Source organism: Ovis canadensis, chromosome 15, assembly GCF_042477335.2.
Source record: "Ovis canadensis isolate MfBH-ARS-UI-01 breed Bighorn chromosome 15, ARS-UI_OviCan_v2, whole genome shotgun sequence".
NCBI lineage: Eukaryota > Metazoa > Chordata > Mammalia > Artiodactyla > Bovidae > Ovis > Ovis canadensis.
In genome coordinates this window covers 57,658,784-57,730,872 of record NC_091259.1, presented here as the reverse complement: position 1 = coordinate 57,730,872, position 72,089 = coordinate 57,658,784, and the positions used below count along the sequence as shown (strand labels likewise).

The window sequence follows — 72,089 nt, the reverse complement described above, 5'->3', positions numbered from 1 at the left end:
ATTCAATATCAGAGTAATCCAAGTCTATGCCCCAACCAGTAACACTGAAGAAACTGAAGTTGAATGGTTCTATGAAGACCTACAAGACCTTTTAGAACTAACACCCCCAAAAGGTGTCCTTTTCATTATAGGGGACTGGAATGCAAAAGTAGGAAGTCAAGAAACACCTGGAATAACAGGCAAATTTGGCCTTGGAATGCGGAATGAAGCAGGGCAAAGATTAATAGAGTTTTGCCAAGAAAATGCACTGGTCATAGCAAACATCCCCTTCCAACAGCACAAGAGAAGATTCTATACATGGACATCACCAGATGGTTAACATCGAAATCATATTGATTATATTCTTTGCAGCCAAAGATGGAGAACCTCTATACAGTCACCAAAAACAAGACCAGGAGCTGACTGTGGCTCAGATCGTGAACTCCTTATTGCCAAACTGAAACGTAAATTGAAGAAAGTAGGGAAAACCACTAGACCATTCAGGTATGACCTAAATCAAATCCCTTATGATTATACAGTGGAAGTGAGAAATAGATTGAAGGGCCTAGATCTGATAGATAGAGTGCCTGATGAACTATGGACTGAGGTTCATTACATTGTACAGGAGACAGGGATTAAGACCATCCCCATGGAAAAGAAATGCAAAAAAGCAAAATGGCTGTCTGGGGAGGCCTTACAAATAGCTGTGTAAGGAAGACAAGTGAAAAGCCAAGGAGAAAAGGAAAGATATAAGCATCTGAATGCAGAGTTGCAAAGAACAGCAAGAAGATATAAGAAAGCCTTTGTCAGCGATCAATGCAAACAAATAGAGGAAAACAACAGAATGGGAAAGACTAGAGATCTCTTCAAGAAAATTAGAGATACCAGGGGAACATTTCATGCAAAGATGGGTTCAATAAAGGACAGAAATGGTCTGGACCTAACAGAAGCAGGAGGTATTAAGAAGAGGTGGCAAAAATACACAGAAGAACTGTAGAAAAAGATCTTCATGACCAAGATAATCACAATGGTGTGATCACTCACCTAGAGCCAGACATCCTGGAATGCGAAGTCAAGTGGGCCTTAGAAAGCATCACTATGAACAATGCTAGTGGAGGTGATGGAATTCCAGTGGAGCTATTTCAAATCCTAAAAGATGATGCTGTGAAAGTGCTGCACTCAATATGCCAGCAAATTTGGAAAACTTAGCAGTGGCCACAGGACTGGAAAAGGTCAGTTTTCATTCCAGTCCCAAAGAAAGGCAATGCCAAAGAATGCTCAAACTACAGCACAATTGCACTTATCTCACACACTAGTAAAGTAATGCTCAAAATTCTCCAAGCCAGGCTTCAGCAATACATGAACCATGAACTTCCAGATGTTCAAGCTGGATTTAGAAAAGGCAGAGGAACCAGAGATCAAATTGCCAACATATGCTGGATCATGGAAAAAGCAAACAAGTTCCAGAAAAATATCCATTTCTGCTTTATTGACATGCCAAAGCCTTTGACTGTGTGGATCACAATAAACGGTGGAAAATTCTGAAAGAGATAGGAATACCAGACCACCTGACCTGCCTCTTGAGAAATCTGTATGCAGGTCAGGAAGCAACAGTTAGAATTGGACATGGAACAACAGACTAGTTTCAAATAGGAAAAGGAGTATTCAAGGCTGTATACTGTCACCCTGCTTATTTAACTTAAACACAGAGTACATCATGAGAAACGCTGAGCTGGAAGAAGCACAACCTGGAATCAAGATTGCCGGTAGAAATATCAATCATCTAAGATATGCAGATGACACCACCATTATAGCAGAAAGTGAAGAGGAACTAAAAAGCCTCTTGAAGAAAGTAAAAGAGGAGAGTGAAAAAGTTGGCTTAAAGTTCAACATTCAGAAAACTAAGATTATGGCATCTGGTCCCATCACTTCATGGCAGATAGATGGGGGAACAGTGGAAATAGTGCCAGACTTTATTTTGGGGGTTCCAAAATCACTGCAGATGGTGACTGCAGCCATGGAATTAAAGGACGCTTACTCCTTGGAAGGCAAGTTATGACCAACCTAGACAGCATATTCAAAAGCAGAGACATTACTTTGCCAACAAAGATCCATCTAGTCAAGGCTATGGTTTTTCCTGTGGTCATGTATGGCTGTGAGAGTTGGACTGTGAAGAAGGCTGAGTGCTGAAGAATTGATGCTTTTGAACTGTGGTGTTGGAGAAGACTCTTGAGGGTCCCTTGGACTGCAAGGAGATCCAACCAGTCCATTCTGAAGGAGATCAACCCTGGGATTTCTTTGGAAGGAAAGATGCTAAAGCTGAAACTCCAGTACTTTGGCCACCTCATGCTAAGAGCTGACTCATTGGAAAGGACTCTGATGCTGGGAGGGATTGGGGGCAGGAGGAGAAGGGGATGACCGAGGATGAGATGGCTGGATGGCATAATTGACTCGATGGACGTGAGTCTGAGTGAACTCTGGGAGTTGGTGATGGACAGGGAGGCCTGGTGTGCAGCAATTCATGGGGTTGCAAAGAGTCAGACATGGCTGAGTGACTGAATTGAAGTGAACTTCAGATTATAATACAAAGCTATAGTCATCAATATAGTATAGTACTAGAATAAAAATAAAACTATAGATCAATGGAAGAGGATAGAAAGCCAAAAATCAAACCCACACAGTTATGGTCAATTAATCTTTGACAAAGGTAGCATGATTACACAATGGTGGAAAGAGTCTCTTCAACAAATGCTGCTGGGTAGACTGGACAGCTACATGTGAAAAAATGTAGTTAAATCTTTCTTTAACATCATATACAAAAAATAAGCTCAAAATGGGTTAAAAACCTGAATGTGAAACTGAATACTACAAAGCTCCTAGTGGAAATCAGCAAAACACTCTCACATAAATTGCAGCAATATCTTTTTCAGTCCCTCTCCCAGCATAATGTAAATAAAAACAAATAGGACCTAATTTAAGTCAAAAGCTTTTGCACACCAAAGGAAACCATAAGCATAACAAATAGAGTACCCACAGATTGGGAGAAAATATCTGCATATGATGTGCCCAACGAAGGAGAAGTCTCCAAAATATATAGCCATGAGGCTTAATATCATCAAAACAAATCAATCAAAAATCTGCATAAGATCTAAATAGACATTTCTTCAAAAAGACATGCAGATGGCCAAGAGGCACATGAAAAGATGCTCAAAACTGGTAATTTTTAGAGCATTGCAAATCAAAAGTACAATGAAATATCACCTCACATCAGTCAAAATGGCTATCATCAAAAAATGCACAGGACTTTCCTTGTGGTACAGTAGATAAGAATTCACCTGTCAATGCAGGGGACACAGGTCCGATCTTTGGTCCCAAGAGATTCCACATGCCGTGGAGCAGCTAAAGTGCATGTGCCACAACTACTGAGTCTGTGTGCTGCAACTACTGAAGCCTGTGTACACAGAGGTTGTGCTATGCAACAAGATAAGCCACAGCAATGAAAAGCCTGTGCACCAAGCAAAGAATGGCCCCACTCTCTGGAACTAGAAAAAGTCCGAACAGAGCAACAAAGACCATTTGTAACCAAAAACAAATAAATTATTTTTAAAAATGCGTAAGCAATAAATTCTGGAGTGGTGTAGGGAGAAGGGGAACCTCTTACACTCTTGGTGGGAATTCAAACTGGTATAACTGCTATGGAGAACAGTATGGAGGTTCCTTCAGTTCAATTCAGTCGCTCAGTTGTGTCCGACTCTTTGTGACCCCATGAATTGCAGCACACCAGGCCTCCCTGTCCATCACCATCTCCCAGAGTTCACTCAGACTCACGTCCATCGAGTCAGTGATGGCAGCCAGCCATCTCATCCTCTGTCATCCCCTTCTCCTCATGCCCCCAATCTCTCCCAGCATCAGGGTCTTTTCCAATGAATCAGCTCTTCACATGAGGTGGCCAAAGTATTGGAGTTTTAGCTTCAGCATCATTCCTTCCAAAGAAATCCGAGGGCTGATCTCCTTCAGAATGGACTGGTTGGATCTCCTTGCAGTCCAAGGGACCCTCAAGAGTCTTCTCCAACACCACAGTTCAAAAGCATCAATTCTTCAGCGCTCAGCCTTCTTCACAGTCCAACTCTCACATCCATACATGACCACAGGAAAAACCATAGCATTGACTAGACGGACCTTAGTCGGCAAAGTAATGTCTCTGCTTTTCAATATGCTATCTAGGTTGGTCATAACTTTTCTTCCAAGGAGTAAGCGTCTTTTAATTTCATGGCTGTAGTCACCATCTGCAGTGATTTTGGAGCCCCCCAAATATAAAGTCTGACACTGTTTCCACTGTTTCCCCATCTATTTCCCATGAAGTGATGGGACTGGATGCCATGATCTTCATTTTCTGAATGTTGAGCTTTAAGCCAACTTTTTCACTCTCCTCTTTCACTTTCATCAAGAGGCTTTTTAGTTCCTCTTCACTTTCTGCCATAAGGGTGGTATCATCTGCATATCTGAGGTTATTGATATTTCTCCCAGCAATCTTGATTCCAGCTTGTGTTTCTTCCAGCCCAGCGTTTCTCATGATGTACTCTGTGTTTAAGTTAAATAAGCAGGGTGACAATATACAGCCTTGACGTACTCCTTTTCCTATTTGGAACCAGTCTGTTTTTCCATGTCCAGTTCTAACTGTTGCTTCCTCAAAACTGAAAATAGAGCTCCCTTATGACCCTGCAATCCTACTTCTGGGCATATATTTGGAGAAAGCATGTTCAAAGGGATACATACACCCAATGTTTATTGCAACACTCTTTATAATAGCTAAGACATAGAGGCAACCTATATGTCCATTGGCAGTAGAATGGACAAAGAAGATGTGGTACACATATACAATGGAATATTATTCAGCCATTAAAAATAATGCAATAAAATGCCATTTGTAGCATCATAGATGGGCAGAGATTGTCATACTGAGTGAAGGAAGTCAGAGACAAACATCATGTAACATCCCTTATACGTGGAATCTAGAAAAATGATGCAAATAAACTTATTTACAAAATGTTAACAGACTCAGACTTAGAGAATGAATTTATGCTTACCGGGGGGAAGAGTAAGGGGAAGGAGATTGGAGAGTTGGAGACTGACAAGTACACACTGCTGTATTTATTTAATTTATTTTTTTTACTTTACAATATTGTATTGGTTTTATCATACATCAGCATGAATCCACATTTGGTGTCCACCGCACTGCTGTATTTAAAATCAATAGTCAATAAGGACCTACAGTATAACACATGGAACTCTGCGCAGTGTTACGCGGCAGCCTAGATACAAGAGGAATTTGAGGGAGAATGAATACATGTGTGTGTATGACTGAGTGGCTTCTGCTGTGCACCTGAAACTATCACAATATTGTTCATCTGCTATATACTAATTAAAAAGCATTAAAAATGTAAAAAAATTAAAAGTTTCTGTATAATCTTAATAAAATGAAAATACAACCTACAAAATAGAAAATATTCACAAATCATATCTGTAATAAGGAGTTAATATCTAAAATATATGAAAAACTCATGACAGAAGAAAACAATCCAATTTAAGAATTATGGGGGAGCTGAATAGACATTTTCCAAAGAAGACAGACAGATGGGCAAGAGGAATACGAAAGATGCTCAACATCCCTACAAATCAGGGAAACAAAACCACAAAGAGATGTCCTTTTATACTTGTTAGTATGGCTATTACCAAAGAGAGAAAGTACAAGTGTTGGTGAAGATGTCAATAAGAGTATAAACACTTGTGTACTGTGGTGGGAATATAAATTGGTGCCGGCACTATAGAAAATGGTATGAAGGTTCTATAAAATACAAAAAGTAGAACTACTATGTGATCCAGAAATATTACTTCTGAGTATTTATCTGAATGAAACAATCTCTGTCTCTAGGGTATTTGTACTCCCATATTTATTGCAGCATTATTTACAGGCACCAAGAGGTAAGTGGCCATTGATAGGTCAAGAAAGAAAATATGGTATATAGAATATTGCACAGCCATAAAAAGGAAATTCTAATATTTATAACAATGTGGATGAAACTTGTGGGCATTATGCTATGTGAAATAAGTCATATAAAGACAATTACTGTATAATATCATTTACAAATGGAATCTTAAAAAAATCTGAATTTACAGAGAAGAAATAGGTGGCTGCCTGAGGCTAGGGGATAGGTAAAGTGTGTGAAAATGGTATATAAAAAATATATGGTACAAACTTCCAATAGTTAAGTAAATCCTGGTGATGTGATATATAGCCTGGTGATCATATTTAACTACTGTATATTGAAATGTGCTAAGAATAAATCTTAACAGTTATCATAAGAGAAAAAATTGTAGCTGTGGGGTGATGGATATTAACTTATGTGATAATCATCTAACAATATATACATATCAAACTTATAAAATTATATTATTTTTAGGTACACAATTATATGTCAGTTTAAAAATTAAAGACATAGTAATATGCATTCGTTTCCTCTAAGTGAAAAGTCAGTCTGGAAAGGCAACATACCATATGATTCAACCTATGTGACATTCTGGAAACGGCAAACAATGGAGATAATCAAAAGATCAGGGGTTGCAGGGGTAAAGCATAGGGAGAGATGAGTAGGTAGCACAGAGTGATACGAGGGGAGTGAAAATACCGTATATGATACTATGATGCTATAATAGAGGATACATGTCACTGTATATTTGTCCAAATCCATACAACACCAAGAGAACTCTAATGTATGCCATGGTCTTTGGTTATGATGCATCTATGTAGTCCCACTGTAACAAATGTGTTACTCTGGTTGGAGATATTGGTGATGAAGGCAGAGGGTAAATAAGAAGTTTGTACACCATTCTCATTTCTGCTGTGAGCCTAAAACCACTCTAAAATATACAGTATCTATTACATTCAGAGTCCTTTTACTTCAAGAAAACTTAAGGGTCTGGTGGTGTGAAGGATATTGAGAGATCCCTTATAATGTGATGGTATGGTGAAGGATAAGATGGTGCATCTGTTCTCTCCTATAAAAAAGGTGGGAGGAAACAGATCATGGGCGGCTTTGGGTTTAAGAGGCAACATGTTCCTGACTTGGATGTATTACCCTGGCCCACTTACTGAATGACCCCCTAAAGCTTCTAGTTTTGACTTGGGCCCAGAAATAGAATGTACAGCAGGTTCAGGTTACTGTACAAACTGCCTTGCCACCTGGGCCATATGATCCAGCAAGTCCAGTGATGCTTGAAGTATCAGTGGCAGATAGGTATGCTGACTGGAGCCTTTGGCAGACCCCTATAGGTGAACTGCCAGAGAAGGCAATGGCACCGCACTCCAGTACTCTTGCCTGGAAAATCCCACGGGTGGAGGAGCCTGGTAGGCTGCAGTCCTTGGGGTTGCTAAGAGTCAGATACGACTGAGCAACTTCACTTTCACTTTTCACTTTCATGCTTTGGAGAGGAAATGGCAATCCACTCCAGTGTTCTTGCCTGGAGAATCCCAGGGGCAGGGGAGCCTGGTGGGCTGCCGTCTATGGTGTTGCACAGAGTTGGACATGACTGAAGCGACTTAGCAGCAGCAGCAGCATAGGTGAACTGCAGTAGAGACAAGTAGAGTTTTAGAGTAAAGCCCTGCCTTCTTTTCTGGATGACTACTCTCCATTTAAGAAATAGCTTTTGGACTACTACTGGGCCTTGGTAGAGGCTGAATGCTTGAGCATGGGCCATCAAGTGACCATGTGACTGGAGCTTCCCTTCCTAAACTGGGCTTTATCTAACTCACCAAGCCATTAAGTGGAGCATGAATAGCAGGACTGCATCAAATAGAAGTGTTATACATGTAAACAAGCCCAAGCATGTCATGAAGGCACAGCTTACATAAAGTGGCCCCAGTGCCCATGGTCTGCCCTCCTACTACAGCTTCTCCATGCCTGCAGCTATGACTATACAAGGAGTTTATAGAGGAAACTAACTCTTGGGCCTAGTTTATAGAAGGTTCTGTACAATATACAGGTACCACCTGAAAATAGACTGTCCCTTCCTGGAACATCCCTGAAGGAAAGTGCTGAAGAAAAATCTCCCTGTTGGCAGAACTTTGATCAGCACAACTAGTTGTTTACTTTTCTTGGAAGAAGAAGCAGCCAGAGGCACAATTATATACTGATTATGGGGTTTGGCCAATGGTTTGGCTGGATAGTCAGAGACTTGGAAGGAACATGATTAAAATTGGTAATGAAACATTAGGGAAAATGAGAGACATCTCTGAAAGGATGAAAAATGATGTGTCTCATGTAAATGCTCAAAGGATGACTTCAGCAGACAAGGATTAAAAATCAGGTGGATAGGATGACCTGTTCTATAGATAATAATTAGCCTTTTCCCCTAGCCATCCCTGTCATTGCCCAGTGGAGTCATGAACAAAGTGGCCGCAGTGGCAGGGATGGAGGCTATATATGAATCCAATAATAGGAATCACTAAGGCCAGTCTGGCCATGTTCATTGCTGAGTGCCCAATCTGCCAGTACCAGAGACTAACACCAAGTACCCACTATGGCACCATTCCCCAAGGTGGGGCATAGCTGCTTGACTCACTTGAAGCAGAGCCTCACAACCAAACCCAGCTTGCATCAGATTCCCAGCAGATCTGCAGATGCATAAACAAATCCAGTTGAGGTCAGAAGTCATCTCTGCCAATCTCCAGATATATGAAACATACATTTTTATGTATGTACAACATATATTTTATGTTGTATACCACTGAGATTTTTGTGGGTATCTGCTTTGTTCCACAGTCCATTCCGAAATATCAAATTGCCAACATCTGTTGGATCAATGAAAAAGCAAAAGAGTTCCAGAAAAGCATCTACTTCTGCTTTATTGACTATGCCAAAGCCTTGACTGTGTGGATCACAACAAACTGTGGAAAATTCTTAAAGACATGGGAATACCAGGCCATCTGACCTGCCTCCCGAGAAATCTGTGTGCAGGTCAAGAAGGAACTGTTAGAACTGGACATGGAACAACGGACTGGTTCTGAATTGGGAAAGGAGTACATCAAAGCTGTATATTGTCACCCTGCTTATTTAACTCATATGCAGAGTACATCATGTGAAATATGAGACTGGATGAAGCACAAGCTGGAATCAAGATTGCCAGGAGAAATATCAAAAACTTGATATGCAGATGACACCACTCTTATGGCAGAAAGCAAAGAACTAAAGAGCCTTTTGATGAAAGTGAAAGAGGAGAGTGAAAAAGTTGGCTTAAAACTCAACATTCAGAAAACTAAGATCATGCATTTGGTCCCATCACTTCATGGCAAATAGATGGGGAAACAATGGAAACAGTGAGAGACTATTTTCTTGGGCTCCAAAATCACTTCAGATGGTGACTGCAGCCATGAAATTGAAGATGCTTGCTCCTTGGAAGAAAAGTTATGACCAACCTAGGTGGTGGTTTAGTCACTCAGTCGTGTCTGACTCTTGTGACCCCAGACCCCATGGACTGTAGCCACCAGGCTCCTCTGTCCATGGGATTCTCCAGGCCAAGACTGGAGTGGGCTGCCATCTCCTTCTCTATGACCAACCTAGACAGCATATTAAAGAGCAGAGACATTACTTTGCCAACAGTCTAGTCAAGGCTATGGTTTTTCCAGTAGCCATCTATGGATGTGAGAGTTGGACTATAAAGAAAAATGAGCGCCGAAGAATTAATGCTTTTCTTTTCTTCTTCTTCTTCTTCTTTTTTTTTTTAGAATTAATGCTTTTCAACTGTGATGTCAGAGAAGACTCTTGAGAGTCCCTTGGACTGCAAGGAGATCCAACACCAACATCTCCTTTAGTCCATCCTAAAGGAGATCAGTCCTGAATATTCATTGGAAGGACTGATGCTGAAGCTGAAATTCCAATACTTTAGCCACCTGATGGGAAGAACTGATTCATTGGAAAAGACCCTGATGCTGGGAAAGATTGAAGGCAGGAGAAGGGGACAACAGAGGATGAGATGTCTGGGTGGCATCACCGACTTGATGTACGTGAGTTTGAGCAAGCTCCAGGAGTTGGTGATGGATAGGGAAGCCTGGTGTGCTGCAGTTCATGGGGTCACAAAGAGTTGGACACAACTGAGTGACTGACTGAACTGGCATTTTGGAAAATAAATGTTTGTCATTGTTATATAGTAAATGGAATAATAGATTAAATAAGTATTTCCAGGCTGTAAGATCTTATTTGTCCCTATGTTTTATGGAAGAATGACCTTATCTTTCAGGTGACAATCATAACCTCCTACAGAGGATGAATTGAGCCCCACCTAGAAGTCTAATAGTATATGAATTACATTACCATGTAATATAGTCTATGTTTGTGTCATTAGTGTTTACTGTTATTTTTAGGTTTTCCACCCAACCATGTTCAAAAGAAATAAGCAAAAAGTTTGAACTAAAGGTAGAACATCATTTCTGTGTGTGTGTGTGTGTGTGTGTGTGTGTGTGTGTGTAAATGTCAGAGGAAACTATAGGAGCAGAGGTGGGAAATGAGCATAAATAAGTCTCTGGTCTCTAGCTACACTCTTTCTCTGCGGCCATTTCCAACTATCTGACATGGGCTTAGAGATTCTCTTTCAAAGTTAATAATATTAATAGACAGATATGTAGAAATATAGACAGAACTAGAGACACATATATATAATTTCTAAACAGTCTGAGGAAACAAAGGAGTCATGAGATAAATGTAGAAGAAAGCATATGTGAAAGATTGTAAATAAGGGCTTGTGTGACCACACAAATGCTAGTTGTCAGGATTAATATTAAGGAATTCTTTACTATATAAATTTGTATTGGATAAGGAACACAGGTCAATAAGCCCATTTCCCATCTGCTTTGCCTACCTATTTATTCCATGATACTGGGCCCTGTGATGGGGAGTTTACAGAACACCACCTATTGAACTTAACATTTCCTTGTCTCAGGACATAGAAGTCTAGCATCCCTACCATAGCAATCCATGTATTCCCAGCCCCTAGCATAGATTTGGCACTCGATATTTTGTGAATGGACTCATAAAAAAGAGGAAGTCACATTCTTGGTGAAAATGTAAGATACATCTGTGTGAAAATAAGGGTTGTATGAATGCAGAGAAATGTCAGAAAGACTTGTCTTAGTAAAAGTATTTAATGAGGGGGGTTGCCCATTGGGATGTAGAGCCCAGAAGAAATCAAAGAAGGCAAACACTGATGTATTTGAAGAAATAAATCTTAATGAGCAAAGCTGTCTATATAGGAACCTATAGCCCTGGAAGATCATGAGCTCCCCAAAGCTGGCAGTATTAGGTTGGCCAAGGAGTTCTTTTGGTTTTAAAGTAAGAATAGGACACAGTTTTCATTTTTACCAAGAACATTATTGAACAACGTAGTCACTGTTTTGTTCCACTCACTGCCATTTTTTCAGGCAACTTCATAATTCCGTCTTCCAAAAACTATAATTTTGAACAAAGAACTGTTCAATGTGTCTTTTATAGTCTTCTAGGGAATTGAAATTTTTCTATGAAGAGAACTTTGTAAAGATGGAAATAAATGGACACCCAAAGGTGCAATGTCTGGTGAATGTGGCAGATGAATCAGAACTTCCTAGCCAAGCTGTAACAGCTTTTGCCTGGTTGAAGAAATATTTGGTCTTGTGTTAACCTGATGGAAGATTATGGGCTTTCTGTTGATTAATTCTGGAAGCTTTTCACTGAGTGCTGCTTTCACTTGGTCTAATTGGGAGCATTACTTGTTGGAATTAATCACTTGTTTTTTTGAAAGGAGCTCATAATAGAGGACTCTATTTTAATCCCATTATATACGTAACATCTTTGGATTAAGTCTGGCCTTTGATGTGGTTGGTGGTGGTTCATTTCAGTTGCCTCATTATCTCTTCCACTGCATATTATTGTACAAATATTCATATTTCATTGCCCACCACAATTCATTTTAAAAATTGAATGTTTTCACCATGTTTAAGTAGAGAATTGCATAAGGAAATATGGTTAAGAAAGGTTTTTTCACTCAATTTCTGTGGAATCCAAACAAAATGATTAACATAAAAGCTGGTATAAATGATTCTCAACACTTAATATGCATTATTTTGAGTATGTTGGCTATCTCCTGTATGGTATAATGTTGATTGTTCTTCATGTCTCAACTTGATTGCTATCAACATCAACTACTCTACAAGAACATGGAACATGAAAATTTGTAAACCACTTTTAGACATCTAATTAGTCACAGCACCTTACCCATACACTGCACAAAATTCTTTTCTGCATGTCAGTTGTGTTTTCACCTTTCTTGAAATAAAGCGTAATATGCCAAAAATTTTCATCTTCAACAATAAAGTTACTTTTGTAGCCACAAATTTTCTTAATGCATGCTTATATGACAGCTGTCCCTGTACAATCTAACAAAACTGTTTCAAAAGAACTGAAAGACAACTAAACACTACTAGAGCCATCTTATGGCAGGAAAAATGAAATGAACCTTTTGGCCAATCGAATATTTAAGCAGAGATGGAGCATGAGCTGTCAGACTAAAGGAACATTCCTGCCTTGGATGAAATGTTGATCCTTATCTAAGTCTGGACTGGATTAATTCACCAAATCCACTTAGTTAACTACCTCAAAAGCATCTCTGTGTTATTAAGTGATGTTGGGGAGAAGGGTGGGTCCAACCTTTGCCTCTGATAGAAAAGTGGAGTCTTTGCTGTCTTCTCTAAGTCAGCAGTTTGAGTCCAGAGGCTACCAGAATACAAGGAACCTTGAGTCCTCATCAGACTGGTGACTCCAAGTTTTAGGACATCAGTTCATTTTTCATTTCACGAGGAAAGAGCTGAACACAGAAGTCTGATAACCCTCTACCTTCCTCATTCTCTCATTCCCTCACCCCTATTCAGTTTTCTGCCTGTCCCATCCTATCTCTGCCAGCACCTCACTGTCACTTACACATCCTTTCTCAGGAACAGTCCTAAGACTCGTTCACGAATCTGCTTGGTCTTGACCCCATAGATGATGGGATTGACCATGGGTGGGAAGAGCAGATAGAAATTGGCAAGGAGGATGTGCACATGTGGAGCAGCCTGGCGAGCTACCCGGTGCATGACTGAGGAGATGACAACAGGTGTGTAAAAGGCTAAAATAGCACCTATGTGGGACACACAGGTCCCAAAGGCCTTGTAGCGGGCCTCCTGAGAGGCAAGCTGTAGAACTGCCTGGAGGATGAAGATGTAAGACAAGGTAACAAAGAGCAGGTCCAACACTACTATGAACATGGTCACAGCAATGCCATAGATGTTGTTGAAGCGAGTGTCCCCACAGGCCAGCCTTACCACGGCCATGTGCTCACAGTAGCAGTGGGCAATCACTGGACCTCGGCAGTAGTGGAAGCGTCTGAGCAGAAAGGGGAGTGGAGTCATCAGGGTCACAGCCCGAGTCACAGCAGCCAAGCCGATCTTGGTGATAAGTGGCCCGGTGAGGAGGGTGCTGTAGTGCAGCGGCTTGCAGATGGCCACATAGCGGTCAAAGGCCATGGCCAGCAGCACCGCCGACTCCATGATGGAGAAGGAGTGGAGAAAGAACGTCTGGACCAGACAGGCATAGAAGCTGATCTCTCGATCCCTGAACCAGAAGATGGCCAGCATTTTGGGAAGTGTTGTAGAAGAAAGGACCAGATCAATGGCTGCCAGCATGGCCAAAAAGAGGTACATGGGCTCGTGGAGGCCTGCATCAGCCTGAATGATGAAGAAGAGGGTGCAGTTGCCAAGCAGGGCCAGTGTATAGGCTGAGCAGAAAGGAACAGAGATCCAGACATGGGTGCTCCAGGCCTGGGATCCCCACCAACAGGAAGACTGCTGGATGAGCTGAGGTGATATTGGAGGCTGACAGGGCCAACAGAAATTCTCTTTCTCTGGTCTCCTTCCCCAGGGCCCTTCCAAAGAGTACACAGTGTCAGCAGGATTATAGTGTTCAAGTTCAAACTCTTATCATTTACATGGAAGGCTTAACCCTTGGCCCTACTTCTGGACCTTAAAAGAAATTGCAAAGTAATCATAATATGAATTGTGGGACATTATATATTGTCTCTGCCCTCAAGATGCTTATAAAACTATTGAGTGGTCAGGACATCAAATTGCAATAGAGCTAAGAAGGCTTCCTTCATAGAAGAACTGAGTGGATGAAGAGTTTTTGTGGTTTTTGTGTAGCCAAGGACAGCTTTATAAAGGACATAGATACCTGCTCAATTCAAATCTTATCCTAAAACATTCATTGTCTTCCTTTGCCTCCCATCTCAACCTGTACTCCTAATTACAAAGGGGAGTTTCTCTTCTGAAATGTCAAGCTTGAATACATAACAAATAATTAAGCCTGGCACTTTCTGAAAAGCTGCTTCCTCTAAGTATTGATATTATCGGTCATTACCTGACACTCAGAAATCTCAAGTAGGGCAATAAAGCACCATCACCTGCAGCTAACTTGAGAATGTGAAAAGCCCCATTATTCTCCTTCCCTTCAAATTTAACTTTTATCTTGATACACTTCTACCTTCAACTACTTTTCCTTCTACAATTCATGACATTCAGAAGAGATGCTCCACTCAATTTTTGGAAGATTGGCCTCTGAATTTCTTGGGTTTCACATCTTTGTTCTTTCTGGGATTTTTAATCTTCTTTCCCCTGCTTTTACCATCATTTATTGTGAAAATGCAGCATCATTTGTTTCCCAAAATTTTGAATGGTGTCCCTTCTCTTTACTCTCAGTTCCTACATAAAGTTTCTTCCAAGGATTAACTGAGATAATCTTTTAAAACACTCAATACAGTAGATGAAAGGATAAAGAAAATGTGGCATACATGCACAATTAAATACTATTAAGCCATATAAAAGGAGAAAATCCTGCATTTGTGACAACACAGGGACATTGAGGGCATCACGTTAAGTGAAACAGTAATACGAAGAAAAGCAAATATTGTGTAATATCACTTACACATGGAACCTAGAAGAAAGAAAAAAACCAAACTCATAAAAACAAATTGGTGGTTGGGAGGTGGGGTTTGGGGTGTGGTTGAAGGTGGTCAAAAGGTACTAATTTCCAGATATAAAATGAATAAGTTCTGGGGATATAAAATGCAACATGGTGACTTCAGTTAAAAATAGTATAGGGACTTCCCTGGTGGTCCAGTGGTTAAGACTTCACCTTCCAATGCAGGGAGTATGGGTTTGATTCCTGGCTGAAGAGCTAAGATGCCACATGCCTTGTAGCCAAAATATCAAAATAAAACAGAAGCACTATTGTAACAAATTCAATAAAGATTAAAAAAATACTCACATATTTGAAAGTTGTTAATAGATCTTAAAGTTCTCATCACACAAAAAAAAATAACTATGTGAAATGGTAGATATTAACTAGTGGCAATCATTTTGTACAATATCCATGTACAAAATCATTGTATTATACACCTTAAACTAATTCAATGTTATGTCAACTGTATCCCAGTAAAACTGGAAAATTTCTTTTTTATTTTTTTTATTTTTTAATTTTTATTTATTTATTTATTTATTTATTTAATTTTTTATTTTTTTATTTTTTTAATTTTAAAATCTTTAATTCTTACATGTGTTCCCAAACATGAACCCCAAGCACAAATCTAGAGCATTTAAAAGTGCTCAGTAAATGTGAACATGTGTTTGAATTGAGAAATCTAAAAATATTGACAGTCATATGGTTGGTAAGTGTCAAAGATCAAACTTGAACTTGGAGAACTCTGGTTTCCTACCTTCAAATTCAGTGTCTTATATCGCTTAAATCTGCTTCCACCCTGTTGCTTCACAAGTAGTTCATGCTCAGGTTAAATAAACATAACTCATTGCCCTAGTATAGAAAAAAACTTTACAGTCTAAAGAATTGGGCCCATATAGTGCTGCTGTACCAGCAGAAAATCAATGATATTTTTAAAGTTTTAGCTTCCTCACCTTTCAATAAAGGTAATAGCTATACTTCCCACGACCATCTTACTGAGCTTTATTGTGAAGAAAGATGGAATCATGAGAACAGACCTTGATAACTGTGAAGCATTGTACACATACCAACATTACTGTTGTCCTTCCCTAGCACAAATTTGCCCTATTTTCTTTTTTTTTTTCTAAGATAAAGTGGATTTTTTATTTATGTTTTTGTTATTGACATACAATCAATACATAACATTAGTCCCACGTTTACAACATAATAATTCAATACTTGTATATACTGCAAATTGGTCACCAGAATAAGTATAGTTAACACCCATAACCAAGCATAGTTACAATTTTTTCTTCTGAAGAACACTTTTAGGTTCACAATTTTAGTAACTTTCACATATACAATTCAGTTTTATTAACTATAATCTCCCATGAAACATGTTATATAACCATGGCATTCATTTCATAAGTGAAAATTTGTACCTTTTCACCACTTTCACTCATTTCTCCCACACCCATCTCCCCATCTTCAGCAGCCTAAACAATCCATTCTCTGTATCTGTAAGATTGTTGTTCTTGTTGTGTAAAATTTCATATGTAGGCAAGATCATATTGATATTTCTCTGTTTCTCTGACATTTCACTTAACATTAGCAAAACGCCTTCAAGGTCCATCCATATTTTCACAAATGGCAAGATGTCCTTCATTTTAAAAGTTGAAATACATATACATATGCATACACATATGTATCTCCCAGAGGAGAAAATGGCAATCCACTACAATATTCTTTTATTTATTTATTTTTAATTGAAGGATAACTGTTGTATAGTATTGTGTTGGTTTCTACCAAACATCAACATAAATCAGCCATATGTCTACCCATGGATAAGTTTAACTTTGTCTTAAAAATTCCATGGATAGAGGAGCCTGGAGGGCTACAGTCCACGAGGTCACAAGAGTTGGACATGACTGAATGACTGAGCACACACATATGCACAATCGTGTGTGTGTGTGTGTGTGTGTGTGTGTGTGTGTGTAGGCTTCCTAGGTGTTACTAGTGGTACAGAACCCATCCACCAATGCAGGAGGAATAATAGACATGGGTTTGATTCCTGGGTTGAGAAGATCCCCTGGAGGAGGGCATGGCAACCCACTCCGTTATTCTTGCCTGGAGAGTTCCACGGACAGAGGAACCTGGCAGGGGTTGCAAACTCTAAGACATGACTGAACAACGATGCACATATTCACATACTTATTTTAATTTTGGTGAGTGTTTTCTGGCTAGTTTGTAGTTCTTCTTCTTGTTTCTTCTTCTCTTGTTCCTTTCCTTTGTAATTTGATTATTTTCTCTAGTGCCAATGTTTGGATTCCTTTATCTTTGTAGTAGATACTATAGGTTTTTGCTTTGTTGTTAGCATGAGGTTTACAATATCAGCACAATCCTGTATCCCTTGGCTTCAAACCTTCCTCCAGCTAATAGCCCTTGTTTCTCTTTCCCTTCACAGCACAACTTGTTTAGAAGTTTGACTGTATGAAATCTCTACTTCTTCATCTCTCATTTAATTCTCAATCTTTCCCAATCTAGCTTCCATCTTCACTACTCTCCATACACTGATCTTGTTATCACTTCCTTTCCCCTCACTCTCACCTTCTCCTTTTCTGCTTTTTATTCTCACACTTCTCTAGGTGTTCTCTGATTTCTTTTGGCTTTTTTTGTTTTGTTTTTAAATCTGTCTCTGCCCAGGAAATTCTCAGATGCATAGCTTTCACTTTTACTATTAGATATTTCCAGTTAGATGTTCCACAGTCATCACAAATAAAATATGGCCAAGACAAATATTTCTATCTCACCACAAAATATTTCCTCCCCGGGATGTGTTCATCTCAGTAGATATTACTGCTGTCTGTCCTATATCAAGCTCAGAACCCTAGAAGCAATCATTAATCTTTCCCCTCTTCCTTCATTTCCAGTTCATCAGTAAATCTTATTAACCTGCAAAATGTATTTCACCCCCTATGCTTTTCCTTTTTTCCTGCCAACATTCTTATTTAAATCACCATCATCTTTCACCCACACTACAAAAGCCTCACATCTGGCATCAGTGGTCTGTATATTGGATACTCCGTAATCCATTCTCCTTACTACAGATGAAGAGACTGTGGCTGCTACATAGCTTCAGTCATGTCTGACTCTGTGCGACCCCATAGACGGCAGCCCACCAGGATCCCCCATCCCTGGGATTCTCCAGGCAAGAACACTGGAGTGGGTTGCCATTTCCTTCTCCAATGCATGAAAGTGAAAAGTGAAAGGGAAGTCGCTCAGTCGTGTCCGACTCTTACCGACCCCATGGACTGCAGCCTACCAGGCTCCTCCGTCCATGGGATTTTCCAGGCAAGAGTACTTGGGTTGCCATTGCCTTCTCCGAGATGAAGAGACTATTAAGGCTAATTTATATTATGCTAGGCCTTGTCTAAGACCTTCTTGGAATTACCATTGCACTAAGGATGAAATCCACACTCCAACCCTGGTTTACAGGTACCTGCAGCGTCTGGTCCCTGCTCATTTTTCAGCCTCATCTCCTTTCACCTATGCTTCAGTCATACAGCTTCTGCCATACCCTGCTCAATAATGACGCCCCGTGAATCATCTGAATTCTCTCATGCTGTTCTCCTCTCTATGCCATTTGTATTCCCAAAGTCACATCATCTCTTGCCAGTGTCACTAGAAAGCTCTCCCTGTAGTTTTCCACCCTACTCCATCTACCTACCACAGTGTGAAAGACCTACTTAAAACCACTGGCAATCTCATGACTACAAAAAAAACTTAAAACTGCTTAACATGGATACAAACTTGGTCTTACCTAAATTAGCCTCACTTCTTACCATTCCTCTAAAAAATATTTATCCTAGGTTCAGCCACACTGAGGTACCTGCGTCACTTTCTAGGTCAGTCTTACTTGCAGCTAGCAATATTTATCTGGAATACTTTCCTCTGTCTATTTCCACACCTGGCTAAGATCCTGCCACCATCTTGGTGAAGCCTTCTCAGACCCCTCCTGGAAGATTTTCTCAATGTTTTCAATGAGGACTCATTAATGAGTTGAATTAAACAACACGGGGAGAGAGTGATGTATGTTGCTAATGCACTTATCTGTCCATTCGTTGGACCATGAATGCTTTTAGTACAAGAATTTTGCCTTTTTCATTTCTGTATTCACAGACTCTATTGAACCTGGTTGTTGCTCAGTAGGTGTTCTTTAAATAAATGCATAGGGGAGGGAGGTGATACATGTATATTTATGGCTGATTTGCATGGCGATATGGCAGAAACCAACAGAACACTGTAAAGCAATTTCCCCCAATTAAAAATCAATTTTAAAGTAGTCATTAAAAGATAAACAAATGCATGAAGGACTCTCTTCAAGAAGAAACTTCCTCCTCTGTGCTGCTGGATAATATATCATCTGATGCAAAGTGACGCTTACTGGATATATCTTAAGCACCTCCACAGATGGAAATTCTGTAAAACCTTCCATCAGTTTTGGCTAACTATGTCAGAATAAGAAGTTTTTTTCTTTTTTAAATTAGAAACTTCTCCAAGTCTAATCTGCATTTCCTTTGACTAAGCACTGGGATCAACAACATGGAAGCCCCATGATGCTGAGGCTGTGTTTTTACGTTTACTGCCAGTATATCCTTGGTACCCATAGCGAAATTCACCAGTATTTCTTGAATGAACAAGAAAATATCCTCTTCTCCGTGGTATCACCCTATGCTAAGTGAATGTGCTTTTCCAGTTCCAAACAGGTTTCCCCTCCCTGAGGATCCACTTCTTGGGAACTCCTGTTGACCATCACTGGTCCTCCAGTCTCTGCCCACACAACCTCAATCTCACAGCTTCCCATTCTGTTGAAAATTCCTAATAATTCATCATCTTCCCTCCTTCCAGATTCAACAAAAATACACCTCTAGTGTCATTTACAACACAACTCTGCTTATCTGGTTTCTTCTCTTTTCCATCACTCTTCAGCCTACTTGGCAGGAGTGTTCTGGCAAGTCCTTACCTGTCATTGCCTTGTTTTTTTGCCTCCACAGCCAGAATGTCAGCAAATGACAAAAGAAAGTCTGTGTCATTTATTTCAGTGTCTCCCCTGAAAGTGCATGTGGCTCTGTATCTCTGGAGTATTCAGTCAGTGATGTAGTGTAGGTAGGCTACACCTTTAACTTGAGAAGATCCTAGAATGATGATGTATATGGGAAACTGAATCCTCAAGTTATCCTGGAGGATATAAGAGGCAGATAAAGGACTGAGTTTCACATCTTCTGACTTTTATACTGAGATTCAATCTATAGGACTACACTGAAAAGATAGAACTCATTGTTGCTGGACCTTTAATAACCAAGTGTAACTGATCTGTCCCTTCCATTTCTTATTTTTGATTTCTCCTTTTTTCCCCCTAGACCATTTCAGCAGCTTTGACTGAGGAGGGGCCAGACTGAGGCAGGAGGAGAGCAAGTAGCACTCACAGGAGGGAGGTACTAACCTCAAAGATTAAACTTGAACAACTCTGGTTTCCTACCTTCAAATTTAGTGTCTTATATCACTTATATCTGCTCCCACCTTGTTTTCCCACAAGGTCTGGGTCACTTAGCGAAAGTCTTATTGAGGTTGTCCCTAACACATGACATAGGAGCACAGGCCTGGGAGGCAGAAGAGGGTTTCTTCTAATAATAATGGGATAGCAGGACCTAGGCTTGTAGAAGATCAAGCATTTGGGGAGGGGTGAGAGAAGGTCTCCTCTTAGACAAGGACAGACATACAAAGATGAAAATGACAGAAGATGAGAAATTCAGGAGATGAGGTCATACTACAGAGAAGGTAAGTTTTCTGTCCAGGCATGAGTCCATGAGAAATGAATCTGCCCTGTGCACCCTGGGTTCATGCCTCTGATCTAGCCTGTTCTCCTCAAACAGGAAGCAATCTTGGCTTTTTATTCAACATTTGGGTAGTCCCTCTGGTGGCAGTGGTTTAGTTGCTAAGTTGTGTCTTACTCTTGCAACTCCATGGACTGTAGAGCGCCAGGCTCCTCTGTCTGTGGGATTTCCCTGGCAAGAATACTGGAGTGGGTTGCTAGTTCCTTCTCCAGAGTAGTGACTAGTATGTAGTCAGGTTTCTGCTGTTATCCTGGTTATTCTGTTTTTTTTTTTTTTTTTTCCCTGCCAGCCCCAACTCACAGGACATTTCTCAGATCTGAGACCCCAGGCCTCCTGTCCCAGCCCTCTGGGTTTGGCTGATCCCAGCATAGGTTCCCCTTCTCTGGTATACTTGCCTCTCACGCCAGTTGTGCAGCTCCCTTACCATGCCCTGTGATCTCCTGTCCCCCACCTACCATCCACCACGGGCCCACGTGATCTCACCCCTCAGCTTTATGCTCAGTTCATTTTCTGGAGGCTTCAGGACAAATGGTGCAGTTTTCCTCTTTTAGTGAGAGAAGGGTGGGAAAGAGGGTTTTAAAGAGATCTGGCTAATTCTCATGATCAGTTACTCTATTCCCCAAAGAAAAAGGAAACAGTAGGCCTTGTCCCTGAGGTACATCTTAAAGGGACCCAAGATGGACCTGGTGTCTCCTCTGGGGTGACTCTGGGGACATTCTGTCCCTGTCTCCAGTCCTCTGGGGTCCCTCCCCTGGTTCCCCTCACATTCTATTGCATCAGTCACTTCTCTCTGGAGGCAGAGAATCCTCTGGTCTCAGCGAACACTGGGCCCCTCTCCATCCTCACTCTCCTTTCACAGCAGGTCCTGCTGAGGACACAGCCTCCCCTGAATATGCAAATGGATGCCTGTTGTTAGGGCTGAGTGTGACTTATACAAGAAGGGTTCAGCGACAACTAGATCAAGGTTTTCTATTCGTTTTGTGTTTGATTTGGAGTTTTGATTTTCTGCTGTATTGTGGATAGAACTGTGATTGGATAGCTAAGGTTATGAGTGAGAAATTAGGTTTGAGTCCCAGTCTGTGACTTTGATGAGGCTGTTAATCTCTCTGCTCCTTGGATTGTTTCCTTATCTATCATGTGGGGACCCTCATCCCGGTCCTGCCCACATCTCATGATTTAGGGAGGATCCAACTGGATCACTGGGGAATAATTACCAATGTCACTATTGCTTCAGTTCAGTCTCTCAGTCATGTCCGACTCTTTGCGACCCCATGAATCGCAGCTCGCCAGGCCTCCCTGTCCATCACCAACTCCCAGATTTCACTCAAACTCATGTGCATTGAGTCAGTGATACCATCCAGCCATCTCATTCTCTGTCGACCCCTTCTTCTCCTGCCCCCAATCCCTCCCAGCATCAGGGTCTTTTCCAAAGAGTCAGCTCTTTGCATGAGATGGCCAAAGTATTGGAGTTTCAGCTTTAGCATCAGTCCTTCCAAAGAACACCTAGGACTGATCTCCTTTAGGATGGACTCGTTGGATCTCCTTATAGTCCAAGGGACTCTCAAGAGTCTTCTCCAACACCACAGTTCAAAAGCATCAGTTCTTCAGTGCTCAGCTTTCTTCACAGTCCAACTCTCATATCCATACATGACCACTGGAAAAACCATAGCCTTGACTAGATGGACCTTTGTTGGCAAAGTAATATCTCTGCTTTTCAATATGCTATCTAGGTTGGTCATAACTTTCCTTCCAAGGAATAAGCGTCTTTTAATTTCATGGCTGCAATCACCATCTGCAGTGATTTTGGAGCCCCCCAAAATAAAGTCTGACACTATTTCCACTGTTTCTCCATCCATTATTGCTTAATTAGCCATTAATAACAATACCAACAAACAGTGGGAAATTCTTAAAGAGATAGCAATACCAAACTATCTTGCCTATCTTAGAAACCTGAATGCAGGCCAAAAAGCAACAGTTAGAACTGATCATGGAACAATAGATTGCCTCAAAATTGGGAAAGGAGTATAAAAAAGCTGTATATTGTCACCCTGTTCATTTAACTTACATTCAGAGTACATCCTGTGAAATGCTGGCTGGCCTGGCGAAATATCCGCAACCTTAGATATGCAGATGATACCACTCTAATGGTAGAAAGCAAGAGGAATTAAAGAGCCTCTTGAGAATGAAAGAGAAGAGTGAAAAAGCTGGCTTAAAACTCAAGATTCAAAAAACTAAGATCCCGTCCCATCACTTTATAGCAAATAGAAGGGGAAAAAGTGGAAGCAGTGGCAGATTTTATTTTCTTGGGCTCCAAAAATCCCTGTGGGTGGTGATTGCAGTCATGAAATTAAAGGTGATTGCTTTTTGGAAAGAAAGCTGTGACAAAGCTAGACAGCATATTAAAAAGCAAAGACATCACTTTGCTAACAAAGTCCATATAGTCAAAGACGTGGTTTTTCCAGTAGTCATGTACAGATGTGAGATTTGGACCATAAAGAAGGCTGAGTGCCAAAGAATTGATGCTTTCAAACTGTGGTGCTAGAAGACTCTTGAAAGTCCATTGGACAGCAGGGAGATGAAACCGGTGAATCCTAAAGGAAATCAATGCTGAATACTCACTGGAAGAACTGATGCTGAAGCTCCAATACTTTGGCCACCTGATGGGAAGAACTGACTCATTGGAAAAGGCATTGATGCTGGGAAAAATTGAAGACAGAAAGAGAAGAGGGTGACAGAGGATGAGATGGTTGGATGGTGTCACTGATTCAATGGACATGAACTTGGGCAGACTTCAGGCGATGGTGAGGGACAGAGAAGCCTGGCATGCTGCAGCCAATGGGGTTGCAAAGAGCTGGACATGACTTGGCAACTGAACAACAACAACATTGTATATTTGTCAGTCCTGATCTCCCAATTTGTCCTATCCTCCCCTGCTTCCCCCATCCATATCCACATGTCTGTTCACTACATCTGAATCTCTATTCCTGTCCGGCAACTAGGTTCATCTGTACCATTTTTGTAGATTCCACATGTATGCATTAAGATATAATATTATTATGACTTACTTCATTCTATGATGGAATCTAGGTCCATCCATATCTCTAAAAATGACCCAATTTTGTTCTTTTTAGTGGTAGGTAGTATTCCACTGCATACATGTAACACATAGTCTTCACTCACTTGTTGATAGACATTTAGGTTGCTTCCATGTCCTGGCTTGTATTAATAGTGTTGCAATGAACATTGGGGTACATGTGTCCTTTTGAATTATGGCTTTCTTAGGGTATATGCCCAGTAGTGGGATTGCTGGGTCATGTGGTAGTTCTATTTTCAGTCTGCTAAGGAACCTCCATAGTGTTCTCTATAGTGGCTGTATCAATTTACATTCCCACCAACACTGCTAGAGGGTTTCCTTTTCTCCACACACTCTCCAGCATTTATTGTAGATTTTTTGATGATGGCCATTCTGACTGGTGTGAGGTAATATCTATTTGCAGGTTTGATTTGCATTTCTCTGATAACTAGTGACATTCAACCTCTTTATGTGCCTCTTGTCCATCTCTATGTCTTCTTTGGAGAAATGTCTATTTAGGTCTTCTGCCTATTTTTTGATTGGGAATTCCTCTAGTATACACAGGAACATATTTTGGTATGCTCTTGGATCCTAATAAAACAGAAAGAAGATCTGGAAATAGTTTTGTGAACATTCATCCTTGCATTACTCAGTAGCTCTGGACTCTGAGTAAGGGCATTTCTTTGGGCAAGTATTCTTCTAGGCCTCATGCTACTCCACACTAATTATTTTTTTCTTTCCTAGGGAGAACATTCTCCACCTCTGGGATCTTATCTCCACTCAGCCACCAAGAAGGCAGAGAGCACTTGCAGACACACAAAACTGAGCTCTAGTCATCAACTCTCACATTTAAGAAATTATTTTGATAAACCCACTGGAAAGTCTTCATATGATCACATCCACCTTGATTTAGGCCTGAAGATTAAACATTTAGGTTCATCCAATAGCTAATGCTGGCCCCAAGATTAAACTTAATCATAGACTCTAGAGAGTCCCATGGGTCTATCTAGATCCCCAAATGCTGTCACTGTTATTTTTCAGCATCAGTTCAGTTCAGTTCAGTTGCTCAGTTGTGTCCGACTCTTTGCAACCCCATCAATCGCAGCACGCCAGGCATTCCTGTCCATCACCAACTCCTGGAGTTCACTCAAACTCACGTCCATCTAGTCCGTGATGCCATCCAGCCATCTCATCCTCTGTCATCCCCTTCTCCTCCTGCCCCCAATCCCTCCCAGCATCAGGGTCTTTCCCAATGAGTCAACTCTTCACATGAGGTGGCCAAAGTACTGGAGTTTCAGTTTTAGCATCATTCCTTCCAAAGAAATCCCAGGGTTGATCTCCTTCAGAATGGACTGGTTGGATCTCCTTGCAGTCCAAGGGACTCTCAAGAGTCTTCTCCAACACCACAGTTCAAAAGCATCAATTCTTCGGCGCTCAGCCTTCTTCACAGTCCAACTCTCACATCCATACATGACCACTGGAAAAAACATAGCCTTGACTAGACGGACCTTAAACAGCAAAGTAATGTCTCTGCTTTTGAATATACTATCTAGGTTGGTCATAACTTTCCTTCCAAGGAGTAAGTGTCTTTTAATTACATGGCTGCAATCACCATCTGCAGTGATTTTGGAGCCCCCCAAAATAAAGTCTGACACTGTTTCCACTGTTTCCCCATCGATTTCCCATGAAGTGATGGGACCAGATGCCATGATCTTCGTTTTCTGAATGTTGAGCTTTAAGCCAACATTTTCACTCTCCTCTTTCACTTTCAACAAGAGGCTTTTTAGTTCTTCTTCACTTTCTGCCATAAGGGTGGTGTCATCTGCATATCTGAGGTGACTGATATTTCTCCCAGCAATCTTGATTCCAGCTTGTGTTTCTTCCAGCCCAGCGTTTCTCATGATGTACTCTGCATATAAGTTAAATAAGCAGGGTGACAATATACAGCCTTGACATACTCCTTTTCTTATTTGGAACCAGTCTGTTGTTCCATGTCCAGTTCTAACTGTTGCTTCCTGGCCTGTATACAGATTTCTCAAGAGGCAGGTCAGATGGTCTGGTATTCCCATCTCTTTCAGAATTTTCCACAGTTTATTGTGATCCACACAATCAAAGGCTTTGGCATAGTCAATAAGCAGAAATAGATGTTTTCCTGGAACTCTCTTGCTTTTTCCATGATCCAGTGGATGTTGGCAATTTGATCTCTGGTTCCTCTGCCTTTTCTAAAACCAGCTTGAACATCTGGAAGTTCATTTTTCACGTATTGCTGAAGCCTGGCTTGGAGAATTTTGAGCATTACTTTACTAGCATGTGAGATGAGTGCAATTGTGTGGTAGTTTGAGCATTCTTTGGCATTGCCTTTCTTAGGGATTGGAATGAAAACTGACCTTTTCCAGTCCTGTGGCCACTGCTGAATTTTCCAAATTTGCTGGCATATTGAGTGTAGCACTTTCACAGTATCATCTTTCAGGATTTGAAACAGCTCAACTGGAATTCCATCACCTTCACTAGCTTTGTTCGTAGTGATGCTTTCTAAGGCCCACTTGACTTCACATTCCAAGATGTCTGGCTCTGGATTAGTGATCACACCACAGTGATTATCTGGGTCGTGAACATCTTTTTTTGTACAGTTCTCCTGTGTATTCTTGCCACCTCTTCTTAATATCTTCTGCTTCTGATAGGTCCAGACCATGTCTGACCTTTATTGAGCCCATCTTTGGATGCAATGTTCCCTTGGTATCTCTAATTTTCTTGACGAGATCTCTAGTCTTTCCCATTCTGTTCTTTCCCTCTATTTCTTTGCATTGATCGCTGAAGAAGGCTTTCTTATCTCTTCTTGCTATTCTCTGGAACTCTGCATTCAGATGCTTATATCTTTCCTTTTCTCCTTTGCTTTTCGCTTCTCTTCTTTTCACAGCTATTTGTAAGGTTTCCCTAGACAGCCATTTTGCTTTTTTCATTTCTTTTCCATGGGGATAATCTTGATCCCTGTCTCCTGTACAATGTCACGAACCTCATTCCATAGTTCATCAGGCACTCTATCTATCAGATCTAGGCCCTTAAATTTATTTCTCGCTTCCACTGTATAATCATAAGGGATTTGATTTAGGTCATACCTGGATGGTCTAGCAGTTTTCCCTGCTTTCTTCAATTTGAGTCTGAATTTGGTAATAAGGAGTTCATGATCTGAGCCACAGTCAGCTTCTGGTCTTGTTTTTGTTGTCTGTATAGAGATTCTCCATCTTTGGCTGCAAAAGAATATAATCCATCTGACTTCTGTATTGACCATCTGGTGATGTCCATGTGTAGAGTCTTCTCTTGTGTTGTTGGAAGAGGTTGTTTGCTATGACCAGTGCATTTTCTTGGCAAAACTCTATTAGTTTTTGCCCTGCTTTTTCCACATTCCAAGGCCAAATTTGCCTGTTACTCCAGGTGTTTCTTGACTTCCTACTTTTGCATTCCAGTCCTCTATCATGAAAAGGACATCTTTTTTGGGTGTTAGTTCTAAAAGGTCTTGTAGGTCTTCATAAAACTGTTCAACTTCAGCTTCTTCACCATTACTGGTTGGGGCATAGACTTGGATTACCGTGATATTGAATGGTTTGCCTTGGAGACGAACAGAGATCATTCTGTCATTTTTGAGATTGCATCCAAGTACTGCATTTAAGATTCTTTTGTTGACCATGATGGCTACTCCATTTCTTCTGAGGGATTCCTGCGTGCAGTTGTAGATATCATGGTCATCTGAGTTAAATTCACCCATTTCAGTCCATTTTAGTTTGCTGATTCCTAGAATGTCGACATTCACTCTTGCCATCTCTTGTTTGACCTCTTCCAATTTGCCTTGATTCATGGACCTGACATTCCAGGTTCCTATGCAATATTGCTCTTTACAGCACTGGACCTTTCTTCTATCACCAGTCACATCCACAGCTGGGTATTTGTTTTTCTTTGGCTTCGTCCCTTCATTCTTTCTAGAGTTATTTCTCCAGTGATCTCCAGTAGCATATTGGGTACCTACTGACCTGGGGAGTTCCTCTTTCAGTATCCCTTCATTTTGCCTTTTCATACTGTTCATGTGGTTCTCAAGGCAAGAATACTGAAGTGGTTTGCCATTCCCTTCTCCAGTGGAGGAGCGGTGGCTGCGCAGGCGTAGGAGGGCCTAAAGGAGCTATCACACGTTGAAGGTCAGGAAGGGCGACAGTAAGGATATACCCCTCATTCAAGGTAAGGAGCAGAGGCTGTGCTTTGCTGGAGCAGCCGTGAAGAGATACCCCACACCCAAGGTAAGAGAAACCCAAGTAAGATGGTAGGTGTTGTAAGAGGGCATCAGAGGGCAGACACACTGGAATCATACTCACAGAAAACTAGTCAATCTAATCACACTAGGACCACAGCCTTGTCTAACTTAATGAAACCAAGCCATGCCAGCGGGGCAACCCAAGACAGGCTGGTCATGGTGGAGAGGTCTGACAGAATGTGGTCCATTCGAGAAGGGAATGGCAAACCACTTCAGTATTTTCAGCATCACTGTGTCTCTCTAATCAAGGAGTGTCCACCCTGAATCTTGCTAATATGATTCTGAGAAGTCTCAAAACCAACCTACAGAGTTATTAAGTGGCTCAATAGTCACCTGTCTTCCTTACATCATTTTCATTGTTGAAAGAACACTATTCCTTGAGAATCACACTGCATAAAGATATGCATTTCATTCAAGTAAATATTTTTGGCTTCTGCTTGGTAAACTTGTGAACATAACACAGTAATGGCATGCCATGACATTATTCTATAACTTCAAAGAAATTTTATAGACTCTTATCTAATCAATGATCCTATTCCTTTTTATAGACCTAAGAATATTCTTTAATTTCTGAAAGAAAAAAAAAGTTCTACCACATTTTGGGGCACAAGTGAGAAGGTGCACTTATAACTAGCTATGCTCACTTTTCATAATGTCTGTTTAGAACCCAGTTTCTTCCAGTTCACTGGCATTTCAGAACAGGAGTCTGTGCATATCTGGCTCTCCATCCGCTTTGATCCATGTACCTGGTAGCTGTGGTGGGGAATGTCACCATTCTAGTTGGTGTAAGGGTGGAGCATAGCCTGCACCAGCTTTCTGAGCATGTTGGCTATCATTGACCTGGTTCTGTCCAGGCATCTTCCTTGCCATGGCTTTTGACCGCTATGTAGCTGTGACACACTCCCTTATGCATACTGTAGGGGGATGTTTGGGGCTGGCTGGCTTCTGCTGGGGTGTTCTCTACATTGAATCCCTGCCTCTGATGACTTGCCTGTGGCCGCCCCTTTAGAAAGCCCGTGTCCTCTTCCACTCCTACTGGGAACCCCTGGCTGTGGTCACCTTGGTAGGTGGTAACAGTAGGGTCAGCGATGTCTGTGGGATGAGCACTGCCTTTATGGACTTGGTCCTGGATTCAGTGGCCATTGCTGCCTCCTATGTGATGATTTTCAGGACCTTGAAGGGGCTGGCTACTCCTGACACCAGGCATAAAACCCTGGGGACATGTGGTTCTCACATTTGTGCTATCTTGATCTTTTATGTTCCCATTGCTGTTTCTTCCCCCATTCACAATTTGGTCATGGACTGCACATTCCAGTCCACACCTTGCTAGCCAACTCCTACCTCCTCATTCCTCCAATCCTCAATCCCATTGTCTATGCTGCCTGCACCAAGCAGATCCAGGAAAGACTTCTCCAAATTCTCAACATAGAAACTAAAATCAAATGAATGATATTCTCTTCTTTTAAATAAGCTCATGGAAGAAGTAAATATGGTAGGCAGCTTCCCATTTGGAAACTTCAGGGAATCTGAGATGTTAGGTCCTCAGATTTGTAATTCCAAAGGAATGCCAAAAAGGAAAATACAACTCTGAATTCTAAAGGGCATAGGTTTTTTTTTTTTTTAATTTAAAGTATATTTAAGCCAAAGAAGACAAAACAATCAGTAACAAGTAGAACTTGTTACTTGGTGTTTATCATTTATTTAAATTCTTATGAATTAACAAATGGTTTATTAGGTTGTATTGTTCACATTTTATATGCAATAGAGTAGAATATCCTTGCTCAGTTTCTTGAGCTGCTGAGATCAAATGTTTTGGCTGTAGTCTGTGTAACATTTGTGGTGTCATATAATGTTATATATTTTTCTGTATGTACTTTAATGTAATGTGTAAATTAAAAATGAGTCATTTTATCAAAATGGCCTTAGCCTTCAGGAAATGCATCTTCCCATTTAAGTCTTATCAACTGAGATGCTGCCAAAACTGCTTATATTGATATAAATGAAGAGTTCTAGAAAAGACTTAATTGTATGTCCCACAGCTACAAGGACTACTACTCATAAAAGAAGGATCTGGAAAAAGAAAATTAGCTTCATGCAAGGAAGTAAGACAAGATGATTATGTCTTAGCATTGCCTGCATATTTTGCCAGCAGGCTGCTCCCATCAAGTGGCCTGAAGTATGTAAAGGCTCCAAGGAAAGTAAATCTTATCCTTCCCACAGAAACTAACCCTGATCCCACTGTAGGATCCCTGATCACAATAAGCTGGCCTTTAAATGGATCACCAAATAAAAGTATGTGATGTAGCTTTATAGAACATTGACTTTACCCTCCAGATTAAATAGCAGCTCAAGTATCTAGAGAAGGAATAATATATAAGCACTTAGGTACTCATGATTCTAATTCCTAATGTAATTCTCAAAACCACACTCTAGGGGCAGAAACTACTGACCTACACTGCTGATAAGGAAACTGATGTTCCCAGAAGTGATGTGAATCCAGTTCAGTTGCTCAGTCATGTCCAACTCTTTGCGACCCCATGGACTGCAACACAACAGGCCTTCCTGTCCATCACTAAGTCCCAGAGTTTACCCAAACTCCTGCCCATTAAGTTGGTGATGCCATCCAACCATCTCATCATTTGTTGTCCTTCTCCTCCTGCCTTCAGTCTTTCCCAGCATCAGGGTCTTTTCAAATGAGTCAGCTATTTGCATCAGGTGGGCCAAAGTACTGTAGTCTCAGGTTCAACATCAGTCCTTACAATGAATATTCAGGACTGATTTCCTTTAGGATGGACTGGTTGGAGCTTGCAGTCCAAGGAACTCTCAAGAGTCTCCAATTAAAATAAATAAATTTATATTATAAAAAACAAACAAACAAAAAAAAGAGTCTTCTCCAACACCACAGTTCAAAAGCATCAATTTTTCAGTGCTCAGCTTTCTTTATAGTCCTACTCTCACATCCATACATGACTACTGGAAAAACCATAGCCTTGGCTAGACAGATATTTACTGGCAAAGTAATGTCTCTGCTTTTTAATATGCTGTCTAGATTGGTCATAACTTTTCTTCTGAGGAGTAAGTGTCTTTTAATTTCATGGCTGCAATCACCATCTGCAGTGATTTTAAAGCCCCCCCAAATAAAGTCTGCCACTGTTTCTCCATCGATTTGCCATGAAGTGACGGGACCAAATGCCATGATCTTCGTTTTCTGAATGTTGGATCTTTAAGCCAACTTTTCACTCTCCTCTTTCACCTTCATCAAGAGGCTCTTTAGTTCTTCTTCACTTTCTGCCACATATTTCATAGATGATATGAAAATAATATCCTGCTCAGACTACACTTCTATCCCTGGAGTGCTACTCATTTAAGATTTTAGGATGTAGATGCAGACATCTAACAACTGGAGGTTGCCATTAACCCCAACATAGAGCTGCTAGAACTAAGACACGACTGGGAAACAGATGTTGGAAGGCACAGACAAAATCTTGTGCATACAGGACTCAGGAGAAAGGAGCAGGGACCACACAAGAGACTGATCCAGACTTGCCTGTGAGTGTCCAGGAGTCTCTGGCGGAGGCATGGGTGTGCAGTAGACTGCTGCAGGGTGGAGGCACTGAGTGCAGCAGTGCATGCATGGGACCTCCTGAAGGAGGTCACCATTATCTTTATTACCTGCACCATAGGTAATGTTCCCTCCAGCAGGGAGGGAACACAGGCCCACCCAACAAACAGAAAATTGGATTAAAGATTTACTGAGCATGGTCCCACCCATCAGAACAAGACCCTTTCCCCCTCAGTCAGTCTATTCTATCAGGAAGCTTCCATAAGCCTCTTATCCTATTCCATCAGAGGGAAGATAGAATGGAAACCAACATCACAGAAAACTAACCAATCTAATCACATGGACCACAGCCTTGTCTAACTCAGTGAAACTATGAGTCATGCCATGTAGGGCCACCCAAGACAGACAGGTCATGGTGGAGAGTTCTGACAAAAAGTGGTCCACTGGAAAAGGAAATGGCAAACCACTTCAGTATTCTTGCCTTGAGAACCTCATGAACAGTATGAAAAGGCAAAATGATAGGATAACAAAAGAGGAACTCCCCAGGTTGGTAGATGCCCAATAGGCTGCTGGAGATTAGTGGACAAATAACTCCAGAAAGGATGGAGAGATGGAGCCAAAACAAAAACACCCAGTTGTGAATGTGATTGGTGATGGAAGTAAAGTGAGATGCTGTCAAGAGCAATATTGCTTAGGAACCTGGAATGTTATGTCAATGAATCAAGGCGAATTGAAAGTGGTCAAACAGGAGATGGCAAGAGTGAACATCAACATTTTAGGAATCAGCAAGCTAAAATGAACTAGAATGGGTAAATTTAACTCAGATGACCACTATATCTGCTACTGTGGGCAAGAATCCCTTAGAAGAACTGGAGTAGCCATCACATTAAGCAAAAGAGTTCAGAACGCAGTATTTGGATGCAATCTCAAAAATGACAGAATGATCTCTGTTCATTTCCAAGGCAAACCATTCAATATCAGAGTAGTCCAGGTTTATGCTCCAACCAGTAATGCTGAAGAAGCTGAAGTAGAACGGTTCTATGAAGACCTGCAAGACCTTCTAGAACAGCCAAAAAAGATGTCTTTATCATTTCAGGGGTTCAGTTCAGTTCAGTTCAGTTCAGTCGCTCAGTCGTGTCCGGCTCTTTGCAATCCCATGAATTGCTGCACGCCAGCCCTCCCTGTCCATCACCAACTCCTGGAGTTCACTCAGACTCACATCCATCAAGTCAGTGATGCCATCCAGCCATCTCATCCTCTGTTGTCCCCTTTTCCTCCTGCCTCCAATCCCTCCCAGCATCAGAGTCTTTTCCAATGAGTCGACTGGAATGCAAAAGTAGGAAGTCAAGAAATACCTGGAGTAATGGGCAAATTTGGCCTTGGGGTACAGAATGAAGCAGGGCAAAGGCTAAAGGTTTTTTCAAGAGAATGCATTGGTCATAACAAACTCCTCTTCCAACAACACAAGAGAAGACTTTACACATGGACATTACCAGATTGTCAATACCAAAATAAGATTGATTATATTCTTCATAGCCAAAGATGGAAAAGCTCTATACAGCCAGTGAAAACAAGACCGGGAGATGACTGTGGCTCAGATCATGAACTCCTTCTTGCCAAATTCAGACTTAAATTGAAGAAGGTAGGGAAAACCACTAGACCATTCAGGTATAACCTAAATCAAATCCCTTACAACTATACAGTAGAAGTGACAAATAGATTTAAGGGATTAGATCTGATAGAGTGCCTGAAGAACTATGGACAGAGGTTCATGACATTGTACAGGAGGCAGTTTTGAAGGCCACCCCCAAGAAAAAGAAATCAAGCAAAATGGCTATCTGAGGAGGCCTTACAAATAGCTGAGAAAAGAAGAAAAGTGAAAAACAAAGGAGAAAAGGAAAGATATAAGCATCTGAATGCAGAGTTCCAAAGAATAGCAAGGAGAGATAAGAAACCCTTCCTCAGCGATCAGTGCAAAGAAATAAAGGAAAACAATAGAATGGGAAAGACCAGAAATCTCTTCAAGAAAATTAGAGATACCAAGAGAACATTTCATGTGATGATGAGCACAATAAAGGACAGAAATGGTATGGACCTAACAGAAGCAGAAAACATTAAGCAGAGGTGGTAAGAATACACAGAAGAACTCTACAGAAAAGATATTCACGACTGAGATGACCATGATGGTGTGATCACTCACCTAAAGCCAGACATCCTGGAATGTAAAGTGGACCTTAGGAAGTGTTACTACAAACAAAGCTAGTGAAGGTGATGGAATTCTAGTTGAGCTATTTCAAATCCTGAAAGATGATACTGTGAAAATGCTTCACTCAATATGCCAACAAATTTGGAAAATTCAGCAGTGGCCACAGGACTGGAAAAGGTCACTTTTCATTCCAATCCCAAAGAAAGGCAATGCCAAAGAATGCTCAAACTACTGCACAATTGCACTCATCTCACATGCTAGCAAAGTAATGCTCAAAATTCTCCAAGCCAGGCTTCAACAATGCGTGAACTGTGAACTTCCAAGTGTTCAAGTTGGTTTTAGAAAAGGCAGAGGAGCCAGAGATCAAATTGCCAACATCTACTGGATCATGGAAAAAGCAAGAGCGTTCCAGAAAAACATCCATTTCTTCTTTGTTGACTATGCCAAAGCCTTTGACTGTGTGGATCACAATCAACTGTGGAAAATTCTGAAAGAGATGGGAATACCAGACCACCTGACCTGCCTCTTGAGAAATCTATATGCAGGTCAGAAAGCAACAGTTAGAACTGGACATGGAACAACAGACTGGTTCCAAATAGGAAAAGGAGTACATCAAGGCTGTATGTTGTTCACCCTGCTATTTAACTCATATGCAGACTACATCATCAGAAACACTGGGCTGGATGAAGCTCAAGCTGGAATCAAGATTGCTGGGAGAAATATCAATATCCTCAGATATGTAGATGACACCTCCTGTATGGCAGAAAGTGAAGAACTAAAGGCCCTCTTGAAGAAAGTTAAAGGAGAGTGAAAAAGTTGGCTTAAAACTTAACATTAAAAAAACTAACATCTTGGCACCTGGTCCCATTCAGTTTAGTTCAGTTTAGTCACTCAGTTGTGTCCGACTCTTTGCAACCCCATGAATCGCAGCATGCCAGGCCTCCCTGTCTATCACCAACTCCCAGAGTTTACCCAAACTCATGCCCATTGAGTCAGTGATGCCATTCAGTCATCTCATCTTCTGTCGTCCCCTTCTCCGCGTGCCCTCAATTTTTCCCTGCATCAGGGTCTTTTCAAATGAGTCAACTCTTTGCATAAGGTGGCCAAAGTATTGGAGTTTCAGCCTCTGTCCTTCCAATGATCACCCAGGACTGATCTCCTTGCAGTTCAAGGGAATCTCAAGAGTCTTCTCCAACACCACTGTTCAGTGCTCAGCTTTCTTCACAGTCCAACTCTCACATCCATACATGACCACTGGAAAAACCATAGCCTTGACTAGATGGATTGTTGTTGGCAAAGTAATGTCTCTGCTTTTCAATATGCTAGCTAGATTGGTCATAACTTTTCTTCCAAGGAGTAAACGTCTTTTAATTTCATGGCTGCAGTCACCATCTGCAGTGATTCTGGAGCCCCAAAAGATAAAGTCTGACACTGTTTCCACTGTTTCCCCATCTATTTCCCATGAAGTGATGGGACCGGATGCCATGATCTTCGTTTTCTGAATGTTGAGCTTTAAGCCAACTTTTTCACTCTCCTCTTTCACTTTCAGCAAGAGGCTTTTGAGTTCCTCTTCACTTTCTGCCATAAGGGTGGTGTCATCTGCATATCTGAGGTTATTAATACTTCTCCCAGCAATCTTGATTCCAGCTTGTGTTTCATCCAGCCCAGCATTTTGCATGATGTACTCTGCATATAAGTTAAATAAGCAGGGTGACAATATACAGCCTTGATGTACTCCTTTTCCTATTTGGAACCAGTCTGTTGTTCCATGTCCAGTTCTAACTGTTGCTTTCTGACCTGCATATAGGTTTCTCAAGAGGCAGGTCAGGTGGTCTGGTATTCCCATCTCTTTCAGTATTTTCCACAATTTATTGTGATCCACACAGTCAAAGGCTTTGGCATAGTCAATAAAGCAGAAATGGATGTTTTTCTGGAACTCGCTTGCTTTTTCCATGATCCAGCAGATGTTGGCAATTTGATCTCTGGTTCCTCTGCCTTTTCTAAAACTAGCTTGAACATGTCGAAGTTCACAGTTTATGTATTGCTGAAGCCTGGCTTGGAGAATTTTGAGCATTACTTTACTAGCATGTGAGATGAGTGCAATTGTGTGGTAGTTTGAGCATTCTTTGGCATTGCCTTTCTATGGGATTGGAATGAAAAATGACTTTTTGCAGTTCTGTGGCCACTGCTGAGTTTTCCACATTTGCTGGCATATTGAGTGTAGCACTTTCACAGCATCATCTTTCAGGATTTGAAATAGCTCAACTGGAATTCCATTACCTCCATTAGCTTTGTTGGTAGTGATGCTTTCTAAGGCCCACTTGACTTCACATTCCAGGATGTCTGGCTCCAGGTGAGTGATCACACGATTGTGATTATCTGGGTTGCGAAGCTCTTTTTTGTACAGTTCTTCTGTGTATTCTTGCCATCTCTTCTTAATATCTTCTGCTTCTGTTAGGTCCCTACCATTTCTGTCCTTTAGTGAGCCCATCTTTGCATGAAATGTTCCCTTGGTATCTCTAATTTTCTTGAAGAGATCTCTAGTCTTTCCCATTCTATTGTTTTCCTCTATTTCTTTGCATTGATCGCTGAGGAAGGGTTTCTTATCTCTCCTTGCTATTCTTTGGAACTCTGCATTCAGATGCTTATATCTTTCTTTTTCTCCTTTGCTTTTCACTTCAACAATACTTCATTAAAAAAAGAGTTAAGAAAGAAAGACCAAGAGGAATTAACCAGTAAAACTGGTAAAATAAAATGACTTGAGTTTGTACTATTTTATGCAAATAAGTTGGAAAACCTGGGTGAAACTGATAGCAATACAATACAGTACAATACAATAAAATACTTTTGATCAAAGTTGTGCTGAAGAAATAAAGAACTACTCTCTGGAAAAAGTAATTAATAAATTCAGATGATTTCATAGGAGAGCCAAAAAACAAAAGAGAAATTTGTGGAAATACAAAAATATCCAGTTTTCCCTACATAGAAAATGTTACATTTGTGGCTGAATCTGAGAAAGACTGTGTAGAAAAGGAAAAGGAAACTAAAGATGTACTTCCTTATAAATATTGATACAAAAATATTAATTAAAATATCAGCAAATAGAATCCAACTGCATTATGAAAGCAATCCACCATGAACAAATGGGATTATCCAATGAATGGAAATGTGGTTCAGTTATGTGAAATCCTTCTATTTAAATTACCAAATTAACAGATCAAAGGAAAAAAATAACATTTTTTTCCAGTAAAAAGGCTCTTGCCACCAATTGTCCATAAGGCACTCAAATAAGAACTGATTGTAATTGATATGTGTACTTCATTCCTAAAGCCAGCATCTTACTTAAGGGGTAAATAGTAAACAACTACCATCAAGATCAGAAATAAGGCAAGAGTATTCATTGCCTTAGATTGTGTCTGCTCAGAAGCAGATCCTGAGTCGAGAATTTGAAAGGTCAAATATTACAAAAGTAGTCTATTTCCTGCAGAGTGCCACTGAAGATCATCTCAGTTCAGTTCAGTTCAGTTCAGTCACTCAGTAGTGTCCAACTCTTTGTGACCCTATGAACTGCAGCACGCCAGGTCTCCCTGTCCATCACCAACTCCTGAAGTCCACCCAAACCCATGTCCATTGAGTTGGTGATGCCATCCAACCATCTCATCCTCTGTCGTCCCCTTCTCTTCCTGCCTTCAATCTTTCCCAGCATCAGTGACTTTTCAGATGAGTCAGCTTTTTGCATCAGGTGGCCAAAGTATTGGAGTTTCAGCTTTAACATCAGTCCTTCCAATGAATATTCAGGACTGATTTCCTTTAGGATAGACTGGTTGGATCTCCTGGCAGTCCAAGGGACTCTCAAGAGTCTTCTGCAACACCACAGTTCAAAAGCATCAATTCTTCAGCACCTAGCGTTCTTTATAGTCCAACTCTCACATCCATACATGACCACTGGAAAAACCATAGCCTTGACTAGACATGGGAGGGCTTTCTAAAAATGGCTGAATCTAGAGGCCTAGAACTTCACTTTAGGTCTTCCTCTTACCTTCTTCAGATCCTGCTCTTCTCCTCTTCACTGGTCTGGTTCTTTCTATTTTTGTGTTTAATATGTATTTATTTGGTTGCATCTGGTCTTAGTTGCAGCATGTGGGATCTTTTGTTGCAGTACACTGACTCTCTAGTTATGGCAGGCAGGCAGGCTCAGTATTTGCTCCAAGGCATGTGGGATCTTAGTTCTCTGGCCAGGGATAAAACCTGTGACCCCTGCATCTCAAGGGAGATTCTTAATCACAGGACCACAAGGGAAATTCCTGGCCTGGTTCTTTCTTCTGCAGAAGGCTCTGTTCATCTGGCTGGGAAGATGGCACAGTTCAGTTTAGTTCAGTCGCTCAGTCATGTCCGACTCTTTGCAGATGGGGAAACAGTGCAAACAGTGTCAGACTTTATTTTGGGGGACTCCAAAATCACTGCAGATGGTGACTGTAGCCATGAAATTAAAAGATGCTTACTCCTTGAAAGAAAAGTTATGACCAACCTAGATAGCATATTTAAAAGCAGAGACATTATTTTACCAACAAAGGTCCATCTAATCAAGGCTATGGTTTTTCAGTGTTCATGTATGGATGTGAGAGTTGGACAGTGAAGAAGGCTGAGCACTGAAGAATTTATGCTTTTGAACTGTGGTGTTGGAGAAGACTCTTGAGAGTCCCTTGGACTGGAAAGAGATCCAATCAGTCCATACTGAAGGAGATCAGCCCTGAGATTTCTTTGGAAGGAATGATGCTGAAGCTGAAACTCCAGTACTTTGGCCACCTCATGCGAAGAAGATCATCTAGACAGATAATATCTCCCAAGAGGAATAGAAAGCAGGTATGCTGAATATGAGAGGTAATTTAGATAGACAGCCTAAAGGCTGTTATTTGCATCGTTTCCTTGTCCATTCTTCTGGATGTAAATATGGTCCCAGGCACATAGGCTTGTAAGTGAACTCTGACATAACCATGTCACAAACAACACTACCTTGAGATCTGCCTCTTAGTTTTTAGTGGAACAGAATTATCAGATCATTCACAGAAGGAAGAGTCTCCTTCCTCAAACATTATCATGAAGTTTGGGGATCCAGAGGTGTGGGATGGTCATGATCAATTAACTTTCCCCAATAATGGGAAAGAAGGGGGGGCTTCACTGGTGACTCAGATGGTAAAGAATCTGCCTGCAATGCAAGAGACCCAGGTTTGATCCCCGGGTCAGGAAGATCCCCTGGAGAAGAGAATGGCAACTCACTCCAGTATCCTTGCCTGGAGAACTCCATGGACAGAGGTATAGTCCATGGGGTCTCAAAGAGTCAGGACCTGACTGACCAAATAACACTTTCACTTTTTCACTTTCAAGAGCAAAAATGGCCATGGTGGTGGCATTAACTCTTTCCTCTTGTAGTAAACGTGAAATTATAGATATGTGGTTATTACTGTATTAGTTATCTTCCCTGTGTAACAAATTAGCCCAAATTAGCAACTTAGACAACTACACTTATTATCTTACAGTTTCTGATTGTCGGTGGGGTGAGGGCAAGAAGGTGGTCAGGAATCAGGAGATGGCTTAACTAGGTGCATCTAGCTCAGATTGTCTCACAGGCTGTGATGATGGTGTTGGCCAGAACAGTAGTCATCTGAAGATTCATTTGGAGGAGGATTTGCTTCCAAGCTCACTCACATGGCTGGTGACAAGCCTCAGAAGATCCACTTCCAGGCTCACTCAGAGATACAATCTCCTTGCCATGTGGATCTCTCCACAGGGCCACCAATAACATGACTGGCTTACCTCAAAACCTCAGAAAGAGTGAAAAAGACAGCAAAACAAAATGGGCAGGTTGGAAGGCACAGTCTACTGGTAATTTAACCTTCAAAATTGTATTCCACCGTTTTTGAAGCTTTCTACACATTAGAAGTGAATTATTAGCTTGAACCCAGACTCAGGGCTTCCCTGTTGGCTCAGCTGTAAAGAATACATTGCCTTCTCCATAACACACTGCTAGAAGTATTAAAACAGTGAAGCCCAACATGAGCCCCCAGGCAGAATGCAGGAACTGAACAGAGAAGTGGACTTTGAGATATTAAGTATGCTATCGGTGTGAAGAGTTCTTCAAAAAGCAAAATAAATTATGAGTGCTAGAATTTGAATCATGACTCCGGTTTACTATTTTTGTAACCTTCTATATACCCTAATTTAATGTATAAAATATAGATGTAATAATGGTAGCTAAGTTCAGAGGGTTGTGAAAATTGAAAGAGATTTTTGAAAAATGTTTAGCAGAGTGCTTGGAATATAACAGGGTTTCACAAATCTAACTAATCTTGGGCCTTCTGTTTTCCTTTCAGAATGCACTCTCTATTCTAACCCTTTAAGCATCCTCTGAGGATTTGAAGAAACAAAGACTCTTTAACCATTAGGCATCTGTCTCTCCCTGAAATCTGGAACACTCTAGGGACCAGAGCACAGACAAAAGTCTGTCTCTGGAGGAGTTACAGTGTTTGGCTGCTGGGCAGAGGCCAAGGGAAACTGGGGTGTCCAGGGGAAAAGCAGGATGATAGAGAATCTAAACTGGGAAGAGGGCCCCGTTTAGGCCCCCTCTTGACCATGGGAGTCAAGAGACCCCCGTGGGAGGTCTTTGAAAGAGACAGCACTCCTCACTATGCCTCTGTGTTATTCATATTTGATCATGTGTTGCTTCTCCTGATGGCTCCTGTATAAATCCCCTTTCTTTTGAATGAAAGAAATATGGACCACTATAGGAAGTCAAATAGAGAAAACTCCAGGGATGTGAGTAACCTGGGGACTGGGTGTTGGGCTTGACAAAGTCTCAAAGCCAGGGTCACCCTAGAAAGGAGGACTTTCTGAGAGGTTGAGGAAGGAAAAGATACAAAATGTTACTTGTTCAATCTTAAGAAGTTTCACACAACAATTATTAAATATTATGAACTGAACATACAAAAGTAAAACAAAAAACCTTTCTTTTGTTTCTGTTTCATCCATCCATTCATTCAACTGTTTGCTATAATGAGTACATATATCTACTTTTAATGGATGTGTACACAACAGCTGTGGGTCACACTCTTGGCATAAGGGATAAGGTCATGAGCAAGACATACATAACTGGATATAAGAAAATCACAGGTAGAGTACTTAAAAGGTCAATTTAGGTCCCTCTGAGGTCAGCATGGATGAGTCCCTCTATGTAATTTAGGTTTGGCATGGGATGGGTCAGGAAGTAGAGAAGACTTCTCAAAGGATGTAACTCAAGATCTTTGAATAGTGATAGAAATTCGTAAGGCAACGAATACTGAGAATGATGGAAGGTGGAGCAGGAAAACTTTGTCACGTCAGTTCCTTAAACCTGTGGCCCACTGAGTTGAGAATAACATCAGGCCCTTTTAACACCAGAGCTGGGAACACGTCATACAGGATTGTATCCTTTTCTTACCTAATTTTATACACTAACAGGAAAGCAGTCTCATCTGTGATGCTGGGGTCACCCTACAACCATACAGCAGAAGCCCCTGCCACCTTCATCCTGGTGGGTATCCCAGGTTTGCAGTCCTCACATCTTTGGCTGGCTCTCTCACTGAGCACCATGTATACCACAGCCCTGTTAGGAAACACCCTCATAGTGACCGTCATCTGGGTGGATTCCACTCTACAGGAGCCCATGTACTGCTTCCTGTGTGTTCTGGCTGCTGTGGACATGGTTATGGCCTCCTCGGTGGTGCCCAAGATGGTGAGCATCTTCTCCTCAGGACACAACGCCATCAGCTTTAATGCTTGTTTCACTCAGATGTATTTTGTCCATGCAGCCACAGCTGTGGAGACGGGGCTGCTGCTGGCCATGGCTTTTGACCGCTATGTGGCCATCTTTAAGCCCCTACACTATAAGAGAACTCTCACACCTCGAGTGATGCTTGGAATGAGTGTGACCATCACCATCAGAGCGACTGTATTCATGACTCCACTGAGCTGGATGGTGAGTCATCTGCCCTTCTGTGGCTCGAACGTGGTTCTCCATTCCTACTGTGAGCACATGGCTGTGGCCAAGTTGGCTTGTGCCGACCCCAGGCCCAGTAGTCTCTATAGTCTGATTGGTTCCTCCATTATTGTGGGTTCTGATGTGGCCTTTATTGCTGCCTCCTATATCCTGATTCTCCAGACAGTATTCAGTTTGTCCTCAAAGAATGCTCAGTTAAAAGCATTAGGTACATGTGGCTCCCATGTAGGTGTTATGGCTCTGTACTACCTGCCTGGGATGGCATCCATCTATGTGGCCTGGCTGGGGGAGGACATAGTGCCTTTGTGCACCCAAGTGCTATTAGCTGACTTCTATCTGATCATCCCACCATCTTTGAACCCCATCATCTATGGCCTAAGGATGAAGCAAATACGGAAGCGAACCTGGGGCCTGCTGATTCACTGCCTCTTTAACCCCTCCAACTTGGGTTCAGGAACTCAGGCCCTTGAGCAAACCAGACAACTTCAAAGATGCCCTAGCTAACCTGGACAGTTTGGTTCACCTGACACCATACAAGGTCTAAGTAAAGAAGCTGTGAAGTTTAACTTTACCTAACTATTCAATTTTAGCAATGATGTCAATGAAATGATTTATTTTCTGATGAATATAATGGTTTGAATAAACTAGTATTTGAATCAGAGATAAGTCTGAGCAGAGAATATAGATTTGGATTTTTCCTTCCTTAGATTCTGACCTACATTTCCAATTTAATATCCTACCAGACCCTCTGCAGAAGAAACCAACTGTTGGGTGCAATGTCTGATTGATTTTCTCACAACTCTTCTCCTTATATGATTATATGGAAGCAACTGTTAATATATAGTACACTGACCTCTGGGCTATTGATGAATCCACTCAATTTGGATCATGTGCTCATACCTGGAACGGAGTCTGTCTCCAGTCAAAATGGATTCCAGCTTATCTGAGAAGATGTAAACCTGAAATCACTGATGGTGGACATTTTCTAACACATGTACTTGGAAAGTGAAATCTGTTCAAAAATTGGTTCTTTGGTTCCAATTCATTTTGAACACACAAGTACATCCCTGTTATTATGTACTATAAGATGTACCTCTATTCCCTATGTACCTAGTATTGTACAGGAAGTTGCAATGGTGTCCTAATCACCAGCTTTTTGTTTGTAAACAATGGAAGCTAAGGCAATGTGAGTTTGCTTTTATTTTCTCCTTTCAGAAAGTTTTAATTTCTATAGTCAGTATATGTTAAAGAGAAAGGAATTTCATATGTAAGAGATACATATATTTGACTCTGGTGTATTGGAAAGTCTTAATAAAATATAGTTTCCAAATAAGAGTTGATGGCAAGTTACTGTATCTGTGTCTTAATATTTCCTTTGTACTGATGGGGAAACAATGCTAATTATAAAATGCATTGAAGATTAAATTTCAAAATGAGCACATAAAACAATGCCTTGTATATATGCTGTGCATACTTTAAAATATACCCAAAAATTTGTAATTTCATAATTTTAAGGGCTACTCATAGGTACTGTTGATATTGTAAACCTGAGTAGATAAACATGTACAAAGTAACTGTTCCAAAGAGATCTGATGTTCAACCACTTAGCAGCCATCAGTTCAGTTCAGTTCAGTTCAGTTCAGTCGCTCAGTCGTGTCTGACTCTTGCGACCCCATAAATCGCAGCACACCAGGCCTCCCTGTCTATCACCAACTCCTGGAGTTCACTCAGACTCACGTCCACTGAGTCAGTGATGCCATCCAGCCATCTCATCCTGGGTTGTCCCCTTCTTCTCCTGCCCCCAATCCCTCCCAACATCAGAGTCTTTTCCAATGAGTCAACTCTTCACATGAGGTGCCCAAAGTACTGGAGTTTCAGCTTTAGCATCATTCCTTCCAAAGAAATCCCAGGGCTGATCTCCTTCAGAATGGAAACAAACTCTCTACCACTAAGCACCTGTCTCTCCCTGCAATCTGGAAAGCTCCCTTGGGCCAGAGAACAGGGAAATATCATTCACTGGAGGAGTTATAGTGTTTGTCTGCTGGGCAGAGGTCAAGGGAAGCTGAGGTGTCCGGGGGAAAAGCAGGGTGACAGAGAATCTGAAGGGAAAGAGGGCTCCCAACGGGAGGGCTCTGAAAGTGACAACACTCCTCGTCGTGCCTCCAAGTTGTTCGTGTTTGATCTTGTGTTGCTCTTCCTGAAGGGTCCTGTATAAATCCCCCTTATTTGGGTGAAAACAATGTGAACCGCCAGAGGAAGTCAAATAGAGAAAACTCCAGGGATGTGAGTAACTAACCTGGGGACTGGGTGTTGGGCTTGATGAAATCTCAAAGCCAGGGTCACCCTAGAAAAGAGGATATAAGCAACTCCACTACAAAGGGCTGGCCAGGTCTCATGGGTACTGCTGATACCAAGATCACATTCTGGAAATCATGGGACAACTGGGGAGATAAAAGGAACAGGATATACATGATTATTTTGGTTGAAAGCTGAGAGAGGAAGGGGTGAGTCTAACCTGGATTGAAGGAGAGAGGGTTTTCAGGGATTAACAGGGGTTGAGAGAATAGAAACTGAGCAGTAGGTCTGATTAGGAGCATGTGCTTTTGGTCATAGAGGGGAGGCATTGATTTATCATAAACACAAAGGCTCCATTGACTCAATTATGGATTACTATTTTACCTTTAAGATAATTTTCATTTGAATTATTTCCCATTCTTTAAATAGAAATAAAATATCCTGACATATCCTATGATTTTTTAATTGAATTAAGTGTCTTGTCTAAGCTTTTCTTTAGTATTGGCTCTCCAGCTATTCAAGTGAATGTCTCTGCAGGGTTGAAGGCAGAGGCAGATTGTGGTCTGGAAATGTTTTAGGAGAGCTTGGCCAGAGCTTTCTGAAGAACAGTGCACTTCAAGAACCAGGAAGCAATTGTATTTCTTGATCTTGGTAGTTAGTGGCCATGAGGGTGTGTTCATGTCTCACAGATAAAACTTAAGACTGTCTATTTTACCATATGGATGCTATATTTCAATCAAAAGTTAACCAAAAAATAAGAAGCAGGCAACAGTGTTAATGTTCTGGATAGGTCAAGTAAAATAAAGACTGAAAACACTGTACTGGCAACATGTCAGTGATGGAGGTAATTGTTGGTCTTAGCAAATTTTTTCAGTAGCTTACTGAAGAGTAAGGTAGTAATAAACAGACCCACCAAACCGAATGTTCTGCCAGTGGGCCAGACCATTAAGACATGTAAATCTCCAGCATTGCTAAGCAAGAAGAAAAAGGAATGAGGGAACTAAAACCTCATAGAAATGAAAAGTATGACCTGTGACAACTTGCCAAGGCTTGAGAGGAGGGATGGGCAGGCACTAGATAAGACTTCTCTCAGAAGAAAGGTAGATTTATACAGGGGGATCCAGAGAGGAAGATCGTGGATCAGAGGTAAATAGCAGGAGGAGCCATTCTGATTCCTCAGATTCTCTTCAACTCTTTAAGGAAAGATGCTCAGTCTTGGCTTTATGGCATCCAGGAAACACATAGCAGTCTTAATGATATCCTGAATAATTTTCTTTTCATGCTACACTATTATTCTACTTTAAAAAGCTTTCCTTTATCTTCTCATGATCTTCTCACTGAAGATGTCTCCCCCAGTGGTTATATGCAGTTAGGTTCTCTGACTGTAAAACAGAGCTCATTAGTTTATTCAGTCTGTTCCATTATAAAGCATTTCTTACATTTAGGGTGTTGTTTTTTTGTTTCAATAAAGACCGTAGTTTTCAATTATATCCCATAAGTTTGACTTTTTAGAAAACTTCTGAGGACTCTCATCAAGGTTTCTGTTGGTAACTGGGTGTGGAGTCAATTAGTGGTAGGCTCTGGGTAAAGCATCTGCCTGTGATGCAGAAGACCCAGGTTTGATCCCTGGGTTGGGAAGATCCCCTGGAGAAGGAAATGGCAACCCACTCCAGTATTCTTGCCTGGAGAATCCCATGGACACAGGAGCCTGGTGGCCAACAGTCCACGGGTTGCAAAGAGTTGGACATGACTGAGAGACTACACTTACTTACTTACTCCAGAGGGTACCTGGAAGGGACAAATGTGTGTTGCCTGATTAGCACTGAGAACCAGGTAACTATTAGTTTAGTGCTCTGACTACTGCCATTGATGGGATTCTGAAGTCAGTTCTCCCTCAATCTTACCTACTCAGCGTTTTAGGGAGAAGCCAGAAGTGATGAGAAATCCAAGAATGATCAAGTGAAGACAATGTCCAAGGATCTGGAAAGTTCTTAGCCTTTTAGCCCATAACTGAAGGGAGGGACAGAGGGTGATAACTAACAACTGGCTAGTCTGGAGGCTTGATAATAAGCACTCTTTATTTAAGGTTGCCTTCACACCTGGGAAAGAGTTCTTGGGCTTTATTTGAGTACCATAAAGTCAACATAGTCACACAATCAGTGTTGCGACCCACTAGCCTGAAGCTCTGAGAGATGTAGTATTAGGGTAGTGGGAGTTTCACGAAAGAGAAGATGAAAAACATTACATGTTAAATCTATGAAGTTCATTGTTTCATTCAACAATGATTATATATTAGGAACCGAACATTCAGAACTAAAAGAAACATTCTTTCCTCTGATTTTTCATTCATTCAACATTTTGCTATTATGAGCACACATATCCTCTCTTAATGGACTTGTGCACAACACCTCTGGGTCACACACTTGGTATAATTTATAAGGCCATGAACAAGACACCCATGACTGAATACAATAAAGCCACAGGTTTGGTACTGGAATGATCAGTTTAGGTCCCTCAGAGGTAAGCATAGATGAGAGCTCATAAAAGCTTTGAAGCTACCTAATTTAGTTTTGTCATGAGATGGGGCAGGAAGTAAAGAGGACTTCCCAAAGGAGGTAACTCAAGATCTTTGAATAGTGATAGAAATTCGTAAGGCAACGAATACTGAGAATGATGGAAGGTGGAGCAGGAAAACTTTGTCACGTCAGTTCCTTAAACCTGTGGCCCACTGAGTTGAGAATAACATCAGGCTCTTTTAACACCAGAGCTGGGAACACATCTTAGAGGATTGTATCCTTTTCTTACCTAATTTTATACACTAACAGGAAAGCAGTCTCATCTGTGATGCTGGGGTCACCCTACAACCATACAGCAGAAGCCCCTGCCACCTTCATCCTGGTGGGTATCCCAGGTTTGCAGTCCTCACATCTTTGGCTGGCTCTCTCACTGAGCACCATGTATACCACAGCCCTGTTAGGAAACACCCTCATAGTGACCGTCATCTGGGTGGATTCCACTCTACAGGAGCCCATGTACTGCTTCCTGTGTGTTCTGGCTGCCGTGGACATGGTTATGGCCTCCTCGGTGGTGCCCAAGATGGTGAGCATCTTCTCCTCAGGAGACAACGCCATCAGCTTTAATGCTTGTTTCACTCAGATGTATTTTGTCCATGCAGCCACAGCTGTGGAGACGGGGCTGCTGCTGGCCATGGCTTTTGACCACTATGTGGCCTCACACCTCGAGTGATGCTGGGAATGAGTGTGACCATCACCATCAGAGCTATTATGTCGATGACTCCACTGAGCTGGATGGTGAGTCATCTGTCCTTCTGTGGCTCCAACGTGGTTCTCCATTCCTACTGTGAGCACATAGCTGTGGCCAAGTTGGCTTGTGCCAACCCCAGGCCCAGTAGTCTTTATAGCCTGATTGTTTCCTCCATTATTGTGGGTTCTGATGTGGTGTTTATTGCTACCTCCTATATCCTGATTCTCCAGGCAGTTTTTGATCTCTCAAAGAATGCTCAGTTGAAAGCATTAAGCACATGTGGCTCCCATGTGGGGGTTATGGCTCTGTACTACCTGCCTGGGATGGCATCAGTCTATGTGGCCTGGCTAGGGGAGGACATAGTGCCTTTGAGCACCCAAGTGCTGTTAGCTGACTTGTATCTGATTATCCCATCAACCTTGAATCCCATCATCTATGGCCTGAGGACCAAGCAAATAAGGAATCGAACATGGAGCTTGGTGATGCACTGCTTCTTTAACTTGGGTTCATGAACACTTTGTTGAGCTCCTGAAGATTCCAGCCAACTTAAAAGGCTGTCTTAGAGTTCTGTGGATGTCGTTTGGTTCACTTGGTAGCATAGAAATTCCAGGATGAAACTGTGGAGAGTATTTTTGCCTACCTTTTCAATTTCTACCACGGATGTAGATGAAATAATTTTCTGACAATGCTTTTTATGATTTCAGTCACCTACTAACTGAATCAGAGATAAGTTTGGTAGATTATATAGAGCTGCGATTTTTTTTACTTAGATTCTGACCAACATTTTCAACTTAGTATGTGACTGGACCCTCTGCAGAAGAAACCAACTTTTGAGACCCCCCTACCTGACTGGTTTCCTCACAATTGTTCATCTTGTGTGATTATGTGGAAGCAACCGTTAATATGTAGGCCACTAACCTCTGGCCATTGATGAATCCACTCAACATGGGTCACATGCTCACACCTGGACCAGAGTCCATCTCTAGTGAAAATGGACTTGATTTTATCTGAGTGGATATAATATAAATATGGGATCCCTGATGGCGGCCATTTTCTAACATGAACTTGGAAAGAGAAATCTGTTCCACAGCAAGAGAAGCAGATGAGCAAAATGAGATGAGGAAACTGAGTCTCTGGTTATCTGGTTAGAATTAATTTGGACCATCCAGGTACATATCTCTTATTAAGTTCTATAAGACATATGTCTATAACCTTTTAATATATCCACTATTGCAAATTTCCCTATAGCTCAACAGGAAAGAATCTGCCCGCAAGGCAGGAGACCAGGGCTCGATCCCTGGTTTGGGAAGTTCCTCTGGAGAAGGAAATGGCAATCCACTCCAGTATTCTTGCCTGGAGAATTCCATGGACAGAGAAGCCTGGCGGGCTACAGTCCATGGAGTCGCAAAGAATTGGACACGACTGAGTGACTAACACCCATTGTTAAAGCTGGTTGGAATACTATATTAGGTTGATACAAAATAACTGTGATTTTGCACTGTGAATTTTATGTCATTATAGCTAGACTAAAATATATCTTTATTAATCAAAATAAGAACCATTATAATCAATACATTTTTACCAAACAGAAATGTTTGTTTATTCCTGTAGTGTAAAAATCTGTGCTTCAAGAGTCAATGAACTCTTTAAAGCATCTTCTGCCTCCTGCTGGTTATAGAACTGTCTTCCCTGCAAAAAGCTGTCAAGATGCTTGAAAAAGTGGTAGCCAGTTGGAGAAAGGTCAGGTGAATAAGGCAGATAAGGCAAAACTTTGCAGACCAATTTGTTCAACTTTTGTAGCGTGGTTGTGTGATGTGTGGTTGTGCGTTGTTGTGGAGTAGAGTTGGGCCCTTTCTATTGACCACTGCTGGCTGCAGGTGCTGCAGTTTTCAGCACATCTCATCAATCTGCTGAGCACACTTTTCAAACGAAATGGTGTTGCCAGGATTCAGAAAGTTGTAGCGGATCAGACCGGCAACAGACCACCAAACAGTGACCATGACCTTTTTCTGGTGCAAGTTTGGCTTTGGGAAGTGCTTTGAAGCTTCTTCTCGGTCCAACCACTGAGCTGGTCTTCGCTGGTTGTCTATGAAACCCACTTTTCATCACACGTCACAATCTGATCTAGAAATGGTTTGCTGGTGCGTAGAATAAGAGAAGATGACACTTCAAAACGATGATTTTTTTGATTTGCAGTCAGCTCATGAGGCACCCACTTATAGAGCTTTTTCACCTTTACAATTTGCTTCAAATGCAAATGACCGTATAATGGTCAATGCTGAGTTCCTCGGCAACTTCCTGTGTAGTTCTAAGCGGATCAGCTTCAATGATCCTCTCAATTGGTTGCTGTCAACTTTTGATGTCTGGCCACTATGCTCGTCATCTTCAAGGCGCTCATCTCCTTTGCAAAACTTGAATCACCACTTCACTGTACATTTGTTAGCAGTTGGGTCAAATGCACTGTTGATATTGTGGGTTATCTCTGCAGCTTTACGACTCATTTGAACTTGAATAAAAAAGTCCCTTGAATTTACTTTTTGTCTAACATTAGTTATATAGTCTAAAATAAATATAAGCAGCAAGTAATAACTAGCAAAAAATCATAGTAATAAATGTACATTAAAATGATATATAAAATAACCACATTTAAGACTGTATCCCAATATCAAATGGTCAATTTCAACAATGCAAAACCCCAATTATTTTTGTACCAACCTAATATGCTTTTGAACTGAGGTGTTGGAGAAGACTCTTGAGAGTCCCTTGGACTGCAAGGAGATCCAACCAGTCCATTCTGAAGGAGATCAGCCCTGGGATTTCTTTGGAAGGAATGATGCTAAAGCTGAAACTCCAGTACTTTGGCCACCTCATGCGAAGAGCTGACTCATTGGAAAAGACTTTGATGCTGGGAGGGATTGGGGGCAGGAGGAGAAGGGGACGACAGAGGATGAGATGGCTGGATGGCATCACTGACTCAATGAACTTGAATCTGAGTGAACTCTGGGAGTTGGTGATGGACAGGGAGGCCTGGCGTGCTGCGATTCATGGGGTTGCAAAGAGCTGGACACGACTGAGCGACTGAACTGAATTGAATAGTTATCACCAGCTTTTTGCTTCTAAGCAACAGAGGCTAAGGCAGTGTGAGTTTGTTTTTATTTTCCCCTTTCAGAAAATCTTAAACTGAATAAGTCCGTATATGTTAAAAGAAAGATATTTCATATGTAAGAGAGATATATATTTGATTCTGGCACATATGAAAATCATAATAAAATATAATTTACTAATAAGTGTTGATGGCAAGTTATTGTGTCTGAGTCTTTACCTCCTTTCTCTTTCTGGGGAAATAATGCTAATTCATAGTGGGTATTGAAAATTAAATTAAAAATGAGTGGGAATGACATAAAACAACACTTGAAATACTGTATATATTTTAAACATATACCCAATAAGTTTTTAATTTCATACTTTGAAAGGGTAGTCCTAGGCACCATTTAAATGTATTTCTGTATAGATCAGGATTCATGTCGAAACTGTTCCAAAGCGAAGTGATGCTTAACATCTTAGCAGCTATACCTTTTTCTAATATTATGTACTTGCTTAGAATGTATTTTATTTCTGAAAATCAAAGTAGGAATCCACCTCTAAAACTCAGATCAACCCCTTGAAACCCCATAACATAAAACCATCAAGATGGTGTGATGGTTAAGCATGTTTGGTAAGATTTCCATTTTGACCGGACATACTGTTCTCTCTCCACAAGCTACCCAGTGACTTAGTTATGCCTATTAAATCAAAGAATTATTAGATGCACTAAAGAATCTGATGGAAAGTGACAAAAGGATAGTCCAGACTGCATGCAAGACAGAATTTTTTTTTCTGGCATTTCCATAAGAACCCTGCCCTGCCAGCTTTATGTTTCATTCACATTGGTATTCCCTGAAGCCAGATGAGATGGTCTCAAATATTGAACTTCATACTTCCCAAAGTGGGCTGGGTCCCTGCCATGGCTACCCCAAACAGAAAACCCTGTGCTTCTTCTAGTATATTCAGATAGGACCTTTGTCCTAGCAGAAGAACATATGCTCATTTAACTAGAGACTGGGACCCTCAGTAGACTCTGTTAGAATTTTAAGAAATTACAGCCAATCTTGCCTGAAAAAAAGGGATATTGGGTTTCCTGTGGAGTGTTGGAAACTCAAGGATTTTCCCTCTGTCCACATTTTGTAGAATCCAAAGGTTTTACCCTTTGAATAGCCTTTTCTCTCAAGGGCCAGACATTGCAACCCTTGGTTTCTATTTTCTCTGGCAGCAAAACAAAGATAGGCAAAGCTCATCCCTGGCTTGTAGTGAATGATCACACCAACATGGAGGTACAACCCTAGGCATTCTAGGAGCAGTGCAGGCACTTTGCCCTCCACATGGCCACCAGCCTCTTCTCCTTCTGGACTACTTATGTAATTAGCCATCAAATAAGTTTTTGAATGGGATTGCAATTAAGTAATATTCAGTCTTTCATGCCCCTATGGGGCAAGAAGAGCTTACTTTTGTTTTGATTCTAGGTATATAGAAGAAAATTCACTGAACTTAAATATTTACAAAAACATACTCAGTGTCAGAATGGAGCTACAATGGTGAATTGAACAAATAAGACCCTTATTCTTAGAAGATTATTGTCGGCAACTACCCTAGAGAAAAGGGTTGTCAGATACTTAAGACCTTTTATCTTGCTTGGTCTTAAAAATCAGACATTATGATTAACACATAGTATGTTTAACCTTGTAATTCTCCTAACAAGTAATCATGGCACCCAAATCAGCTTATAAATATAAAAACGGAAACAACACAACAGTCCAAAGAGCACATTACAAATGAACACATTCTACTCCTTATTTCATCCTAAGTTGGACAGAATTCACTCAGCAATTCTTTTTCTAGGAGCCTTCCAAGGTTTGTCTTAAGAAAACCATAGTAAAAGAACACCAGTGTTTCAGTCCCTAGCGTCTCTGAGAAGTTTCCATGGACATAACTGGAAGCACTTTCTGCATATCTACTTCTCATGCCTATACACACACTTACCCAGGGAATTCCCCTGCCCGGCCCCCCTATACACACACAGTCTTTCTCATGTAGATCAGCTCAACCCTTTGCCAGGACCAGGTGTGTGACTCACCAGTTCATTCCCTTCCAGGCAGATGATGGAAAGTTCTCCCACTCTGCACTAATGCTCAAGGAGCAACTTGGAAGCATGGTGGGTAGAATGAGCTTATTTCTCCATTTCGGCCTGCTTCACCTCCTTTACATGTGAACAGCCAATACAATGAAGTCAGAAAGACAATTTATACTCATCTTTATTACAGGAATTATGTTGCTTCTGCATGTATCTCACCCGTGTCTACTTTGCTGCACTATCCTAACTCAACAGTCACCACCTTCAAGCTTAAACTACATCAGAGGTTGTGTTACACAGCATCAATATGACAATACATGTATCTTGTAGCTCCTGAAATAGGCAAAGCCCACGGTTTTCATATGCTTGTCTCACAGTTTGATTCCAGCACAACTGTTCCCACTTCATACCCTGAAGACCTGTAATGAATTAATTTCGCCACACACAACAATAGCCCAGATATAGTCTTAATTCACCTTCATTATAATATATAGCTTTTTGTGCCTAGTCCTATTCTTTATCCCCACGCTTTCCTCCTGCTTTCATTTGTCACAGATTTAGAGAAGATAAAGGCAGAATATTATGTAGTTACTAGAACTATGAACATTCCCTTGGTGACATACAAAGATCCAAATTTTTGCCCAAGGAGATTACGGATGAGCCTTCCTTTCAGTGCATTTGTTTTACATTTTTCTTTGTATTATTTCTAGTCTCTACCCTGATGTCACACACAGTCCCTGTTCTAATCCAAAGACAAACACATATCGATGTTGAATATGTTACTGTGGCCTGAAGTTTCCCAGGCAGGGCATCTTTCTATTGAAGGGCAGGACTGTCAGAAGAGGCGCTAGGAAACTAAGGCAGTGCTGCAAAGATGCTGGGAAAAGGCAAGATGGGAAGGTCACCACAGGCAAAAATCCATGGCTTGCCTTCCTTGTCCCTGAGAAAGGAACAAACGTTCAGGATGGATCTGAGATCTTCACAACGACTCTGTGAGGTAGGAGAGGATGCAGTTACTACACCCACTTTCCCATTGAGGACACTTAAAATCTTTCAAAGACTGGGGTGTTCAGACCTGAATGTAATGAATGATATGCAGACGTGTGACCTGAGAAGTGAGCGCATCAACTTTGTTTCATTTGAGTGTGAGAAATATTTATATTATCCATGTACTCTTCTCTCCACACCTCTGTGAGAAATAACTGGCTGTATTAAGGCCGTTTCAGTTTCTTCATCTATGAAGTGAAAATAGAGACAAAGGTTCATAGGTTTCTGATCCTGATGTCTGGAGAAAAGGGCAGGAGTAGGACACAGGTTTACTTAGAGTCTGAGATAGTGACTCTCCCAGCTTGTGCTCAGAGAGGGGACAGCCACCGTGGGGGATCTGGGCAGTCAGCGACACCTTTCTCCAGCTGGGAGGTCAGAGTGCTGGGGTCAAACAGGGGTGCTCAGAGGTGGCAAACCTCAGGGGAAGCATCCTCCTGCTGGTGTTGGCACAGTAACCAGCTCTGGAGACGGACAGGATTCTTCTGGTTATTGGTAAACCTGACCCAGTGGGTTTCCTGAAGGTGAGATCTACTTCATTATCCTCATCGAATTATGGTCCTGACAGAGATGTAGACGAGGGGTGTGACCTGCAGAAAGGACTGTCCTGATCCTTAGGACCACTGTGATCCTCACCAAAAGCCTTGTTACACTTCCCGCAGGGGTGCAATGCTCCTCTGGCCAAGCCTCAGCTTTTTAACATGAACGGTTTAGTGGGAGACGTTGGCCCAGGAGTGAGAGACCACTGGGTCAGGCAGTGGAATCCCTGGGTTCCAGCCTCAGCTCAGTTCTCTGGGCAGGATCACCTCACCAGGGGCAGGGTCCTCCCTTCAGACCCCTGCAGGCCAGGTGAAATTCCAAGGCCTCTGGCTAAAACGTTGGCTTAGTCCTCCCCATCCAGGGAGCAGATGGCCAGGGGAGCGGTGTTGTTGGCTCCAATGCTGTAGCAAGGGCTAAAATAGGGCAGGAGGCGCCCAGGAAAGGGGTAGTGGGGGAAAGTGAAAATGTGGGAGCCGTTGTCAGTCACGTTGTAGAAGGAGATGTCATGAGCCTCATAATCCAGGAAGACTCCCACCCGGCGGGGAGGGACGGGCAAGGATAGGAGGGGGTACTCGTCAGTGCCTGCCCGGTACTCATTGCCCTTCCTCAGCCTGATCACCCAGAATCCATAGTGGGGGGATAAGAAGACCACCTCCTTCCGGTCTACGTTCTCCTTGCACACGCCCAGGCCCCATTCGGACCTGTCTCCCACCTCCACCTCCCAGTAGTGCCGGCCCGAGGAGATGCACTGACTGCCCAGGACAATGTTGTAGCGGTAAAATCTTTCAGGGTTGTCGGGCAGCTTCTGCTTGGTGTCTCCATAGCGCACGCATTTCCTGTCCTCAGACACGATGAGGCGAGAGTAGGCAGTGTCTGGATCCAGCCGCACATCCGCTGAGGAAAAAGGTCTTGGTTGGCACCCTGACACAGAGTGAGGGGGCCTGGGTGATGTCTCTGTGACAGATACAGCCATGGATTTCCTCCATGACAGGTGATGGTGAGGACAGATGGGGCATCCAGAGGGCACTGGAAGATTTCATTCCTCGGGGAGGGGACCCACTCCCCACAAGCCTGCCCTGCACTCGTTACCTGCATATGTCTTCAGGATCTCTCTGAGCCCCAGCACACGGCAGTCTGTCTTCAGCTCCAGGGAGACTGGTTCTGGTCTCTGCAGACTCCAGGACTTGCTCCTGGTAGATGGGGAAGGCCTTGGGTTAGTAATCCTGGCTCTGCCAAAGGGTGGGGCCTTCCCTTAGTACCGGGAAGGGGGCTTGGCTAGGGATGGAGTCAGTGAGCGGCCCCTCCTCACAACACCAGGCAGAACAGGGAGGTGATGATTATCTGACTGGGCCAAACAGTCTATGGCACAGAGAGATAATCACATTCCGGGGCCATAGGAAGGGTTAGGTATGACTCTGACATTAGGAGAGGCAGAGGTGCACAGCAGAGGAGAAGGGCTGGCACGCAGACTCAGAGGACCTATGCTCATGCAGACATCTGCAGGCACTCCCTCTCCTTGGGCCACTTGCTTAGGCCATCACACATTTTATAGCTCTCACCTAAATTCTTATTGGTAATGGTTGAAATGAATTTGACCAAGCAACAATACAAATTGAAAAAAGAAAGACGTTCAAAGCTTCTTTATACAATACAGCAGAACAGGGAGAAGGTTACAGACCAGCACCCACTTTTCTGTAGGTACTTGGTCTACGTTCCTTCCCCATTTCTAGCTCTGGCCAGGCCCCACTATCCCAAAGACAGAAACATACCTGTTTAAGACTTCCTGAATACCCTGGAAGGAGAAAAAGAAAGGCAGCATATGAGTATGCCCTATTCCTCAAAGGGACCAGACAGACACAGAGGTCTCTCTATGGAGAGAGAGGCAGAGAGCTTGAGAGGAGGCATGCAGGGGTCGAGGGGAGAAGCCTACAGGAGTGGGCAGGGCAGCCCTAGCCCTCTTGCCAGACTGGCTGACCTCGGGCTCCATCTCAACTCTCTGGCCAGAGGGGAGGAATAGGTATGATGCAAGAGCTGCCTAAATGATGCCCATCTAGGAGGCTGCGAGGCCATTCACCAGATCAGGGTATGGGAACAACCAGTATTGGTGGTGGGTCACAAGATCTGTGCTGGCTGGCCGAGTGCTGACAGGCCCTACTGAAGACTAGGCAATCCCCTCTCTCAGAATGCCAGGCTACCTTCAGGTCTGGCTCAGACATCCCAGGAAAACCTGCTCCTCACCTGCAGCATCCAGCGAACAGGCCTCTGAGACCTCTCTTCCAGCTCTGCAATCATCCTCCATAGGACCCGGCTCTGCTGAATGAGTGCCTCATGATTCAACTCCAGTTTCTGCATGGTCTCCCCTTCCTCCTGCTCCAGGCTAGCCAGAGCTGCAGCGGCCTCCACCTCCAGCCGCCGACCTGGTGGCTGTTTTTTCTTTAGTAATCGCCGATATTTCTCAAACTCCCATATGATGCTCTGCTTTCGGGTTTCCACCTGTATCTGCACAGCCAGGATCCGAAATCAGCACAAAAACACCCAAAAGTTAGTAGAAGGAAAGAAATCATAAAGGTCAGAGCAGAAATAAATGAAAAAGAAATGAAGGAGACAGTAGCAAAGATCAATAAAACTAAAAGCTGGTTCTTTGAGAAGATAAACAAAATCTTACAAACCATTAGCCAGACATCAAGAAAAAAAGGGAGAAGACTGAAATCAATAAAATTAGAAGTGAAAAAGGGGAAGTTACAACAGACAGCACCAAAATACAAAAACCATAAGAGATTACTATAAGCAACTATATGCCAATAAAAAGGATAACCTGGAAGAAATGGGCAAAGTCTTAGAAAAGTATAACCTTCCAAAACTGAACAAGGAAGAAATAGAAAATATGAACAGATGAACCACAAGCACAGAAATCAAAACTGTAATAAAATATCTTCCAACAAACAAAAGCCCAGGGCCAGATGGCTTTACAGGTGAATACTACCAAAAGTTTATAGAACAGCTAACACCTATTCTGCTCAAACTCTTCCAGAAAATTGAAGAGCAATAAAAACTCCCAAACTCATTCCGTGAGGCCACCATCATCCTGTTACTAAAACTAGACAAAGATGCCAATAAAAAAAGAAAATTACAGGCCAATGTCACTGATGAAGATAGATGCAAAAATCCTCAACAAAATTCCAGCAAACAGAATCCAACAACACATTAGAAAGATCATATTTATGATCAAGTGGGCTTTATCCCAGGGATACAAATCAATCAATATGATACACCATACTAACAAACTGAAAGATAAAAACCATATGATCTCAATAGATGCAGAGAAAGCTTTTGATAAAATTCAACACCCATTTATGATAAAAACTCTCCAGAAAGTAGGCACAGAAGGAACATACCTGAACATAATAAAGGTCACATATGACAAACCCATAGCAAACATTCTTAATGGTGAAAAACTGAAAGCATCTCACCTAACATCAGGAACAAGACAAGGCCACTCTTGCCACTATTATTCAACGTAGTTTCAGAAGTTCTAGCCACAGTAATCAGAGAAGAAAAATGAATAAAAGGAATCCAGATTGGAAAAGAAGAAGTAAAACTGTTTGCAGATGACATGATACTATATCTAGAAAATCCTAAAGATGCCACAAGAAAATTACTAGTGCTAATCAATGAATATAGTAAAGTTACAGGATATAAAATTAATACACAGAAATCTCTTGCATTCTTATACACTAACAATGAAAAATCAGAAAGATAAATTAAGGAAACATTCCCATTCACCACTGCAACAAAAAGAATAAAATACCTAGGAATAAACCTATCTAAAGAGACAAAAGACCTGTATGCAGAAAACTGTAAGACACTGATGAGAGAAATCAAAGATGCCAAACAGATGGAGAGATAGACCATGCTCTCAGACTGGCAGAATCTATCTTGTGAAAATGATTATACTACCCAAACAATCTACAGATTCAATGCAATCCCTATCAAACTACCAATGATATTTTCCACAGAACTAGAACAAAAATTTTCATAATTTGTATGAAAGACCCCAAATAGCCAAAGCAATCTTGAGAAAGAAGAATGGAGCTGGAGGAATCAACCTTCCTGACTTCAGATTATATTATAAAGCTACAGTCATCAAGACAGTATAGTACTGGCACAAAAACAGAAATACAGACCAAAAATGGAACAAGATAGAAAGATCCACACACCCATGGGCACCTTATGTTTGACAAAGGAGGCAAAAATATACAATGGAGAAAAGATAGTCTCTTCCAGTAAGTGGTGCTGGGAAAATTGGGCAGCTATATGTAACAGAATGAAATCTAACATGTATACTATCATGTAAGAATTGAATTGCCAGTCTATGTCTGACGCAGGATGCAGCATGCTTGGGGCTGGTGCATGGGGATGACCCAGAGAGATGTTATGGGGAGGGAGGTGGGAGGGGGGTTCATGTTTGGGAACACATGTAAGAATTAAAGATATTAAAATTTAAAAAATAAAAAGCTAAAAAAAAATAGAATACTTCCTAGCACCATACACAAAGATAAACTCAAAATGGATTAAAAGACCTTAATGTAAGACATAAACTATATAACTCTTATAGGAAAACATAGGCAGAACACACTCTGAGCTTGCTTTTATTTTTATATTTATCTTTCACATTCATAATTATCACAGCAAGATCCTCAAAGACCCACTTTCTAGAGTAATGGAAATGAAACCAAAATAAACAAATGGAACCTAATTAAACTTAAAAGCTTTTGCACAGCAAAGGAAATTATAAACAAGGTGAAAAGACAATCCTTGGAATGGGAGAAAATAACAGCAAATGGAACAACTGACAAAGGATTAATCTCCAAAATATACAAGCAGCTCATGCAGCTGAATACCAGAAAAAACAACCCAATCAAAAAGTGGGCAGAAGACCTAAACAGACATTTCACCAAAGAAACACACAGATGGCTAATAAACATGAAAAGATGCTCAACATCACTGATTATTAGAGAAATACAATCAAAACAACAATGAGGTATCACCTCACATCCGTCAGAATGGCCGTCACCAAAAAATCTACAAACAATAAATGCTGGAGAGGGTTTGGAGAAAAGGGAAACTCTCTTGCACTGTTGGTGGGAATGATACAGCCACTGTAGAGAAGAGTATGGAGATTCCTTAAAAAAAACTATGAATAAAACTACCAAATGACCCAACAATCCCACTACTGGGCATATACTCTTAAGGAAACCATAACCGAAAAAGACACATGTACCCCAATGTTCATCGTAGCACTATTTACAATAGCTAGGATATGGAAGCAACCTAGGTGTTCATCGACAGATGGATAAAGAAGTTGTGGTACATATATACAATGGTATATTACTTAGCCATAAAAAGGAACACATTTGAGTCAGTTCTACTGAGGTGGATGAACCTAGAGCCTATTATACAGAGTGAAGTCAGTCAGAAAGAGAAAAACAAGTATCATATATTAATGCATATTGTGGAATCTAGAAAGATGGTACTGATGAACCTATTTGCAGGGCAGCAATGAGATGCAGACACAGAGAACAGACTGGCGGACACAGTCATGGAAGAAAAGGGTGGGATGGATTGAGAGAGAAGCATTAAAACATATACATACCATATGTAAAACAGATAGCCAGTGGGAATTTGCTATATGAAGCAGGGAGCTCAATCTGTGGGTGCTCTGTGAGCAGAGGGGTGGGATACAGTGGGAAGTAGGAGAGAGGTTCAAGAGGGAGGGGACATATGTATACCTATGGGTGATTCATGTTGATGTATGGCAGAAACCAACACAATACTGCAAAGTAACTATCCTCTAATTGAAAATAAAATTAAAAAAAAAAAAAAAGAAATCAGCACAGATACTGGTCGTATAAGGGCCACCCAAGATTGAGGACACTGGCTTGTACATATAAACACACTCTGAAATGTTTTGGTACCAACTGTGTGCCAGGCACTATAAATGCAAAGATAAAGGATATTTTTCCTACTTTCCTATTCCCACAGCTCCAGGACATGCTTCTTAGTCCCTATTACTGACTCTTATTAACCCCAGTAGGGCTCAGGATACTATCTTGGCGCTCTATGTTCTAGATTAGTTTCCATTTTCAGAATAATATATTCTGTTTTCAGAAGCATTACCCTTAAGCCTCTAAGACAGTGTGAAATTACACTGTTAGTTGCTTTTGTTTCTTACTAGTATTGTATCAATTCTTCATGTTGTTTTAGATTGATTCAATGCTACCTCCCGTTGACTGAGATAGTTTGACAGTTACGGGCCTCGAGTTTATTTCCAAGCTGACTTTCCAATATTTTAATTACTTAACTTTTAGTAAATATGCTTTAGCTGAGGAAAGAGAAACAGAAGCTATGCTCTACTAAGCATTAAACAAGTCACACCTCTGTGAGCTAAAGTACATGTGAGGTGTGCACTTTCCCTTTCTCACATATGAGGATGTAAGCCCAGAGGTTCTCCCTACATGACATTCAAGGACCTTAAAAGCAAGTGGTTCCAAGGTTTGCTTAAAGCTGCACACCTGGTACAGAAAGCTGGTATAAGGACCCCAGGCTTTCTGACCTCAAACCCCACATTCTGCCTCACAGGGATAAGGAGGGGGCCATAAGGAAGCCAGCTTCAGGACAACACAGGGACCACACAGATTCTTTTCATCAAGGGGCAACTTGCCTTCCAGTTGGCAGTTCGTTTCCTTTCACCAACTTCCAGCTTCCAGGCATCTTCCTGCTCTTTCCTCAGATGTTCCAGAGCCTCATGGAGTTTCCACTGAAAGAGATAAAAACCTCATAAGGCCACCTCGGGCAGCCTTCGTGGATTGCCAGGCTTCCAAGCATTGGCAGGTGATGGGAAAACAAGCATCCCTCAGAGGATGGGCCAGAATGAGAGAAAAGGGAAGCCACAGAAGATTCCTGCCCAGATGAGAGCCAAGGTCTTTCCATCTGAGAATCATTTAATCTCCCACAGTCTCCAAGTTTCTGTAAAGTAGAAGAAAAGATCTGTTTCCAACTTTGCCAGAAAACTACCTTGGACTTTTCCTATGCATGCCTCTTTTCATACTCTCCTGCCTTGTTACCCTACAGCCTCCTAAACATTGTTATTCAAAGTGTGGCCCAAGTGTGTCAGCAGCATCAGTATCACCTGGGATCTTGTTAGCAATGCAGGACCTTGGGCTTCATCCTAGACCTCCCTGAATCAGAATCTGAATTTTTGCAAGATCCTTGCGTGGTTTATATGGACATTAAAAGAGTACTATCTTAGATACTAATGCAAGAGATTACTACTGGAAAGCATAAGGTAATCTCATAACAATATTAACCATTTTATTAAAGATTTACCAATAAAACTGAGGCTTAGAGAGTGATCTATTCAAAGTTATTCAGCTGGTAAATGGCTGGGCTGGGATTTAACTTAGCTCTTTAATTCTTGTGTATAAGGTATATTGCCTCCCTATTCTAACACTTGCAAAACAACATAAACACTTAATTTCTCAGAAATTCTCTTTGCAGAGGAAAACAGCTAAATCAGGGATTCATCTAACACTTTTGCCTTCTAATGTCAACTTTAAGAATTAAGACCAGTAGAGGATCAATGTATCACAGAATCATTGGGATAATGATTCTGATAAAGATGTCAGCCTGGGTGTTCATTCGAAGGACTGATGCTGAAGCTGAAACTCCAATACTTTGGCCACCTGATGTGAAGAGTTGACTCATTGGAAAAGACCCTTATGCTGGGAGGGATTGGGGGCAGGCGAAGGGGACAATAGAGGATGAGATGGCTGGATGGAATCACCGACTCGATGGACATGAGTTTGAGTGAACTCTGGGAGTTGGTGATGGACAGGGAGGCCTGGCGTGCTGCGATCCATGGGGTCGCAAAGAGTCGGACACAACTGAGCGACTGAACTGAACTGAACTGATGGACATCTAAGGAAAAAGAAGTTAGAAGTCAATAGGATAGCTATAAAAAAGGAGCAGTGTGTCTGTCAGAGATGGCTTTCCCAAAAGCCCGCCAATAAATGAAAGGTAAGGAGAAGAGAAAGAACACTAGGTAAGGAGAAAGAAGACCTGAGTTCCAGTCTTTGATCTTCCTTTCACTAACGTAAGTCAGAAGGGACCCTACAAGGTGAGATCAGACAATCTAACTCAATCCTACATGACTCTGCCATGGTCCTTTCTAGCTCTAAAACCAATGATCATGATCTCAGATTTTCAAGTCTTCATTTCTGTCTATAAAATGAGGAGTTTAAAGTGACTCACCTGATATCAAAAGATTATTTGTGGCATTGCTAGGAATTTGCAGGTTCTGATAGGTACAGTCTTGATGACCTCATCCAAGGCACCCAGAACCCCAGCTAACCCAAATTGGTCTCCCTCAAATTCTCAGTAGGCAAAGCAAGTTTGGGTTAGGCATTAAGGCCTGTAGGATCAAGAAAGGGGGTGGGGGTAGGTTTGGAAGTGGGAGGGAAGGAAGAAAGGTCATAAAAGCACAGAGAGGTACAGCTCACTAGATCAGGCACCCAGGACCTGGTGGTGTGAGAAGTCAAAGGAATCAGTTCTCATCTTGTCTCTGGGGCCCCCTCTCAAGTTCTTGATCTAGAGATAGCCAAGTGAGGGGCAGGGGAGAAACTGGATTGGGGACGGGGGCTGACCTCCATCTCCCACCTTATAATCCCAGGCGACATCCTCCATGGGCACAACACTGTGGGCCTGATGCTCGGGGGACTGGCTGCAGGCCTCGCACACGATCAGGCCATCCTCTTTGCAGAACATCTTCAGCTGTTCTCTGTGGGGCTCACACACGTCAGCCCTCAGCCCCATTCCAGGATGCAGCCCCAGCCGGCGGACTTTTTCCACAACATTGGCCAACTGCCAATTAGGCCGCAGATTCCTGGGCTGGATCGGAGCCCGGCACAGGGGACACGAGTAACCCCAGTTCTGGGATTCTCCTGGGACCTCCCAGAGTCCTGAGAGACAGCTGTGGCAGAAGCTGTGGCCACAGTCAATGCTCACAGGCTCCTTCAGGAAGGTCATGCAGATGGGACAGGCCACTTCTTCTACTACAGCTTCCATCAACGCTGCGGGGTCCATGGTTCCTGTCACCCCTCCGCAGAACATGAACAAAACCAGGCGGAGGCACTGAAGGCTGAGAAGGGAAGAAACACAAATAAGAGAAAAAGGAGAAGAGCAGCGGGAGCAGTAATAGGAATAGGTAGTGACTGAAAGCAACAGCTGCCTCATCCGGATCTTTCATGGTGGTGGTTTATCACCAAGTTATGTCTGACTCTCTGCAACCCCATGGACTGTAGCCTGCCAGGCTCCACTGCCCATGGGACTTCCCAGGCAAGAATACTGGAGTAAGTAGCCATTCCCTTCATGGACCCTGTTTAATAAGCACTGGCCTTCCCAACTGAATCTGATTGAGTCACGTTTCTCACATCACAGAAGGGGCATCTGGGGATGCCTGAGAGTTGGGATGTTGAGAATTCTGTTTCCATTTGCTTGATCATCTCTGACCTCCTTGGGGTTCACTGGCCAGACCATTCTCACTCTACCTCTATCATGCTCTGCAGAGTAACACTATTCCTCTTCAACTTGGGTGAATTCAAGAGAACTTAGCCATGTGGTATTTCAGTAGCCAAACTAAGGCCAGAAATACCCCCATCCTCCCTGGTGGCTCAGACGGTAAAGCGTCTGTCTACAATGTGGGAGACCTGGGTTCATTCCCTGGGTCGGGAAGTTCCCTGGAGAAGGAAATGGCAACCCACTCCAGTACTCTTGGCTAGAAAATCCCATGGACGGAGGAGCCTGGTGTCCATGGGGTTGCAAAGAGTCGGACACGACTGAGCGACTTCACTTCACTTCACTTCACTCTCCAGAATGTTTCTATGTATATTTACATCAAGATGCAGAAAAGTTAATATGCCAGAAGCCCATTGCCTATAGGCTCATTTTGTTTTCTTGTGATGCACACTGAAGTGTAAGGTTCATGGAAACTAGCAATACTTCCCCACCTCCTGTAAATCTCTGCCCACTTTTCCAGTACTAACATCCACTAAGATCCCAAGACAATCTCCTCAGTGATATGTTAGAAGCAGATATGGACAAATAGCCCTTGGAAGATAAAAACAAAGGTCATCTGACGATAATTAAACCCATTATTGATGAATTCACTACTCCAGCAAGAGACCTGAGATTTCTGCCCAGGCTATGTGTGTGTACAAAGGAACAGTGGTAGGCTCTTGGTACAGTTGGCAATATGTATTTCTTCACTGTGCAAGTAAGTATTACCTGCTAGTCTATAACGGGAAGAGCCCTGATGGTCTTAGTCATCACTGTGTCCTGAGGGCCTAAATAGTGCCTGCCCTGCAGTACTGCTGAATAAATACTTGACCGAGACATAGAAAATAGTTCCTAAACCCAAAATGCTTTTATAACTAGTTAGGGAGTTGAGGGAGAAGGCGATGGCACCCCACTCCAGTACTCTTGCCTGGAAAATCCCATGGACAGAGGAGCCTGGTAGGCTGCAGTCCATGGGGTCGCGAAGAGTCGGACATAACTGAGCGACTTCACTTTCACTTTTCACTTTCATGTACTGGAGAAGGAAATGGCAACCCACTCCAGTGTTCTTGCCTGGAGAATCCCAGGGATGGCAGAGCCTGGTGGGCTGCCGTCTCTGGGGTCTCACAGAGTTGGACACGACTGAAGCGACTTAGCAGCAGCAGCAGCAGGGAGTTGAGAGCATACTATACGTTAGTAATAATAGCAAACACTCCTTGAATACACTATATGCCAGGTATTCCTTTGAGCTTTTAAAATGAACTGACTCAATGTATTTCACAACCCTAAGTAGAAATTATTACTCTACTCTTTTCATATTACAGATGCTTGGTTCTGGGCTCCATCATTCTATCCTGGGCAAAGTATCTAACCTCTCTAGGTTCAGGGCTAATAAAAACACAAGAGGAGAGAGAAATCATGGTGGTTTAGGGTAGTTCAGTAAGGCTTCCTGAAGAAGTGGGGCAATAAGTAGATTCTGAAGGACTGCTACAGGCAGGCAGCAGGCGGTGCCTTCTCACTGGCCTCCTTGCCTCCTGCTTTTCCTCCTCCCACTGTCACACCACACTGTAGGGTCAGCACCCTAAAAGCTTGTCTTACTGTCACTAACCTACCCAACAGGCTATCCTGGTTCTCCAGCCCTCGTTCCAACAGCAAGCTCCCTCTTGACCCTGAAACAGCCCTGGCAAGTAAAAGGGGAAATTTCCACTTTCTTGCAGACCCCCCCCCCCATATCCATTCTTCCACCCCACTTGGAATCCTGCTGTCCTTCCAGCTTGAAATGACCTCCAAATTCCTGCTCTGAATGTCATTTGACATCTATGTGTCTTACTTCCCACAGTACAAGTTTCATGAGGATAGGGACATAGTCTGTTTACTACCATATCCTCAATGCCAAAAACAGTGCTCAAATATTTTTGAATACATGAGGATTAAATGTAAATGTTGAGGTCCAGCTGTTAGAAGGCTGTATATGAAAGAAATATCAACATCCTCATCTAAAACGGAGGGGCACCAAGAGATACCAGCTACACAACAGACATTGATATCTATGATTTATCACAGATAAACGAACAAACGAGGACGAACAAATGAATAAAAATAGCTACTGAAAACTGAGAAGATGGTAGCAAAAGGGAAGTCGGGTAAATACCAAAATGATAAATCAAGAAAATAGGATGGAAGCATATTATTTAGAGAGCCATAAAAAGCTCTAAACATAAAAAAGTTAAGTGATGGCCTCTGCTGCTGCTGCCAAGTCGCTTCAGTCGTGTCCGACTCTGTAGGACCCCATAGACGGCAGCCCACCAGGCTCCCCCGTCCCTGGGATTCTCCAGGCAAGAACACTGGAGTGGGTTGCCATTGCCTTCTCCAATGCATGAAAGTGAAAAGTGAAAGTGAAGTCGCTCAGTCGTGCCCGACTTCGCGACCCCATGGACTGCAGCCTACCAGGCTCCTCCATCCATGGGATTTTCCAGGCAAGAGTACTGGAGTGGGTTGCCATTGCCTTCTCCGGATGGCCTCTGCAAGTCTCTGCAATAAAGGATTTAGGGCTAGTAGCTACTGCCTTATTATTTTGTTTTTATTATACACAAATTACTCGGACAAAACTTTAATTATCAAACGTTTAATTGCTTCAACCTTGCGTTTGGCAGAGCCGGGCCCTCAAGGAAAGACGTTTGAGGGGAAAGGGGGAGGAGCCTGAAAGAGACTGGAGACGTGGGGCCAGAGAGGGAGGTGCGGAGGCGGTGACCTCCGCGATTCGACAGCAGAGGGGGATGGTAACTTCCGGGGCACAGGCTGCCAGGCAGAGCGCCAGGGCACAGGGCGGGTGAGGGCAGAGTAAGGCTGATCGCTTGCAGGACCTCTGAAGAGGCACAATTGTCTACCCACCTCCCTCGTCAGCCGGAACTAGCGCTCCGAGGCGGAAACCGAAAATGGAGACGCCCAGTTAGTTCCCAAGGTCGAGTCTCCGCAGCGTCGGAAGCGCTTGGCCCTGCCAGAGAAGCACTTACCGCTGGCCCGGAGACGAAGACCCCAGCAGCGTCCAGCTCCTCAGCCGCCTTTCCCGCAGCGCTCTGAGGCCCCGCCCACCGGGAAGGAGCCAATGAATGGCGTGCAGGACCTGGCGTCGGGATCCGCCCCACCGGCGGCATCTTTGGGGAAGCAGCCAATCACAGATAGGGATCGGGAGAACCCTAGCCAGTTGGAGAAGGGGACAGGGCTGCGCCCACCTCTCTCTCAGACGGCGTATTTTCTGTTTTTCTGGCCCCTTCCCTACTGAGAATCCTTTAAACTGTGGAAGGGCCCAGGAGTCAGTCGAGGACCGGTCGAAGGGGTGAGACTCCAGGATGAGGCCGTTCAGGCTAGGCAGTAGCAGAAGCTCAGCAAGCCCCCGGGTCAAAGAACCCCTTGCGTCTTAGCTTCCGCTCTGGATGACTAGTGGTTCCTCTGGGCGAACCTTGTTCCTTCCAGGGTAGCCCTGGACCTAATAGTATTCCTTAGCAAGTTTTCTACGTTAAACTCAGCACCCTATGAGATCAACCAGGTCTGGTTCTGTGACCCAATTTAGTGCAGGGCTGGGCACTGAAAATGCAGTGGACTTTGTAGTTTCCTGCAAGATGAGCGACCTCTCCTGGCTCTAGATGGTGGTTTCTCATTAAAAAACCCTGGGTTTTCAGGCAAGCTCTTATCCTTCAGTACTTCAGCAGGCAGCCTCTCATCACTATTGCCACAACCCCGCTTTAGAATTAGAAACAGATGGTGGGAACTGGCGGAGTGTACGTGGAATTCCTCTTTCGAAACTGCTATGGAAATTTGAAAAAAAAAAAAGGGGGTGCTCGACCCTCAAGAAACACATAGACTGCTACTTAAGCCGATGATTTCTTTGTAGTCTCTGCACCTTGTCCTTTTCCTGATACTTCAGTGTTTCCTGGATAAGCAAATAAAGGGACACACTGTTTGCATTGAAAATAACCAGGAAATCCTCCCAGTTGAAGCTTAGTTCAAAATGATTTTCTTGTTGGGACTAATAGACTGAATCTTCATGCCAAGTCAGCGCTCAGGACGTGGTTTAAATTCTGAAGGGTGAGGCCCAGAAAATTCCTGAAACTAATGAGGCCATGAACAAAAAAAGAAAAAGAGAGGTAGTTGAGGTCTGAGCTGTACCGTACATCTCACTTGGATCTGGAGACATGGCTGCCTAACAGAATAATAAATGGATTAATTGAAACAGGACACTTTCAACATTTTTTGACCACTCACTTTTTATACTTTATGCTGGGTTCTGGAATTATAACCATAGGCCACAGACTCTGTTCAAGAAACTCCAAATCAAACTGGTTGTAAGTTGGCCTTTAAACATTGCAGAGGCCAACTGTACAGTCAAAAATCTGTGTATAATTTTTGACTCCCCCAAACCTTAATTGCTAGTAGCCTACAGTTGACCTGAAGTCTTACCAATAACATAAACAACATATTTTGTATTATATACTATAATCTTATGATAAAGTAAACTAGAGAAAAAATGCTATTAGGAAAATTATAAGGAGGAGAAAATGCAGTTATTCTACTATGCTATATTGATTGACATCATAACTTTACATCTGTTTACAAGATGAATTATCTATCAGTACCTTCTTCAGTGGGCTTCCCTGGTGACTCAGTGGTAAAGAATCCACCTGCAATGCAGGAGCCACAGGATATGCAGGTCCAGATCCTTGGAGGAGAGCATGGCAACCCACTCCAATATTCTTGCCTGGAGAATCTCATGGACAGAGAGCCTGTCCTCTACAGTCCCTAGAGTCACAAAGAGTCAGACACAACTGACGTGACTTAGAAAGTATGCACCTACATCAATATTGTCTTATATGATATAAAACACTGTAGATGTTACAGATATTATTGATATTAGACATAAAAATCAAACGATAACATAAAAACTAATATTTATTTATAGTTATAACAATTCATGCATGGATAACAAGCAGCAATATGATTGTTTTTTGGTAGACTGGTGTAATTGATTGCTTCACTGTAGCCTATACACTAATGAATGAATTGTTATAAAATTTTCATAGCATACAGTATTATAGTCATATTAATAATACAGTATTGGAAATTGTTTCATGTTTTACAAAACTACTTACCTGTGATGATAGGCTTATATGCAATTTCTCTATTTAAGAGAGAGAGACATACTGTATAGTAATGTAAGCAAAGTTATGAAACAGCAAGAAAATGAATGCATTATTTTATATAAAATATTACTCACCTTATGTCTATGTGAGGACAGACTAGTATCTACATACAATTTATGCATTCATGATATACCTAACTTTGTCTTATTTTTTCAGTATTTCCAGGCTACATGGTTCACCTATGAAATTTTTCAAATTGTTGCAAATCTCTAAAACATTTTCTAATATGTTAATCAAAAAGCATCCTCAGGTAAGTGGACTCACACAATTCAAACTTGTGTTGTTCAAGAGTCGAAGGTACTTGTCTGGAGCCTCTGTAAAGTTAAAACAGTTAAAGGGAAGATCTTTTCGTTTATAACTTGGCAAGTTTTCCATAACTATGATTAACTCTCAAGGACCCTGGCAAAAGGACACATTAGTGTTGCTGGGGAAGGGGGTTTGTGTTCACTAAGAGAAAGCTGGATGGAGCAGTTCTGAAGACAGATCCACACACTGCACAGAGACAGCAGCTCTCCTTCCTGGCATCCATCAGGGTGTTTTGTTTGCTGTGAGAGGCAGACAGGTGTTCCGGGTGATGCTTTATCTTGAATACATCCCATGATTGTAAGTATAGATCCCATCCCTCTGCCTTAATCCAAGGTGGACCAGGACAAGTTGAGTGACTCACTGTGGAATAGGCTCTATCTGTGCTAAGGGAGACGAGTGACAAGAGTCCCAGCTTTCCATGGTGATAACCTGCTTGATAATATACATTTTATTGACTTTCTTTCCTTCCCTTTCTCATTCCCACAACTCCTACTATTTTGTCTTGGGAACTACTTGAGCTCGGATTCATGTTTCCAGTTTGTTTTGGGGGCACTCAAACTAAGACAAGTAAGATTATCTGCTAAGACAATTCTCAATTATTTTCTCCATGTTATCATAGTAATTATGAAAGTGTGATATTGGTGCAGGGTACCAGTGGGCCATTGAATAGAAATAAAAGCCCAGGCATACATCTGCTCATATATGGCCAATTGTTAAGTGACAAATGGAGCAATAAGGAAAGAAGGATATTTTTAATAAATGGTACTGGAAATACCAAACACCCATATGGAAAAAATTAAACATGAAATCTAACCTCATACTATTCACATATGTATTGTAGATATAACAATAAAAGTCAAAACAATTAAACTTTCCCAAACAATGAAAAGACTATTTTTATAACCTCAGGTAGAGATTGATTCCTTAATGCTAGCTAATTCATCCATGACTATTTATTGAATGTCTACAATGTAATAGGTACTCTTTCAAGTGATCAGCAATATATCAGTGGACAAAAATAGGAAAATGCTTTTGTGGAACTTACATGCTAGTTGGTATAACTTGGCATTACTTTGTAGGTATATTTGTCTAGATGCATACAGGATAGTTTATTTTTTATTTGAATTTAGAAATTTCATCTGAAATTAAGTATATATCTTTTATGACTGAATGAACATGGAATATCTTAAGACAGGTTTTGGGCTTTGGGGAATTTTCTTCTAGTTATTTCCTTGATTTTTGATTTTACTCTGTCTGCTCCACCCCCTCCTTCCCTTCCTTCTGGAATGCCTGTATTTTCCCTCCATGTCTTTTACCTTTTCTTGCCTAAGTCTGTATATTTGCTGAAAAACAAAGAGCTATGTGTAGTCAACTTGAGAGGTTCTCCCAGAAGATTGAGCAGAGAGACAACAGGTGCTCTGTTTCTATTCAGTGATTTGGTTTTGTTGTTGCTATTGTGTTTTCATCGTGGGGATTAAAGGATTCAAGAAAACATTCATTTATCTTCCCCTTCTTGGTTAAAAAACAAGCAACTTTTCCCCATCATATTTATATACTCTGTTTTTATTATTATTTCAAATTATTATTATTATTATTTGCTTGCACATTTCTTTTCTTTGGTAGCAATCTGTTTTTAACACAACAGGATTTTCTCAGTTCTCACCGATGCTATAAATTTTTTTCTAAGTTCTCTCATTTCTGCCTTGTTTTTTTTTTTTTTTTCTGGGCATTTGATCTTATTTCTCAAATTTATTCCCTTCTGTGAAGTTCTGATACTTTTTACATTATTTATGTCCTTTGTTTCCTCATGACTATGAGTGATGGTTTAATAAGTTACTGTTCTTAGCTGAATATATGTTCTCACGGACTTCTGCCTCCTTCTCAGTGAACTGTAGGTTGGGTGTCTTCTTAGGAAGATTATAAGGAATGGCACAGGTCAGCTAGCCAGCTCATGGAGACATGAAGTAGAACTCTTTCCACAAATACTGGAGGCTCTGATGTGAGGGCCTACTAGCATGGTTTTATGAGAGCTTTCTTCCAAGAGAGTTGCCTTTCTCCTTATTCTCAAAAGATTCACAAGAACCCCAAATTTCAAGGAGAATTTTTGCTCTCTCTGGTGATGGAACTGTAGATTCTTACTGAATTTTATCTTCTTAGTTGAGTTTTTTTGACACACAAAACTAGAGAGTTAAAGATATATTTCAATACTTCCAGAACCTTCCTGAGTGTAATGTTGAATCTTTTGTTACCATTGTTTCATACCAAAATTTCTTTTTGCCATATAGCCTTGCATGGGCCCAAGATATACAGATAGATAAACAGAAATATCAGGTGCAAGCTTGGTGTTGAGAGTACACATATCCCTTACTATCATTTCAGTTTAAGTTGAACAGGCACAATAATAAAAGAAGCAATCAGTAAAATAAAAAGGCAACCTATGGAACAGGAAAAAAGTATCTTCAAGCTATCTGTATGATGAAGGGTAATATAAACAACTTAATAGCAAAACCAAAACCAAAAGAATCCAATTAAAAACAACTTGGGCAAAAAAAAAGACATTTTTCTAAAAA

The 72,089-nt window shown here is 41.8% G+C and overlaps 4 protein-coding genes across 4 annotated transcripts; 2 read left to right on the top strand and 2 right to left on the bottom strand.

Annotated features, from left to right (window-relative positions):
- Positions 1–12,976: 12,976 nt before the first annotated feature.
- Positions 12,977–16,041, bottom strand: LOC138420176 (olfactory receptor 52K1-like). Its single transcript, XM_069553319.1, is given in 4 exon segments — positions 12,977–13,847; positions 13,849–13,962; positions 15,018–15,026; positions 16,004–16,041. Coding segments are annotated over 4 exon segments (1,032 nt in total).
- Positions 16,042–41,577: 25,536 nt separating this feature from the next.
- Positions 41,578–42,600, top strand: LOC138420175 (olfactory receptor 52I1-like). Its single transcript, XM_069553318.1, has one exon. It carries the CDS (start codon positions 41,578–41,580, stop codon positions 42,598–42,600), a length of 1,023 nt encoding a protein of 340 aa, XP_069409419.1.
- A 4,574-nt stretch (positions 42,601–47,174) lies between these two features.
- On the top strand, positions 47,175–48,167 carry LOC138420553 (olfactory receptor 52I2-like). The gene is given in 2 exon segments (XM_069553845.1): positions 47,175–47,617; positions 47,620–48,167. Coding segments are annotated over 2 exon segments (930 nt in total). The 5' UTR covers positions 47,175–47,235.
- A 4,818-nt stretch (positions 48,168–52,985) lies between these two features.
- Positions 52,986–67,587, bottom strand: TRIM68 (tripartite motif containing 68). The gene is made up of 7 exons (XM_069555241.1): positions 67,030–67,587; positions 63,122–63,602; positions 61,128–61,223; positions 56,645–56,905; positions 56,176–56,198; positions 55,496–55,596; positions 52,986–55,300 (listed from the first exon to the last, which is right to left on the bottom strand). The coding sequence occupies exons 2-7, from the start codon at positions 63,572–63,574 to the stop codon at positions 54,750–54,752; spliced, it is 1,485 nt and encodes a 494-aa protein (XP_069411342.1). The 5' UTR covers positions 63,575–63,602; positions 67,030–67,587; the 3' UTR covers positions 52,986–54,749.
- Positions 67,588–72,089: the final 4,502 nt, after the last annotated feature.

Excerpts from the sequence above, each read along its gene's own strand:
- LOC138420175 (XM_069553318.1), top strand. The coding sequence starts at position 41,578 with ATGCTGGGGTCACCCTACAACCATACAGCAGAAGCCCCTGCCACCTTC.
- TRIM68 (XM_069555241.1), bottom strand. The coding sequence starts at position 63,574 with ATGTTCTGCGGAGGGGTGACAGGAACCATGGACCCCGCAGCGTTGATG. Across the intron at positions 61,224-63,121 it reads ATGTCGCCTGGGATTATAAG|TGGAAACTCCATGAGGCTCT; the intron begins GTGGGAGATGGA and ends TATCTCTTTCAG. Across the intron at positions 55,301-55,495 it reads GATCCTGAAGACATATGCAG|CGGATGTGCGGCTGGATCCA; the intron begins GTAACGAGTGCA and ends CTTTTTCCTCAG.